Source organism: Sphaeramia orbicularis, chromosome 1 (assembly GCF_902148855.1).
Source record: "Sphaeramia orbicularis chromosome 1, fSphaOr1.1, whole genome shotgun sequence".
Classification (NCBI taxonomy): Eukaryota; Metazoa; Chordata; class Actinopteri; order Kurtiformes; family Apogonidae; genus Sphaeramia; species Sphaeramia orbicularis.
Window position 1 is genome coordinate 38,233,899 of NC_043957.1, and position 65,278 is coordinate 38,299,176.

General features: G+C 41.4%; 2 protein-coding genes across 4 annotated transcripts in view; one reads left to right on the forward strand and one right to left on the reverse strand.

Moving 5' to 3' along the window:
• Positions 1-8,327: 8,327 nt before the first annotated feature.
• Positions 8,328-60,732, forward strand: tnrc6c2 (trinucleotide repeat containing adaptor 6C2). Of its 3 annotated transcripts, XM_030137524.1 has the most exons (23): positions 8,328-9,106; positions 19,389-19,489; positions 19,649-19,670; positions 29,022-29,438; positions 38,841-41,300; positions 42,055-42,258; positions 42,701-42,867; positions 42,989-43,066; positions 43,168-43,225; positions 43,430-43,572; positions 43,761-43,907; positions 44,803-44,943; positions 45,332-45,451; positions 45,702-45,785; positions 46,441-46,720; positions 47,121-47,285; positions 48,901-49,092; positions 49,461-49,610; positions 49,834-49,950; positions 50,766-50,981; positions 51,984-52,057; positions 52,252-52,391; positions 53,486-60,732. In XM_030137524.1, the coding sequence occupies exons 2-23, from the start codon at positions 19,427-19,429 to the stop codon at positions 53,832-53,834; spliced, it is 5,787 nt and encodes a 1,928-aa protein (XP_029993384.1). In that variant the 5' UTR covers positions 8,328-9,106; positions 19,389-19,426; the 3' UTR covers positions 53,835-60,732. The 3 variants fall into 3 exon arrangements, with proteins under 3 accessions (XP_029993384.1, XP_029993394.1, XP_029993402.1); XM_030137534.1 differs by lacking the exon at positions 49,834-49,950; XM_030137542.1 differs by lacking the exon at positions 29,022-29,438.
• Positions 60,733-62,286: 1,554 nt separating this feature from the next.
• The window catches only part of cd7al (cd7 antigen-like), a 6,844-nt gene continuing 3,852 nt past the window's right edge, over positions 62,287-65,278 (reverse strand). Inside the window, exons 4-5 of the mRNA XM_030137614.1 lie at positions 64,046-64,149; positions 62,287-63,609 (exon numbers count right to left, since the gene is read on the reverse strand). Coding sequence (XP_029993474.1) covers positions 63,406-63,609; positions 64,046-64,149 — 308 coding nt within the window. The 3' untranslated portion in view covers positions 62,287-63,405. The remainder of the gene's footprint in view (positions 63,610-64,045; positions 64,150-65,278) is intronic.

Consider the following 65,278-nt stretch of genomic DNA (forward strand, 5'->3'; position numbering starts at 1 on the left):
AAGCGTCTCACTTTTGAAAGCAGTAACGGAAACCTTACAGGGTGGGTTTAATGAGAGAAGTATTGTGATGCTGACCTGGAAAATAAGAAACAATCATTACTAACTGGCTAAACAGAGGTGGTTCTGATCCTTCAAGTTTTATAAAATCCTGAAAATGGTTAAAAAGACAAACACATGACATGATGTTGGTTTTTAATAGCCATAACAGCTTATTGGCTGTAGCTACAGTCAAAAATAATTTAAGCAACAAGGTTAAGGAACATCACACCAGTTTGTGTTGTAAACTTTACAGTTGCTGTTCAGTAACTGGATGATCAGTATTTATCACATATACAGGGATGTAAATAACTAGATTAATTTGTGTTCCACGTAAACACCAAATCCTAAATATATAAAAACTGAGATAAGCCTCATTAATGGGATGCTTGTGCTAATGTAAACACTTACAAACTTAGGGGCTGGGACAAAAAGATGCAGCCTTGTGTCTTTTTGTCCAAGACCCTTTATGTTAACAGCCACACTGTTATGAAAGGAAGCTTGTATCATAGTGGTTTGAAAATATCAAGAAAATATAGCCCAACAAAAACGCACATGCTGTGAGTCCCTTTAGGTTTTGTGCCATCAGTTAGTGTTCACAAAGTTCCACCTCCTGTTTGTATTGAAGCATAGCTACAAAAAAAAAACAGAAACAAAACACACAATTAATTTGAAATTGGAGACATGCAGTGGGTCAACACCAGGAAGTATGATAAGGATGACATGATGACTGCATGGTTATTTCTAAATTCCTTCTGTCCTGCTGCCCACTGCCCACTGCCCACCCTCCCTTCCTCTCTTTCTCTCTCTCCCACACTGCCATTGTGACTCCCTCCCCTCACGCCAGGTTCATGCCAGGATAGACTGCCTGGCACAATAAGTGGCATTTGCTACAAGCTTCTCAGCCAGAGGAAGTGCACCAGTGCCAAGTGTCTGTTCGTATAGGACAACTCTATTCATGTGCCTTCACCTTGGCAGTCTGTCTGTGAACAGAGGGAGGGTAGGAAGAGCGGAGGTGGTGGTGATGGTGGTGCGTGTGTGTGTGTGTCTGATGTGTATGTGTTTATCTGAACCTCATGGGTTTCCTAATAGCCCCTCGCAGGCCTGTTCCTCCTTCATCTTTTCATTGTCTTCAAACACATTGTATTATGGCTGTTTATTTTTTTGTGTTTGTTTTGATTGTATTACAGATTAGAAAGTGTCGGTAAAGCACTCAGATAGACAGGGATAGAGAAAAACAGAAATGGAAACAGGGAGAAAGAGATGGACGAGGATGAAAGATAAAGAACTGTGGAAGAGTGTAAGGGCAGATCAAGGGGAGAGAAGACAGACAGACAGATAAACAGACAGACAGGGAGGATGAGAGAGAGTTTAAACGAGAGACAGACAGAGAGAATAGGGGAAACAGGAAAAACAGAGAGAAAGAGCCTCTGGGGGAGCGTATTATACAGCCGTTACCCCCCTCCAGTGCGGCAGTGGATGGGAGAGGCTGAGTACCCACTATTCTAGTGACCTTGGAGGTCAGCTGGAGGAAAGCAGCATTAATCAAACTGACGCCCAGGCTGAGGCGGATGATAGGAGGCAGCAACGCTCACAACAACCCCCCCACTCTCACCCACCCATCAACATCACCACCAGCAGCACCCCTTCAAACCTCACATATCCTTCCTTCCTCCACATTTATTTCCTTTCATCCTTCCCCTTTCATATTCTCTTTCTATATGTCTACATTCTAACTTTTTTCTTCCATTTTTGCTTCTTTCTGCCTGTTGTTTATTTGTATTCACTGTCTATTTTTCCCATCATCCATCTCTCTCCTTCCTTCTCTTGGTATGCCTCAAACCCTCTCTGGATCTCTGGGTACAAACAGTGAATTAACCCATCTCCACCCTGTGTTAATGGACTTCTAAATATCACCCATTGCCTCTGGATATGCTACCAACATTTACATTGGATGTGGGATTGAGTTAGTTGCCTTCTGGCCGCTTGCAGACGTGGAGATATCGATTTACTTGTTTTGTTGCACATTTGTGCATATTTTGTTAAGATGGCTGGTGGGGAGTCAGATATGGACATGGGTTTGAATGCATGAATGTGTATTTAATATATGTGCAGAACTACATACCAAATGACACATTGCACAGCCTCAGATACTAGCCTATTCATGTGGCCTTTATCATACCCTTTTCTAATGTCAAACACACATGTAAATGCAAAAGCAATCATTTTTCCACATTTCACATTGATAAATAACCATTCAGACGTAAGCTTTGATTACATCCGCTATTTTTCCCCTCAAAAGCAGAATTATGCTACAGCGGTTGCATCCCATTTCACTGTTTCTACAGTTAATAGGTATCTATTAATATTGACAGATAAATCGCAGTATAAACAAATAAGATAAACACATTGCAAAAGCCTGCCTGCAATGTCATAATGACGAAAAAAATACTCATGCCGTGCATTCACACTCAGCTTCAAACATCTGACCTATGGAGCCCTGGACAGATGGACCATGCATTTACACCATTTGGTCAATAAAATAAATCCCCATCTACCCACAAGCCATACTCAGTGTGTCAGTTTGGTGTCTACTGTCAAGTTAGTGTGTTTATTTATAACAAATCATATCATCATTGCAATGCTGAACAATGTTATGACAGATTTTCCTCATATTGTTTAGGTCTAGTGTCTCTGCTGTTACTATAGGATTAACCTGACCAAAATATACAGGTTCAAACTGACAATATGCAATGTGAGCCAGTGAAAAATAAAGTCAACACACAAGTGTGTACATGAGGCGGTTCTGTGTGTCAGTCAATACAAACCAATCAATACACCCAGGGTCCTTACTGGATAAGGTGTGTATTTTAGTTTGTGTGAGAGAGAGGGAACGGAAAGAAAGAGAGAGTGTGTGTGTTTGAGTTGTAGTTGGGGGTGGTTATAGGGGGCTGGGTTAATCTGCGACTGCTCGTCTGCGCTGATGATAGTATTGATCTGGTGAAGACCATCTGAAGGTCAGGATATGTTGTCTCTGTTTGGACCACCTTGATCTTAATACACTGTCTGTCCTTTCACTGGTGGTACACAACAGCTTACTTCATTTCCAATAAAAACATCCAATATCACAGTGGATCATGGAGCACATAAAGACTAAAGTAGCTGACAGAAAATGCATTTCTTGCCTTACTTTTAAAGGATAAGGTGGGCAATTATAGGAAGAGGGGGAGTATTTGCTTTGTAAGTAATGGGCATGTGGAACAATTCATACATGGCATTATTATAATCAGTTTCTATTATGAGGAGAATGCAGCAGGAAAGTGAATCCTGTGATGCTGGCACCTCTTGATTGACAGGTCTACTACCTTGCTTCTCTGTGGGTCATTATCATCATTTCAGAATGATGAAACAGAAACTAGGCTTGTTAGCACTTAATTATTCATTTGAATCCATAAAGGCAATCAATTAAGCTTAAGTGTGCAATAAATCTGATTAACCAGTCAGTTCCCAAAACACCATAAAATCCACGCAGGTCTTATACCCTGGTAATGAGTTTGCAAGTAGGGAGGGGGAAGAGGGCTAATAAGTGAGGGTGCTCACTCACAAATACACGCACACACACACTTAGCGAGGTATATAAAGCGCTATTGTAGTTGATGCATTTTTTTCGGGTGATAATTTGATGTATTAGCTATTGGGGATGAAAGATAAGCAGGGCTTAATGTATGCTAATATTAAGGTCTGCAGCTTGTAACAAAATAAAGCAAGGTCATCAAGAAAAGGCGCACTTGTAATTAAGAGATGAATTCATTACAAAAACAATGACTCAGTTCAAAAACACTCATTAACAAGATAAGGCATTTGAAATGAAAATAGAAACGTTAATGTGTTGACAACAAGAGCTTCTATATTCAACCTTGGAATGCTGTTAATGCAGTACGTGTGCATTTGATTGGGCAAATCTGCCGGCCTCTTTTCCGCCACCACTGTATCATTCCTCATTATTCTCTGACACAATCGCTCGCTGCCTCTCTCCGTCCCTCCCTCCCTCTTTTCTATCTTAGCCTTCTCCTATCCCTCTCTCTCCCTGCCTCCCTCTCTCGCTGGCCTTTACCTGCTCACTTGTCTCAGGGGAAATTACCACAGCTCAGAAACGCTGTCCTACTGCACTGCAACGCTCCGCTCTGCCTCCCTCCCTCCACCCGTACAGCACACACATATATGGACACACACATATACTAAGGACATGCACCCACACACAAGCATGATACACACACACACACACACACACAAACACACACAAACCATAGCTGTATAACCCCTTCCCCACACTGGTGTTATCCCTTTCCCAGCTACTGCATTGAATTTTCTTCTTGCTATTGTGCATCTCCTATAATATATAGTGTAGTACATGGAACCAAAGTAGCAGTGGGAGGATTAGAAGTGTTTTGTAACCCAGGTTTTCACATACTGTATATGCAGAAAATAGTCTTACAGTGTATCTGAGATGTTTATAGTTGTGCTGTTTTACAAACAAATATACGTAACAGTAACTGCATTCATGTTCACAAGAGGGCACGTGCATATTTCTCTGCTTAATAGCTTTTATGTATGCCCTTTTCTGCTCAGGGCAATTCACTCTTTAGTCTTAATGACAGTTAATGAAAAGGATCCCGCCTTCTTTTGTGGACGACTGTGCCTTCTGCTACCCGCAGTTTGCCTGTTCTCTTTGCAGTGATGCAGACAGCAATGAGCAACTCATTAGGGGTTGTAGCAGTTTGAACCATTATTCGATGGATATATACTTCAATTACACTTTTAATCAGAACGAGAAAAACCAAAACAAAATCAGTGTTTCAGCACGTCTACAGAGCTACAGGATTGGGAGATTTGCTGTGCAACATTTTTCTTTGATGTGCAGTTAGGATATGGTTTGATTTGGCTCCCTCCTCTGTCAGAATGATCATCATCATGGTCCTTTTGCATATGTCAAGTCATGCCTTTGGACATGTCACTTAAAGCGGAGCAGCAGTAGCTCGCTGTCTGCATTTTGATTACTCACATGCATAAAGTCCAGACTGTGGAGGAGGATTGTGTATTCATAATCAATACCAAAATAATGACACCCCCAGCTCATCAGTTATTCTGCATCACACAGCAATGTCTTCTTCTTCTAAAATACTTTTGTCTTGGAGATAAGGATTTAAAAGCCAAGAGGTGTTTTCATCATTGTCATGAAAGTTTACCCTTTAGATAATGTGTGTTTGGTTAATTGTACAAGATTAAGTGCATTTAAGTTAAAACAATAAATAGATTTGAGAGCTCAACATTTATTTGATGGTCCTGTAAATGCTGTTGATCTGTCACATACTATGGAATAGATTTGGACTGAAATTTAAAAAAAAATGCCTTTAGGGATTCCTCTCATGAAATTTGTCTGGCGATGTGTCTGCCTTTTATGTATGTGTGTGATTATTAATGTTTCTGGATAGACATACTTTCTCTCATGGGAAACATGCTTAAATGATAAAATATAGCCAGAGAGCTAACGCATTAAATATGCATGTAGCCACATAAAACATAAGTATGTATGTATACTTGTAATGTGAGTATAAAGTGTGTGTGTGTGTGTGTGTGTGTGTGTGTGTGTGTGTGTAGGTGTGTGTGTGTGTGTGTGTGTGTGTGTGTGTGTGTGTGTGTGTTTGGAATAGATCTGTATGCTCATGCATTCCTGTGTGAAGTTGTGCATGTGTGTCTGGCAGACTCTGGCAGCAGGCTTGAAATTAAAACCTTATGCGGAACGCAACTCATGATTGGTCTGGAATTGAAACAAAAAGCAGAAGAGCACACTGAAAAACTGGATAGAGAAAAAGGAAAGTGAATGGTGAAATCAGGAGGAGGAGAAATGTATTGTCTGAGAGGGGAAGGGAGTGAGCAATTGCCTCTGCTGCAGTCCTACAGCTTGTGTCTGGGCTGTTTCTTATCAGAATGTCAGGCAGACCTTTCCCATTGGCTCGCTTCTGTCAGCAGTCTGCTTAAATGTGAAAGCAATTAGGGAAATTGCAGAGTCAAAGAAACATCTCGAAGACACCTAAAAGAATAGCTGTAGAGGGATTCGAAAGTGGATGTGCACACACATGCAGGTGCATGTCAATTCAGAAAAAAAACACAAATACTCTTTTTCCTTCTCCCATACGATATATTAACATATGGGCACACCTTAGCTCTGTATTTGATACCTAAGATCATGCCCTATCACTGATTGTAATAACCCTCAGTTCTTTGTGGTGCAGATTTCTGTGCCCCCTCTGAATGGTCTGTAAGGGGGAAATGTAACATAAGGCCCTTTTCCACTGCAGGAACTTTTAGCATTACCCAGAACTTTAAAAAACCCTGATGCATTTCCACCTAAATTACCTGGGTAAAAATCTTTCCCTCACCCCCAAACTTTCCCCAGAAAAGTTCCTGTTAGGGAGGTCCAGTATGGTGTCGAAATAGTCATACCATTTGTTTGTTCGGTGGTCGGATCCACTGCGACCGTCGTGGTCCTTAATTTCTTATAATCCTGCTTAAGTTTCTTCAGCTTTTCTTGTATTTGTTTAGGCATGTGTCAAACATTTAGCTCCGCCAGCTTGTTAGCTAATTTTACTTTTACTCAGTTGTTTTGTGTCATAGATTCAAAGTCCCTCTGAATTTCCTTCTCCATAAATACGCTCAAAAGAGCCTGGACCTTGTCGTCCATCCACTTGTTGTAGCTTCTCTTTTGGTCCATTTTCCAAATTATCAAAGGACGAATCTTGTGGAAATGAAATAAACAAAACAAAAGTTCCAGCAGTGGAAAATGGCCTCAGGAATTCTTTTACCCAGGTAAATTAGTTCCAGGTAATAAAAGTTCCTGGTATTTTGGTGGGAAAGGGCCTATAGAAGCAAAGTTGATACTTCAGTGTGTTGGTATTATTAGTAAAAGTAGTGGTAATAGTAGTGTTCTATTAAAAAATGCTCATCTTTACCACCAAAATAATCAGTTGTACTTTGTGAACATTTTGTTTCAAACAGAAGGGCAAGCATGAACAAAAAAATTCCACTGCATACAGTTTCAAAGTCTATAATGTATAGTGAACTACATATCCCTTAAGTCATTTTTGAAGGCATTCCCTTCTGCTCTCACCTCTCTTAACCCTGAACACAGAACATCTGCTTTCTCTATTCAGTTGGAGCTTGCTGTTTTAATAGCTCTGGGCATATTGCCTTGAAAAGGAGAAAAAAAAAACTTCTGGCTGGGGCCCCTGGCTTTCTCATTAACAGTCTCTCCCAGTGATGTATAGAAGCCCAGAGCTTTGCTGAGAGAGTTCTTACTGGTCAGGCTTCCCCTTTGTGGACTCCAGCCTTGACCTGTTCCCACCGCACAGTGTGTGTGTCTGTGTGAGTTTGTCTGTGCATGGAGTGGTCATTTCCATGAGAAAAGAGTGCAGAGAATGGACAGGGGCCACATTTTTTTCTATGAGACGCATGCAGACGTGGTTCAAGGGGCACAAGGGCGACCTCATCCATCATGTTGTGAATAGCCTGGAATTATCGCCCCACGTCTCTGGACATCATGTGATCAAGATATTCTTGATAAAGGTCATCTTGGGTAGAGAGACTTGGCGTGGACCCATTAACATCTGATGCTACTAAATTAAGTCCATGATGTAATTTCCAAATTGCTTGTAGGCTTTTACAACTTCAACTATTTTGGTATGACTTTCTCTATTTTAACCATGAGTTGTGTGCAGTATGGTCGCCTATTATACTAAATTTAATACGCTGAAGTAAGTAGTCGGAGACAGAAAATTCAGTTACCTGTACTGAGGATTTCTCATCTCTGCTAAAGACAAATATTTGACATTCAAAGCACATTGTATTATTAGACCGCTCAATTACATGCATTGTTGCTGAATAAACTACATATTGAATGAGATACTTTCAATGCACCCCGACACCTATAATATTAACATGATTATATGTGTCCAAGTTTAGGAATAACAATTCTTTATTGGTTATGTCTCCCCATATAATAAATCTGCGAGAAATCTGTAAAAGCACCACATTTATGTATTCGTTAAATGGAGGGTTTTATCAACATGCTTGACCATTTACCTTACAAACATATGTGTGTCCATCCCATCCATCCTCTGTTTGTGTGAAGTTTAAGAGAGCAGGGGGCGGAGTGGGGGGCGGAGTCTACGTCTGGCGTTTTGGTTGGTCGGGAGTGGCGTCTCCGGAGCCACTTCCTGGTCTGTCTACTCTGGGAGGAGGAGAGGGAGACTGCGGTGTTGTTAGTTTGAACAAAATGGCTGCGAGATCACTGTCAACGAGAGCTCGCTGAACGCCTACCATGACTGTCCGCTCCGCTGTCTGGATCCACACAGAATGTATTTCCCCGGAGTCGTTTCTCACTTTGCATTTGCGGTAGCCAGCCCGTCGCTAGTCGTTCAGCTGGCGACCTAAACAAAAACATTTCTTTTGCACTTTAAACCAAGTTAGCTGGCTGGCTGACGGCCGTCGGCTCGCGCTCATCCGCGAGAACTCATCGGCGATTTTTAACGAAAACTGCTTGATTTCTCCCGTTTTCTGAACCTCGTTACGGTCGACGACTAACAGCGCTAACCAGCTAACATTAGCAAACCTAATTTAGCTGCTTTGAAAAGTCGTTTTGTTCGTATTCGTTTTTTTTTTTGTTTTTGTTATTAGTGGTGCTTCACTCTCCTCCCCGCCCCCCGTTATATCGTGACGTTTTTACAAATTGTTTTTGACGAAAGTAATTTCACGGCATATTTTTTGTTTGCTCAAAGCATACATTACCGTACTTGCTGTGTTGTATATCTGGCTGAGTAGCCGTTGTTTACCTCGGTATCCTGTCACCTAGCTGCTTCAGCAGCAGTCGGCTTATCTGCCAAGACCGACTTTAATTGCGACTGAATTTCTGCTCCATCTATTTACGGGTAACTTTAGAAAAGACATCGGAGAATGCTTTTCTGCCATGCACCTACTCTTCACTGAAAGCTGCCAAAGCTGTGGTTAACGCAAGGTAAGCTTAGATCCAGTACTTGGCTTTGCTCTTGTGATCATTTGATGAATGTCATAGCTGATCAGAAACCCGGAGGCAGGAGCAAAGTGGGCATAGGTGTGTTGTTATTTGTGATAATCAGGGAAAAACATCCAGCTCTGTTTCTTTATTAGTATTATTCTGAGTCTAGTATGGATGTGGTTTATTTAGTCCAGTTACTTAATACTGAAGCCATGACAAGGTTGGGTAACAAATCAGCAAGACATCCCTCATCTGTCCTTACATGTGGTACCACAATTTAGTAATTTGGTCACAATTTTGGCTGTTGAGCATTTTGACAAATAAAACGGCTGTTCTGTGAATGTGACAGTCTTACTAGTGAATTACCTGAAGGATTTTTAGAGGGGGTCCCCAGGCGAATAAAGAGTGGTGGTGTTATTTCATGTGATACGGACAAACCCCCACAGAAGACCCCAGAGGAAGGATTGATCAGAGCTTTCTCTCTTCATGGCAGAAGATAATCATACACCTGATTGGGAGTAATTCACATAATTTCCATGTGAGATTGCATATAGTATCCTCACCATGTTGCTGATTTTGATCAGACATAATGGAGTTGATGACTTAATCGCGGTATATTTGATTGGAAGAGTGTTTAAATTAAGTCGTCTGCTACTTTTGTGTTATATCATAGGTCTTTTATGATTGGTTGAGTAGGACTGAAACACAATCCGTACATGTGAGTGTGTAATGTGAGGATTCCTTGAGCAGACTGCGAGAACTGTCTTGCCCTTTTAAGTGTCTCTGTAGATTTTAGAGGGTTATGATGTGCTATCTAAACATTCATTTCAACTGATCATGAAGTCAGAGATACATAGCCTAATTTTGTCATACATTTGGTGTGTGTATGCTTGTAATTTTGTAGCTGCAGTGAGAGCCTGTGTTGCATTTTATCTATCCTTTCTAGACTTTAGTTAATGCTGTAGCTGTATCACATGATACATCTTGCACACTATTGTACATTCCACTACACTAATTCAAAGTACATTATTAAACATAGCTGTCCTGTCGCTCTCCTTTCCGCCACCCCCTGCACAGTGAGAAAGCCCAAGGTTCTGATTGAACTGTCGCCTTCCATTGCATCCCCCCTTCCTGCATCCTGTCCCCAGGCACTGGAGTATAGCTTTTAATATCTCCTTCGCGTGTCTTAATTGAAGTACATAATTTCCCGTTCAATTTCAAACCCTCCTTTCCTTCCCCCCTCTGACATCTCTGTCACCACTGTCTTATCTCTACCGTCACACACCAGTGAGGTGATGAAATGAAAAAGGCATGTGAGCAGCATCGGCATACATATATGTGCGTGCATTTGCAGTCGAATGGGAAGACTGTTTAGGCATTAATTTGCATGCATGTGATTTATACGTATACTGTACTCTGTGTGTGTGTACATAGTTGTGTATGCCCTTATGCATATTTGTATGCTCGCCATGTGTTGGAATGTATGTGTTTTAGTGGAAATATCATGGTAGGGCTGGTCAGTGATTTCAGATGTTGAGTATGTGTCTTTTTTTGTCACGGGAGTGTGTGACCATTTGAGTGATGCTCAAGACCCTTTCAGTTGTTTAATCAGGTTGCAAAGTGCCTCTTATATGCTCCCGACAGCCATCTGACTCATAGACGGGCATGCAGATCCCTGTCCCTACTCAGGGTCAGGGGTCTTCCCTACAGATGTCAGTCTTTCAGAAAAGACGAAGACTGTGTAGTTAGGTGGCGACTTTGAAAACATTTGCAGGAGCCTTCTGGTGTGCATGTAAAACTATAAATAAGAAAGACAGACATAAAGCCTGTTAAGAGGAAATGGTAATCTGTTTGTTCATTTTTTTAAGTACCTTATGCTAATGCTTTCCAGACTCAACTGCTCTAGTGCTAGTACTACAGACACAGTAGGGGGGCTTATAAGGAGGGCACTAGGGCAATTCATGGATGTATTATGTTGCTATGATGATGCCATCCATAGTTTTCTGTTATGAACTTTCCTACCAGTTTGTGGTTTATGGTTGTTTTGTTTTCAAGGTAGCATGTAAATGATCAACTAGGAGAATAAAGATAATATAGTAGCTTGTGCCAACATCTGCAAACCTAGATATGGAAATTGCAAAAAGAGCTTAATAGTACCTCAGTTTGAATAACTTGTTCTCTCAGAGTGCAAAAGTGACCAGCAGTGAAAGATTCCATCTCTTAGTAGGTTGTAGAGTTAATAAGTTATATTACTGCTTTTACCATTTTGGCAGCATACAAGCAGGAAACCCATAACCAATGTTGGCTCTGGATCCAACCAGGCTGTAGGCTGTTGGCATCTTGACATTGTTTTGATTAGACTGTATTGTAACGAAGCCATGAGGGCAAATCCTGGCAGTAACTCCATCTGCACTCCCTTATCACTGAGGGGGAATGATTATTTGTTTAAAAGGAAACCTAAGGCTCACTTCCCCTTGTCTGACCCTATACAGTCAAAACATGAACACTAGTGCAGGAACATCCTTTCTTCTCCACATACATGTTTTTCGTTTTTAACTTTTATTTCTCTGCAATCACACATCTGTTAAGAGACTGGAAATCACACAGTTGATTCATATTTAACTATTGACCTTATATTGAAATTCTGCGTAGTTGTGCTTTAGACAAGTGGCTAATCTTTTTCCCGTCACTGACCTCAGCCCAGACCCGATCATTGTAGTTACTGACCCTGTGATTATGAGGCTTTTCAAACAACTGACACAGGCCTGATAGATAACACACTTAAAACCACCGCAGGGTGCTGCTCCAGTTGGGGCCGTTGACAGTAGAATCAGCTGGATTCAATTGGAAGCTGCCAAAAGCCATTACCCTCTTCCTCTGCCCTAGGAGGGCCATTGTCAAGTCAATGGGGGCAGGATAAAGACTTGCCAGTATGTTGTGTTTAATGTCGTGATTGCACCGGATAAGGAGTGTTTGTGTGTGGGGGCCAGCAACAGAAGAATGTATGTTGACTTTTTGTTGGCAGTCATAACAATAGGTGGAATCCAAAAAGAGATGTTGTATCCACAGTAGGGTGGCCATCACCCCTAAAGCAAACATAATCAATTTGTCAGCTAAACTTTGAAGTGGCCAGTAAGACTCAGGTTAATTTACTGTGTTTGTATGAAGTGTGACATTTCTTTTGTGCAGTATGTCAGCCTGTCTGTATGACTGTGGTGTATATTCACCACCAATATTGATCTGCTTTAATATGACATGGCGATCTCATATTAGGTTAGAGCTAAATAGAATTTTCATCACTAAATTATTTGTCTTTTGGTTTGATGACTAATCATACCTCTACATTGGCTGATGAATACAATACCCAAAATTAGCAAAAAGTGCCATATGTCATAACTTTTCCAAAGAGAGATATAGTATGTCTTTTTAAGAGTTGTACTCACAATCCATAGTTGGCTATTCACTGGTAAAATTATGTCATTACCATCTCCTACACGTATTTTGTGTAGAAGAGTGTCAGAGAGAGTTATAACAGAAGTGTCCTGTGAGTGTTGGGAGGTTGAGGGGGTGGGTGTCTCTATAACCCCCTCCTCCTTGTCCAACTTGTGTGCCAATGGAGGGGGCTGGTACTTAGGGGGCCTGCTAAGGGTAAGCCAGGCAGCGTTGGAAACAGGGGGATGGGGAAGCGAAGCTGATGCCGACGGGCTGCTGCCTGTAAATCTTGGCAGGGGTCCAGGGGAATGTTCTGTGTGCTGAGGTTTGACAGGGGCCTCCTTCCCTCCCTCTGCTCCATGTCGGCTAATTGTAGAGATGTGGAGAGAAGGAGAGGGGCATCACATGGAAGCTAACAGAATATGCAGAACACCTATCCTACAATGTTATGTTTTTTCCAGCTCCATACCAACATTAGACTGCCTTGCACATTACATAACAGGACTTAGGCCCTTCAGCACTTACAAAACCCTTAGTTAAAGCCATGTAAATAACACTAGCATGCACCGCCTGACCCTACACAGAGGCAAAGGCTTAGGTGACAAAGCTCAGGTCATTTGTTTGCTGTCTAGATTTTTTAATCATCTTAAATCAACTAGAGTTCAGTCAATGAAGTTCAGGTGTTTTCTTTATTAGCAGTCTGTTAGAGAACTGCTGGAAGTGATCAGTAAAAACATGTACTGTGATTTACTTTTCTGTTGCTGTGGCCCAGTTTCTTGTTGGTGGTGGAAGTTTTAACCACAGAATTTTGCATTATCTGATTTATATCAAGTAATACAGTACTGCAATAGCTTAGATCAGATCAAGAAGAGGGCTAATTGAGTTTTTACTGGACTAATACAATTTTATTATCTTTACCAATGACTGATACAGAAATAGGTTTAGTGTTGTGGATTATTGGTGATATTTTAAGATGATATGAAAATGCTGTATGGCACAGGCACACATGTAATACTTACTAAGTAAAGCAATTATATTTATTTAATGGGAAAGTCCCTGCCTTTCTACTAGGCTATTTCTTGTAGTTTTAAATAAGTACAGCATAGGTTGGTATGCATCCCTGCAGCATTATAGAGGGGGCTGTCATTTGTCTCTGTCTTTGTGCCTTTTTCATCTTGGCAAAGCGTGTGCTTAGTTATGGCGTGCTTTGTTGCCATAACTAAGCAGAGCACAGATTTTCTGCCTCACTTTGAGTCTCTGTTGGTGTTTACGCTATTAACAACCAGTGAATTGTTGGCTGTGGGTGTGTGTGTATACGTAACCATTAGGGACCAGTGTCAGTGTACAAAAACAAAACAAGATATAGAAGAAATCAGGAAACGGAAGTCAGATTCACCATAGTGAAAATGTAAACAAACTACCACAATGTAAAAACGAACCTATACGAATTTAGATGTATCATAATTGGAGCAGAAATGCCACAGTATTAGCTGCTTTTTATAGTCTGCAGCAAGACCACTTGGTTTATTACTTTGGTGAAAAGTATGCACAGACTCTGAAGAGAAAATAGACAGGCCCAATTAAGAATAAAATTTTGGAAAAATTCTTGAAAAAATAACTATCTGTGGCCATGATATAATATATTCCGGCATATGATGAGATGCACAGTTTTAGTCCTGGGTAAAAGTTTGAGGAACTTGCACTTAAGGTTAATTATGAGAGGTCAGCCATTGTATAATAATAGCACTACCCAGACAGCAAATCAGCTCACAGCTTCGCAGCCATTAGACAGTCACACAGATAACAACAAATGTGCAAAATATGCAGAACATGCACAACCATATTCTCATAAACACAAAGCAGTCCTGAGCAAAGACAAACATAGCAACCAACGCACACGGCTTGACAGCTTCTTGTATTCAATACGCTTTTGCTGTAGTGTTGGCAGAGAGCAGGCCTGCTTGGTCTTGTGCATTGTGCTGTTTTCCTATTTAATGAGCTGCCACCATGTTAAAGTTTCATATCGACTTGGCAGAGGAAGCAGCCAAGACACTGAGAACTAATTTTCTGGAGGCAAACCTCAAAGCTGTTATTTATAGCACTGCTCTAACTCTCGCACTATCTGATGCTTTGACTTTCTTTCTCCATCTTGCATCCCTCTTCATTGCCGCTCTCTCCACCCACCCATTCGCCCTCCGTCAGTTCCCCGTCTGCAGATTTTGCCAATCAAGAATATGACAACCACAGTTCATTGATCAAGTCCAGTTGACTAGCGGTGTTGTTTATTTTCACAAGCCACTCTCTCCACCTGCTGAAAGCAAAGCTGGTATGCACTAAATGCTTACAAACCAAGCGGCCAGAGAGGCTGTTAGTGTGACAGGGATAGAAACACACAGCAGCAACAACATTGTTTTTACTGCTTATCAACTGTGGAATTTACAGGGTTGTTTTTCCTGAGCCATTCAGGTCAAGTAAACACAAATACCTTCCTACACACCCTTTTAAAAAGTAGTTGAGGTCTGTGGCAGCAGTAGTAGGTATTGAGATAGCATTCCTCAGGTAGAGTCTATTCATCATTACACACTATGTAATAAGGTTCAGAAGTGTCCTGTGGCTTCTCTAATGCCACAGGAATTGATGGTTTGTTGAATGGCTATGGTGAAAGTGAGTAGATTACCACATTCTGTGGCCACAACCTGACCATATTACTTTTTTGCTGAGAGTGGAAATTCTGCCATGTTTTTCTTTTTCCCTTCTGTTCCTGTCTTTTGTGACTTGTGTTATGTCTAACAGACGTTCACGTCATGTGAAGCTGCATGTTTTCTTTGCATCTTTTCCTCTTTTTGATGTTTTTTTTTTTCTTTTTTTTTGTTCACTGTCTGTCTTTTTTGTCTCATACAGTCTATGCACCACAGCTCATTTTTGCTCTCCTATTTCTTCTACTCATCACCCAAGCTTGGTTTCCCCGCTCATCCCTTTTTTCCTCCCTGTAGATACTCGCGATCAAGGTGCACAGATATTTCAGTGCCACCCAGCCCTCCACATTTCTTTTCCGTCTCTCCATCTCAGCCAGCCTCAATAGTGTGACGGTTTTTTTTTTCCCCCAACTCCTCCATTTCTCCGATGAGGATTCTTTCTGTCTTTTCCAGCACAGTCTCTCCTTTTCCTCTCTCTGCCCTGTCTGGTTCTCCGGCGGCTGTCGTTCTTAATTGGCGTTGCTCTGCGCCTGCTTTCATCCTCCGCCTGCCTCCACCCCCCCTCCCCACCATTCTCATCTCTCCTTCTCTTTCTCCTCCTCCCCCTCCCACATCCCTCTTCTCTGCATCCCTGGCGGAAAAAGACAGGCATCAGACAGACTGCCTCCCGCCTGTGTACATCAAGCCTCCCCATGTGTGTGTCTCTGTGTTTTTATGTGACTGGGTTTGTGTGTGTTGCGAGTCTCCAGCCCCTTCATTCCTGTACAGTTTGTTCCTGTCATCATGCTTCCTTTTCTATAGCTCGTCCTTATAGTCCCAAGGTAGAGAACTGCTTTATGTAGCTGAGGAAGAGAGAATCCTGCCTCACTGTGCAATTTTTTCACAATTTCCCTGCAGCCCCAATTTACTGAGACTCAGGATGTTTTCTTCCTCAGCTGTGTGTTCTGAAGAAAACCCAGTAAGTCACCACAGGATCACCGGTTTGGATGGAGTTCAAGGTAGAGGAAGGAGGAATAAGTTTGGCCCTAATAGACAAGATTTACATAGAAAAAATATGCGCCAATTGTGGTAAATTTATGTCTGATCTTCCTATGTTTAATGCAAGTCATCTTGAGTATCCAGGAGATGGATAGGAATGTTTATACGATTTCCTTTAGTTGCACGGTGTGTAATTTCAGCTACCAGGAATCTTTCTGTCAAAACAAAAATAGATTCATGTCACTTAGCCTAATTGTAATGAAATAGCCACAAGTGACTTCAGTAAAGGGTCTATGATGCCATCACTTACTTAGATTATATTGAATAAAAGAACATACTTCTATGGACATTTTATAAGATTTTAACGCAAGCACATAAATCAGCAAAATGTATAATATTTTTTTCCGCATATTATACCTTTTGAAATACACAAATTCTCTGCAAAAGTAGCTAAATTGTTAACCGAGCATCACATAGTGGACAGATTATACCACCTAAGATCTAACCCCTTTATTGTAAGAGAAGATTGAATGACACACTGTGGCCTTGTAGGTCACTAACCTCAAAACAGGACACATTTCTGCCTAATTGCAGTGTCATACTGCCAGCGAGGGTAAACCTGATGCTGAAAAGCAGCACAGAGACACCACAGGGTCACTACTGAAGAGATGCTGGAGTCAGCAGTACTGAGGGTGAGAGGCTGGCAGAGGCAGGCAAGGATGTGCTGTGGGGACAGTGCAGCTAAGAGGGGAAGCTAACTTTGGCATTGACTGTCAGATTAAAAAAAAAAAAGAAAAAAAAAAAAGCTTCTTCTCTCAAATTTCACAATGACTGTTCTATGATGCTACTTCCACAGAGATCACCTTTTGATTTGTTTTCCAACATAAATGAGCTAGACAATAAATCTTTTTACGCATGTTGTTGTTAGTAATTGTGCTCCTGACCTGATTTCCCCAGCATTCATTTCCTCTCCTCTGACATGGCAACAGCAGCTGTAACCAGATAGGGAAGCTCCACTGTCAGCTTAAGAGGTGCAAAACTACAGGGATGACACGGTCAGCTGTAGTAGAGAGGCCCTGATCTTATTGGGGGGGCTGTCAAGCAAGCTCCTTCTACTTGTATGAGTCACTGTGTCCTAGAATAAACTCTTTTTATACCCTGTTTTATGGTTGTTTTGGTTTTATAGTCCCTCTCTCTGTGGCATGCAAGGAATTTTACAAGGACAGGTGTTGCATTAGTTTAAGAGGTGAAGGTCCGTGGATGTTGGGTTATCATGGTATTTATGGAGTGACTGAGAAACAACTGTGGCACATGCACATAGAGCATACAATTATACATGCACACACACACATGCACACATACTTTGAGCTCCTATTTATTACCTGAGGGCTGCCTTCCCTGAACTGCTGAAATAGCAGAAAGACACACATACAGACTCCTAAGAATGAAAAATAGGACTGTGTGCATGCATGTATTTATGAGAGGGGTAGTATTAAATGAGGAATGGTGAATGGGGATGAGAGAAAAACAGATGGAGATGAAGAGAGGTAATGCAGGACTATCTTTTTCTTCCATTTTCATCCTGCTGTTATGGCCACTAGTCTGGCCACGTTCCCCAGGGTTTGACTTTAGAGCGTCTGTTGACTGCAGTGTTCTGTGGCTCACCTCTTCCATCTTTTACTCTCCCCATCTGTACGTCTGTCTGCCCCTTGTCCATTTTCTGTCTTTTTCAGTCACTGACTGCCACAGAAATGTTGCCCCACCATCAGACAGCCTTTGTGAGGCCTCTCCTGTGTCTTTGATTGACAGCTCGTTCCCTCAAACAGTGGGCAGCACAGTGGGAGATGGGCCTTTCATTAATCTCCATTATCATTCATTCATATATTCAGTTTTTTGATTGTATCCAGGCCGTGTTTAGTCACAGTCTCTTTGTTGTTGTTTTTTTTTTCTTATAATTTTATCACATATTAACAATATTACAGTTACAAGGGATTATTTCATTCTAAATTATTCAGACATCTGAATTTTATGCCTTATAAAACAAGTGTAACACATTCTAGTCAGTAAATGAAAGGTGAGCTCACTTTGGCTCACTGTTGAGTTCTCTCACATTTGTTGGCATTTTTAAAAAATTTTGGATGAATAATAAAACTGGATGAATTCAACTCATTCTGTTATAGTGTGATGATGGGTGTTGTGCAGTGTTTCAACTAAGGGTGAATCACAGTGCCTTGTTAATGAAGGCAGGTGTGAGAGGACACAGGATGGCCAGCAAAGAACATAGTCCATTATTTTAAACTGGCGTGAAAACTATTGATTTTATTTGCATGTTTTAGAAGGCAGTATCACTGATTAGACATGGCATAGTGCTGGATTATGCATCAGTATCCATTGCACTTAGGGAAGACTAAACATACTCTTAGTCCCCATGGCCCAGCTCATGCTTCTAATAGTTTCCAGGAGCTGTCACTAAAGCTGAGCCAAAGGAAATACAGACTGAAATGAATCACTTACTTTCACTTACCAGCCCCAGGGTTAACTGTCCAGCTAGTTTGCATTTTACCCTCTGGGAGCAAATTTTAAAAGGCCTTGTGTCTTACTCTGTCAGTCTGCCTGCCTTTATGGTGTCTACCTTTCAGCCTTTTCAGACCCTTAGCTTTTTATTTTCCTGGTGTTTCCTGAGGTCTTTAAACCTGTTCTTTATACTCGTCTTTACTTGTATCGCCCTTTCTCTGTTCCCATCCTTCTCTCGCTGTGACTCATATGTGTGTATTTCTTTTTCCTTCTCTGTCTGTCCTCTTACGTTTTCATCTTTTCAATTTTGACTATGAGGGAAATTGTTCCTCATAAGTGCCTGCTGTGATTTTTACATATGAAGTGATGATTGTTTTTCCAAACACTGAATGCTCCTGGCTTTGGCTTGTACAAGGATGAAAGAGAGTGGGATGAAAGTTTATATGCTCCGTGTGTGTTTTTCTAAACCCAACACAGTGTTTTTGCACAGAATGCAAACCTCTTCCAGCCATCAATGTGAATTTGCCTCAAAGCCATACATGTGTGAAGGCTGTGATTCACTCATTGCGGTGATAATGTGAAAGTAAAGGACACTAAGCATTTGAGCAAAGCCCTTCCCTTTTATGTTTCACTCACTGCTTCTTCTCTTTTTGGTTGTGCAGCTGAGAGAAGCTAGCAACAGAAGAAAGAGAACCATTTGATGGAAGAAAAGAAAAAGAAAAAACAAGAAGAAAAGACAAAGAAGGACGTCGCTCAGAAAAAGGTTTGTTTTTAAATGCATGTTAAACTGCGCATATCTAGCACACATCAGTATATTGACTAGAAAAATTAGGCCTTTTGTGATGAATGAATAACTTATTTTCAGTGGAGTATGAATACTATAAATGATTCCTACTATAATACTCCTTTTTCTCCCTTGCAGGCTGCTGATCAGAAACCCAAAGGTGAGTGTCATGATTAAGTAAACTACACCCTCTCATCTGCCTCATTTCCACAATATGCCATCCACTCACATGCATTAATCAGCCTTGATGAATGCACACTGACCCATAAAGGCCTACGTACGCATATTATTTATGCATTATACACACATAACATTTAACGATATTGTAAGCAGGTGAACCCCCAGAATCTGCATGTGCATGCAGAATTGTATTGTTCGATTCTGTAGCACACATGCACACAAACACATAGCAGAACAAATACAGTGGACTCTGATGCAGAGTGACGCCCACTACGCCCGCAGCACCAAGCAGTGAAGCGTGAGGGCACACAGACACACAGACTGTGGTGTGGGCAGGGGGGATGGGGGAGAACGTAGGGAGGGAAAGAGTGAAATATAAGAGGAGCATGGAGTTCAGATGAAATGCAGAGTGTGGGGGCTGAAAGAACACTGTCCTCACATGCCCTTTGTGCTCTTTTAAGATACTGAAATAGACATTTGCTGTGTGTGTGTGTTGTAATAAAATTAGATTGGAGTAATTCAATTTAAAGAATACAAAAACAGCTACACTTTCCTGTGTTGCAATCAGTGCCAGTTGTGTGCTTTACTTGTGTCAGTTATGTGTCTGAGGGATACAAACACCTGTCCCGTCATTTGATTTGTAATCTTTGGGTTATAAATGGATTTAGAATCCAGAGTTAGATTTCACATCGGCATTTTAGTGGCTGGATTAAAGGATTGAAACATGTACAGTAGTATGCTGAATGTATGATGGGGTAAGGGAGTGAACTATTCCCTCAGCAGTTATACAAGGTCCTTTTTTGTTCTTGTTGTCCTGCTTTCATAGTTAAATATTCACCCCTCTTTACCAGTGCAGATTATTAATCAGGCCGTCGTGCTTTGTTGTCTTTTCATATCACAGCTGCTTGGCAACATTAATGCACAAAATTTTTGAGAGGGTTTTGTAAGTGCACAAACAGGTAAATTAAAAGTCAACTCAGAATTTCAGCCGGTTGCCCTTAAATCCTCTTTTGCCGACGTACTTGTCCATCCTCCCCCAGTGTGAGCAGGAGCCAGGCCATCTGGGTGTAACTGTTAGGCTTTTGCAAAGGTCATCACAGCTTGCCTTGAACTCTGACCTTCCTATTTAATTACCACCCATGTGTTTCACTGTCTCGTCTGTGGGCTTGGCCTATTACCCTCATTTCAAAGGCTGTGCACAAAGCAAGTCACAGCTTAGGTTGAATAAGCATTTATGGGTTGGAAATATATTTTCTTAGAAATACTCAGAAGTACTTTCAGTTTATCCGAATTCAGTTTGTATCTTTGTGTAGTATACTTTACCTTAAGATTGTGTTTAAGAACATGCTGTATGTAGGTTTTTATGATGTGGATCTAGATGGATTTGCTCTGGATGAGCGCTCTTTTCCATAAGCAACCTGAATCACAGTTTACACATCTGGACGCTGTAGTCCAAGTCTATCTGTTGGCTATTATCCACCGTCATTGGAGTACTTGAGGTTAATTTCCTTCCCCACTGGCACGTGAATTGGCATGTGCTTCTCCTTCCTTGTCTGCCCAGACTATTGACTGTGATCATGTTGATGATTGAGGAGACGTTCATGGTCAGTATCAGCTAGTGGCAGCACACTCAGCCATTATGGAGGCTGCAGTAAAAATGACTCTTACTGCACTCCATGATGGGTGTAGATGAGCTGTCCCCAGTCTTATTGGCAGGAGCAGCAAAGGAAATGCTGAGATGGAACACTGAAAACTGGGAGAGAAGCCCATGGATGGGGGAAACTGAGATGGAGAAGGAGGGAGTGAGAACAAGGCGAAGAATGTGGAAGTGTAACTGGGTAAAAGCAAAAATGAAGGAAGTAAAGGGAGGAAAGAAAGTAATGAAGCAGTGAGCACTTTAGACGAGCGCCAAGAATGACCGTCGGAGTCAATGACGGTGCTAATATAGGAGAGGACTAATGACATGGACATTTATTTTATAGTATGTTTAATGAGAGATTGAGGGAGAAAGAGACATAGAATTAGAAACGGATTGTGTGTAGTTGGTACTTGCGCAGACAGATAAGGAAAGTGCTGGAAAAGAAGGCCTGTTTGAGGACTAATCGTTCAGTGAGCCATCAGGACCTCTGTGAGTTTGCTTATAACCTCCCATCTGCATTATCTCTTAGAGGGAAGTGGGCATCAACTGGAATGAGTTGAGTTTTCATGCGTGACACTAAATAATAGAGGTGTGTGTGTATATGCAGGAAAGGAGAAAATCAGTATGCAGGAGTGATTTGTGTCTTTTCATCCATATCAGTGAATTCTGCCGTTCTTATACACTCTCAGAAATTCATAGACACATACGCATGCACACCAACCCCCCACTCCTCACCATCTTTTTCTGTTTTCCTCTCTGCAGGCCTCCTTGGTCCCAGGCATTTCAATTTGTTTGCGGTAATCGATCTCGGCCTGGCGCGTTCATATGTATGAAAATGAGATAAAGCTTCGGCGCAGTGGAATTAACTTCTCTGCCCCCCATTAGGCATGGAGCTTCACAGAACGCAGGGTTGTAGGAGGCAGTGTCCCTCTGCCCCTCACCCCCACCTCACCCCCCACATATATATATACAGAGTGGACCTCCCACCCTCCTTCATGGTCCCCATTACCTCAGAGGGATCCTGATTATTCAGCCCCAGCACACACACAGCTTCATCACAATCTCTGCCACAACTGCAATCACAATCAGTCTGTCTCCCTGTTCCACATACCGACCAACCTTGGAAAAAAGCATGCATAGACACACATGCACGCATGCAGAGGAGAGTGGAGATGAGAATCCGCAGATGTGTGTTCATAGATGTCTATAGTTATTTTAAAACATGCACACCCTTCTCTCCACAGTGAATTGGAGTACTTCATTCCATTCTCAGTGAGTGAATCAATGCCTACATTATGGAATAATATACTAGTCATCTTCAATCTTAGCATGAATGTACACACATGAACACATTCATGATAATTCTTGAAGTAATGAGAAAACATGGCCCAAGCAGGTACCACAAATCACATTCGAAGCAGATGGCTACAGTCAGATGCAGAAAGCCACTGTGGTACCACAATGCATCTGTTTCATCCCCACATCCAATAATTGACAAATCTGCAGTCTTTCTTTTTGCTGGTCACACAGTTTTTGCTGCAGAAGGATTAGAGAACAAACGTTATCAGTCACTTTCCTCCTTACCCATTTGGTGTCTTCTCCTTGTTGCATTTCACCCACGTATGCTCGGCCTCAGCAAAGGCAACTGAACATATTTACACAGTGTCACCACGGTGATAACAGCATTATATTTTTCAAAGTGGCATGAGACACACATAAACATAAACACGAGTGTGCCATATAATTGTCTATTGGATTAATTGGCAATTTCACATGCTATTAATTGCGTCAACACTTTTGAAAGGGAATTTCATGAATTGCAATCTAATTAGAGGCTAATTTACTTTAGCATTTGAGCTGCTTTTCTCTTCTGTTAACCACATTTACAAACACTCAATGAATTAATAGTGAATAGCTTGTGAATTACGTCTTGTGGATTTATTACATACAACATAATTGTTTTTCCTCTACCCCCCGTCTGCTTACCCTGCATGCATGTCAAGTGCAGGAGGGGAGTGAGTGATGGAGAGAGAAACGGGAGGGGGCAGAGAGAGGAAACAAGAGGGGCGCACAAACTTAAACAATGCTTTCTTCTCTGTGTATTCATGTTGTATGATCATTCACATGCTGCAGACAAGAGAGCTCATTTGGTACCCCTTACCCCTCCCCCACCATCTCCTCCCACATTACAGTGAGCTGCTTCAAATAAATCCAAATACCAGGCAGATTAATAGGATGGAGCTCAACGAATATGAATGACAATTCAGCCTGTGCTCTAATGACAAGGTGTTTGCATACATGTGTGTCTATGAAATTCAAAGACTCCTAGTATGTATGCTTGCCTAAGGCAGCCTCTCATTTTTCACTCAGACCGTCAAACAGTAGTTAGACCTTAGAAGGGGTTAAGAAAAACAAAACATAAATGCTGGTCACACTACCAAATTTAACATGACGACTGTTAACATTGTAAAGATGATAAAACCTTGACACATTAGTGATATTTAATCAGACTGTCATATAAGAGATCAGCTGTTCTCTAGTTGGTAGGCCCTATTCTCTAATGAGCCTAGGGCTCAGACTGTAGTAGGTAGGCCACATTTTTCATATAGGTGTGAGCCTTAAGTTTAAGATGCATTACACTGCACCATGTCTTTCACATTCTGAAGACCTGTGTCCTGAGGCAGTTGTTACCCTCAGGTGCTGACCTCGGATGGAGGTGCAGTATGATTCTGTTAAAGCTCTACATCCAGGGAGTGGGTTAACAACCATTAGGGCTAAAGGCAAAAGGGGGCTCTTTGGTCTGTCATAATCCTAACAGACAGCAGAGGCGTAGCAGAGATTAACAAGGAGAACTGAGAGAGAACAAGGAGCCTGGCATGGAGAGGGGATGGGGCACTAATTAGGTAGAGAGGGTGCAGGAGGTGCATTATGGGAAGAGGTCACAGGAGGCACAGGGGGTCACAAGAGGCAAATGGAGGTGCATTGGGCAACTGTCAGTCTCTATAGCAACGGGCTGTTATAGGAAGGGTGAGGGGTGAGAAATGTTGCCTTTATTTTGTGTGCGAGTGAGGGAGTTTCTGTTTTCCTCTACCAATGCTGACAGATGGGACCTCATCTCGACGCACCCACTTGACACTCCCTTATGCATAAACTCATGCACATGCACTTGTCCTCTGTGACTGAAGGCTTCCCTTGGATACCACGTCAAACCTAACGAACACCAGCCACTTTTACTCTCCATTATGCATCTCATTGTCTTCAAATAGACTTTATCAAACCAAGAGCGTTTCCATTTGCTTAGATTCATGATGTATTTATTTAGATTTTTTTCAGCTATATTACCTGTAACTTTTATGGTGAATTAATAAATTTACCAAATTTCTAGATTGTATGCACCACAAATATTAAGCAATGCAATGAGTAATCACTTGCATGGAAGGCCAGCTGTTGAAGTTGTAGATCCATTTTCACAACATTTGTTAAAAAAAAAGGGTTCCATTTGACTCAGTAAAGGTCATGAATTCAGTCCATACTCATTGTTTTCACTGTGTTCACTTCTTGTGATTTTTTTTTTTTTCCCACACAATACGTTTATTGTCAGGACTCTGTGTTTAAACAAGAAAATGTCATTGCTCACCATTGCTTACCCATAATCTATAAAACCATTATGTGAAAAGAAACATGACAAAACTGTTGTACACAGATGAGAATTGAATTATTTTCCTTTTTTTCCTCACCTTCCCTACCTCTGATCTGTTCTTGAATTGTGTGAGGCACATAAGCCGGTGTTTTGTGTCCATCCCTCCCCCTCCTATAAACATGGCTGCATATTAAAGTGATTCTGCAGACAATAGACAGAGGAGGTGTGGGAACTTTCACTGCCTGGCACAAGGCTCAGGGAACCAATTAGAGTTGTTCTATACAATAACCGACTTCCCCCATTCTCAGGCCTTGTTTGTGGGTTTTCACCTCTATTTTTGATTCCTTGTACGTGTCCTTCTGTGCTCTGTATTTCCCCCCTCCATCTATGCTCATTCAGTCTTAAGATATTGCTCTTTCTCTGTGCTCTCTCATTGTGTGTAATTAACCATTTAGTGTGAAGAAGGGCTGTAATTAAAAGTTTGGCGCAAGGTTGCAAAGAGTGCCTCAGCTGGAGGGTTTAATGGAATTTATAGTGCATTTGTTACAAATGCTCATTTAATTGGCTCCTTTTTCAACTTCAATTAGTGCTACTAAGGCCACCACTGCTTGTAAGTCTAAATTTGTTTTTTCCCAATAAAACTCTCACTCCTGTAGCATAAACATTCCTGTATTTACCTCTGCTTAAAAAGTAGTAAGAAGACTGTTGATTGTGAACTTTTGGCATGACAAGAAACTACCCTTACAGTTAAAGCTTTATATGCAGCTGTTACTTAAGTTAAGATGCAATAACCTTGCAACTTGACTAATTTACTCAGTGTGTGTCATAGCCTTTGGCAGCAAATGTGACCAGCGTGCATTTTTACTTGAGCTCTCACAGACACACTCGTCAGGGATTTCCCCACTTTTTTTCCCATTTCTTTCCTTATTAGTCTTTTTCTCCAGTCCCTCCCTGTCATCCCCTTCAAAACCACTTACGCATCAATCATGGATTAAAAAAGATCTCTCCTCCAAAGAATGAAAGACATGTTTGTCACTAGATGTGTTTATGTTTGTTCTCGACACGTGTGTGTGTGTGTGTGTGTATATGTGTATGTGTGTGTGAGTAAGTAAATAATATAAAGAACAAGTTAAAAAAACTGTTTCATTGGAATTTTAGAAAAAAAATCACATTGAAGAAGAGTATTATTTTTTTAACTGAAAGAAAACATCAATAGTTTTTCAGTGCAACTATGATTATTATGAAAAATGTAAAATCTAAAACACTACTCTCCTCGTTAGGCCTAATATTAATTCCTGCTACAACATGAATGTGCTTGTAATCTTAGCAGTACCAGGCCTTATGTTAGGGCAGTCAGGAACATCCAGCGCTGCTATTTTTTTAAAGGCTATTTTTTTAAGGGAAGGAAAGGAAGGGGAAATACTGCCATAGGTCCAGCCCTTGCTTGAATGAAATGAAGTATAGCCTAGAACTATGACTAGGTTTTTAAATCACCTTAAAGCTTATGGCATCTGATGACAGCAGAGGAAATGAGAACGAGAACGGAGGTGAAATTGTGTCTTAAGTGAGGGGTTTGAAGATAGATGGGAGATGGCAAAGTAAGAAGACAGATACAAGTCAGGGGAGAGAAGAGACAGAAACACATGACATGAGGGATCAAGATGGATAAATGCCCAGGGACAGAGCAGAGGGCGCTGAGCTTAGAGACGGGGATATCAGGAAAAATAAAAGACGTGAGAGAGACAGAGAACAGCAGGGTTTTGGAGCTGGCCAGAGATGGAATCAGAAAAAAGGGGGTGTTTTGAAATGGAGTGGGGAGGACAAGGAAGAAAGGGGGCAGGGCAGCATGTATTCACCATCCGGCTGTCTGATTGGCTGAAACGGCATCAGGCGGGCTGTGCTGAATTTAATCAGAGATGTGCGTCACCAGCACACAGGCAACAACCAACAGCAAGCTCTATAACTGCTGGAGGGAGGCATGATCACTCTGTTTTTCTTCTTCTGCATGTGTGTTTGACTAACATGTCATTAGGGAAGGGGCTTAAAAATACGCTATTTTGTCACTTTCTGAAAGTATGTGAAGGAGCACATTTGTTCTAACCTGTGTTGATTTAAGGGACAGCAGTTGAAAATTGAGTATAAGACTTAGCTGAGTTATAGTTTCCTTCTTAATATTTATATAGTCATCCTGAAGTGAGGTAGTGTGTTTCAGATTTGTCTTTGTCAGTGTGTTTGTTACTTTTCGCTGCTCTTTCTGTGTGTCAGCAGGTAGGCAGCCATCTGGATTAGAGCACTGCTTACTGAGAGGGCCTCTGTTTTTAGCTGTACTTTTAGAAAAGCTCTTGGCAAGCACAGTGAATACCTCTGTACTCTGAATTTATTTTACCCTCCAGTGTGGCAGTTTTGGACTCGGTGTGTGTGTGTTTTAGTGTGTAGTTAATTGGCAGCATTGTCTCACAAGACTACTGTAAGTGTAGACACAGGACCAACTGATGTAAAATGAACAAATGCTTTCTCTCACATCTACTTCCCACTATTTTTTGTTTTGTTTTGTGAAAAACGCATTCTCCTTACCTTCGCAAATACACACAAACAGTGTCTTCTCTGTCTCTCTAACCTCCCTCAAGTGACAACGGTCTCAGCTGTTGTGTAGATGCCTTGTAACTATCAAGGGACTGTAGAATAAACAACATCAAGTATTCATCACATGCACCGTAGACTGAGAGCAGCACTTGGGTCACTACATGTTGGCAGCCAGTATAGAAGCAGCTTTTTATGTGTAGGAGGGAGACTTGAGGTAGTATAGGCAGTTTCCCAGGGCACTTAAACTTACACATGTGGTGTACAGAATCCTCCAGCACTTCCTCAGTTAACAGTTATTCAGTCTCAACTTTTTTTTTTCCCTTCTCTGTTGTAGCACCTCTGGAGAGAAAACTTTAGCTAAGGCAATCTGTTTGGTTGTGAGCGATCCAGGTCCTTCTAATAATAACACCTTTCAGACTAACGCTCAATTAGATGGTTGGCTGGCCACTGGACGCATAGGGGAAAGGGTCAGGCTGAGGCCAGGCCAGCAGGGAAAGGTGTAGCTCAGTATATATGTGTGTGTGTATGTGTGAAAGATGAAAAGGCTATAGAAGAGAGTGTAATGAAGAGAACAAGGGGGTGTCTAGATGTGTTTGTGTGTGGTGTTCAGTCAGCAGAAAAAATCTGACCTTTTCATAGTGAGTGTCTGGGCCAGGAACATATGTTCAACAACAGGCTACAGGAGATAGTTAACTTAAAGGGATAGTGCACACCATCACACAGTGCAGAGACTAATAGATGCTGTTAAATCTCCTTAATCTCCACCTGAAGAGCACTAATGCAATACAAAACCTTAAATTGACAGACTGCATTAGTAGGTTTGAAACTCAAACATGCCTCCTAGTCATTCTCTGCAGAGCTTAACATAATTTGGACTTAAAACATTTATATTAGAGCTCGACTGATAGTGAATTTTTAATGGCAGACTTAATAATAATTGTTTGGACCAGGAAAGAGCCGGTAGCAATAAATAACTTTGACTTTATTAGAAACTGGATATCTGATGAACGGAGCATCTAAGTCAAAGTAATAAACACCTACATGACTAAATAAATCTGCATGACAGAACATCAAACTAATAAAAACATATGTGGGATGTTTTCCCACAGTGTCAGTAATTCCAGTTGAGACACTTACTATTAGATTTATTTAATGTCTTTTGTCTCTATTTATATAGTTTTGGATGAATTGCTTTTGGTTTAAATATAAGATGTTTTCTGTAATGTTTCTACATTATGGAACGGTGCTTACATAGTTAAAATGAAGAATTGCATTTCTGCATAGTTGAAGCACCAAGGAGGGAACCCTCACTGTTAGAGCCTTATGTGTCACCCATTGTCTGTTGTCAGCACTGCAGACAAATGTAATTTGTGTAACTAATGATCAGTTAACCCAGACATTAATACCTTGCTACCTGCATGTGTCTTTCTGTGTGTATGCCTGTGTGCCTGTGTATTGTATCCATCCAGTGCCAGAGCCTGCTCCCACTAAGCCCAGTCCCGGCCCACCCCACCACCACCTCCACCCTGCCAGCCCCACGCTGCCCCTCTCCTCCTCCTCTTCTTCTGGCAATGGCAAACGTGCCTCCTCCAGTAGCCAGCTCCAGACTCAGACTCCCCCTCAGCAGCAGCAGCAGCAGTGCCAGTCGTCCTCTGCCAGTGCTCGCTACCCGCCCAGAGAGGTGCCCCCACGCTTCCGCCAGCAGGAGCACAAGCAGCTACTGAGGAGAGGCCAGCCACTGCCTACAGGGGCCCTCAGCGCTCTCACCCTCTCCTCTTCCTCCTCTCCCTCCTCTTCGCCCTCACCATCTTACTGTTCGTCTTCTACAACTACCAGCAGTACTACCCCAATCTCTGCCACGTCCACTGTGGGCAAACACCACCCAGGTTTGTGTCAATATAGTAAGAAAGCTTGCCTGGAATGGATTTTTGTCATTTTATCATTTTTGTGGTGGCTGTGTGCAAATAATTGAAAACATTGTACTTTTGTTTCTGTGTGTGCATGTTAGTTATGTTTTGTCTTCCTTACATGCCTTTTAGACTGAAAGTATCTGTTAATAGGAGCTAGCTTGCGTCATTTTGACCATCCAAAATTGCATGTAACACATACGACGAATTGACCTGGTCTTCACTTACAACGTACATCTTAAACGCTGCACCAAAACCATTCATTCTGACCACCTCCTAAGCCAAATCAAAGTATAGTCAGTATAGAGAGCATCACAACTAACTGAATGACTTTTCCAGTTCATATGGTTTTAGTTCAAGTGGACTTCTTTGGAAAATTTTGTTATTAAGCAGGTTAGTTTTTAGATTTAGCTTAATTTAGCTTTACCAAAATTTTGTACACATATGTAGTAATGATAAAATTGATATAACACAGTAGAAAAACAGAAACATTCACACCACCTTTTGTGCTTAACTCTTCTAAAATATTAAGGAGTAAGACTTCAACTTGGAATTTCCACCAGCTTTCCCAGCCTGGTTGAGGTAGTTATATGTTAGATATTCTGTCTGTGCCATTAACATGTGGATCATTTTAGTCATCCACACTATTTTAGTAATAGGAACTTAAATAACTCAAAGCGTGAAATTCCCATTTAGATATTTTGGTTGAAGCATTTAGGTACCAGAGTTTTTTTTGTTTTTTAATATTCAAATTGGTATTACAATTTTAAAAAGCTGTCCGTTTCATTCAGTTATGTTACTTGTTGCCATATTGTGACTTTGGTGCTTAAAGGGTTGAGCAGGGTGACCATCATTTCAGTTTTTTAGCTTCTAAATGCTCTTTTTCTTGATGCACACATACACATGCATCATCAGACCCCTGTAGCCGGCGGTAGCCTTTTAATGACCTCGCTTGTGGCCCCAGAGATCACTAACACTGAGCCTGCCTGGGGGTGTTCATTGTGCACAGTAGTGTATTTGTCTGCATGTAATATGTTGATTAATTATTAAAAATGGCCATGACTTACAGTAGTTATGTTGCTGCTACAGCTATATTTCTTCCTGTCTTTGGGCATTTATATAACGCAAAGTGTGTGCTTGTCATAAATATTTCTGCTGTGTTGTTATCTTGAACATTTCCTTAATTCTTTCAGGTTGTTGCGTTGTTTCTTTAGTTATTTGTTGTTGTGCAGCTTTCATTGCCATATGCAAAGTTGGCAGATCCTTACATCCTCAACATAAGTGTCATTTTAAAGACATTGATGTGAGGATGGTACAACACACTGTCAATGTTTTGAGCTTTGCGGAGAAACTGCAGCAAGCATCTGTTCATGTCTTTGCTTTAGTCTTTTTGTTTTTTCTTGGATTCTTCATCCTTTTTTTTCCCTTTTAATTGATTCACTTTTGGTGTTGTGAACCACCTTTCATTACCGATTCAACATTTGTTGAGAGAACACTCTGCAAGCAAATCTTCAGCAGCTGTGGTACATGACTAGCTAGTCAGAAAACTGCAGGCCTCTGCAGCACAAGGGCAACAGCTCCTGTTTTAATATACAGGCTTATGCCACTAGTCACAGAATAACAGAGACATCTAGCCTTTGTAACCTTTCAGTACCATTTTCATTTTTTTATGTATATATCTTTTTTATGTATATATCTTATACTGAGAATTACTTAAAGCAGCATATGACTTTGATCATACATTTTTTTTCAAATTTGTAAAACCCCAGTGATAGCCTAATTATCCCTAATCCATTAGTCTTTCCGTGCTTGCGCACCTGAATCCCTTTCCTCACGGTGAACAACTTCGAAGATGACTCCATCATAAACACAGTCCACTTGTTTACATAACAAACCAAAACCTCACTGGGGCCTTTTTGGAAATTTTGTCACAAAGTGCAATGTGGGAAATGGAAGGGATTTCTCACAGATTCAGCAGGAAAATGAGCCAAATCAATACAACATAAAATTATACAGTCTACCAGGGTTGTTTTGAAGAATGAATATAGTCGATGGATGGAGGTAAAGGTGAGATTTGGGTTCAGCACTCACAAAGAGACAGTGAAATTTCTGCTGTGTGGAATTTCCTTTCCCACAATTAGGGCTGGGTAAAAAAATCGATTTAATCGATCTTAGATCAATCTCATTTAAATGTTGCGTAATCAATTAATAGTGGATGAGATCAATTTTTCAGAGCAGGACCAGAAGTATGCGGAACTGCGGGCCACTCCGTCTTGCGAACCCCTGAGGAAGACTTGGTCTCGTTCGCGAAAAAGACGCGGTGGAGAAACCACCTCCTCTGGAAGTCCTCCAGCCTCAAACTCAAACCCACAGTGTGAACGAAGTGGCCACCCGACGTTGTTGGAATAATAATTTGGATCCATACTATCACCTATGGCTGAGTATGGAGTTAGAGGAAGAGTAAAGTAACAATGTCCGACCGCTCCGCTACCCCCCCCCCCGACCAACACCCAGGAGCACGTGCACCCCCCAGCCCCACTCCGCTCTGACCAACAATGACGGAGCGCAGCCCCCCCCCCCCCCCCCCCCCCCCCCCCCCCAGTGAGTAGAAGCCTCCAGCCATAAAACAGAATAAAGATGACGAAGTCCATTCTGAGCCACTGTAAAAACATGGACATGTTTCTGTCCCGTTCATTATTTCAGAGCACATTCAGCAATTTACTGCTGAAATGTCATATTCATTTTCTTTCTAATATCAATATTGATTCCAGTATTGATGTGTTGCATGACTGCGGTCCTCAAATAATCAGGTAACAACTCAAAATTGTACTTTGGTATCACTAAATTACTCTGAATCAGTCAATTAATACTGAATCGAATTGATGTTGAATCGAATCGAATCGTGATTAATCGATTCAGAACCTTATGAATCAAAACTGAGTCGATTATGGAAATTGGCCATGATACCCAGCCCTACCCACAATGCCCTTTGCGACAAAATTTCTGAAAAGGCCTGAGTGACGTTTTGATTTGTTATGTAAACAAGCGGACTGTGTTTATGATGGAGTCATCTTCGAAGTTGTTCACCATGAGGGAAGTGATTCAGGTGCATAAGCACAGAAAGACTAATGGATTAGTGATAATCAGGCTATCACTAGGGTTTTACAAATTTAAAAAAAAATGTGATGAAAGTCATACGTTGCTTGAATGTCAGGAACTGGACAGTTTTCTCTTTTTCCCTATTTTTGAATATTCAGACTAATTCCTTTCATTCAGTAGTATTCAGTTTTGTATTATTAGAATGTTTCCTCTTTGTGCTTGAATGTTTAGTGTAAGATTGCTGTAGCTGTGAGTTTGGCGGCAGGTGAAGTGATACAGTTTATCTGGAGGAGACTGAATTTAAAAGAGTAGATTTCTCCTTTGGGTGTCAGACTATTTAGTTCCCTTGGTTGAGTGTATTAACCTATAATGTCCTTATTATGGCTCTACTACAGCAGTTGTTGTCCTGTTTGGCCTTTACCTTGCCCTGGTTTTCCCAGGGGCTTCTTGGTATAACACAGCCTGTGGCAAAGGAGCGATTGGCTAAAATCTCCATCTCCTTTCCTTCTTGTTTTTGTCCCTAGGGTTTCCCATCTACAGTCTGTTTGTTCCTGTCTGCTCAGCTAATAGCCCCAAGCTGGTGACCCTGTTGTGTGTCATGTTTCTGGCATAATTTAAAAAGTGGACTTTGTTAAAACTCTGTGCGCTGCAGTTGAAAATTTACAGGAAGCCCTAAGTCTCTGCCATTAATAGTACAATGTGTTCCTGTCCCAGCAGCAGTAGTTATTTGTAGCAAACTTCACAAATCTGTAGATGGAATGTGAGTAGCAACATACGTTTTTGTAGGTGTGCCGTCTTTATCTGCCTCTCAGAGTAACTTACAGACGGCATGAACTCTTTTAAGGACACATTTCTGACCCTACTAGTGAGGTTACTGTGGCCTTGAGGCTTGTCTTCGTCACTCAGATACGCAACACTTTTGTGCTTCTGCACATGGAAACACATGTACATGGATGCGGAGGCAGTGCAGCCCTAAGAACACAGTAGTCTGACCTAGTTGTGTCCTGTCAAATCTGTCTGCCTCGCGGGCCAGCTGGCTCTGACTTTAAAAGAAAATGAATGCCCCCCCCAACACACACACACACACACACATATGCAGTGAGTAATAAGCTGAGTAGATGTGCTAAGATATTAAGAGATAAGACGCACATTCTTGATACCTCTGTACATGTTTTAATGCTGGAAACAATGTATTGTCATAACATGAGGCCGTATTGGCGTGTTTGCGTGATAAGTGTGTGTGACTCCAAACACCACCCCATCCTCAAAGTCTGAAAGCCAACCCCCTCCTAGATTTAAGGGTACTGCTCCTCCACTCTCCCAAACCTAATTTAATTGTCCCAAGAACCAGACAGGGAACCCCTGTGTCCTCTCCCTCCTTCCCCCTGTCGCACCCACCATCCCCATCTCTCCAGCTGACTGGGGGCCATTAAGGAGTCTGGAGCAGCCAGCAGCCGTCCAGACTGGCTTCCAAGTAGCAGGTGCTGTAGTGGGGGTCTCTTAAGAGTGTGGGAACTGCAGCCCAACAGCTGTTTGTTGGTCACCCAGACAGAGCATATAGCCAGAAGGCATTCTGCTGGGTATTTTAAAACACTTGGCCTCTCATTTGGACCCTTTCAACTTGCAGGTAAAGCAGTTTGTTTTTAAACTGAGTATTATTCAAGGTCAATGGAGCCTGAGGCAGAAACTGCAGTATTTAATGATGGGTGTCCTCTTAAAAGCCATAACATTTTAAAACTTCCTTTTCAATGGATAGAAATGCAAGCCTTCTTCAATGTAGTCTTATTAGTTCTTAAAAAAAAAAAAAAAGGCCCTTTACATCATGGTTATTTGTATGGTTTTAAAATCAGCAAATAATTATGGCACTTCTTGGTGGTCTTAATGAAGCCAGGGGAAGTGGGCTGACCCATGTGTTCCTGCTGCGACACACACATTCACACACACAAGTGAGAGAACCCTCTAGTGGCTTCATTAATCCGGGCTCTGTCAGGGAAACCAGAGATGTCACCATGGTCTTGCTCTCCTATTTTCTATCCTTTTCTCTGTAGAGGTAAACAGACATGAAGGATGAGCTTTTAAACCCTCCTGTGGCCTTCCCTCAGTCTTTCAGTCTTTCCTTTTCTCCCTGCTTCCGGATAAACAAGTACATGCCATCTTTGATCCAAGTGGGCGTAAAGTTTCCCTCAAAGAGAGATGGAGAGGGTCTATTTGGGGACAAAAAAAACTACTAAACATCCACTCCTGCTCTGGTTCTGGTATTATGTCATCCAACATTTTGCTCTGAGAAAATCACTGACTCTATGGCTCACAGTTGAACTAAGAAATCTATTTATTGCCACACCATTCTGCTTATTCTGCTCATGCTTTCACTCTTTCTTTCTACCTCCTTTTCTTTTTCCTTGTCATTGCAACTGCCGGCCCCTCCCCCCAGACTTTCCTCCATCTCTCCCTACTACCCTCTCCCTCTTTTTTCTGTCACCCTGCCTTTCATTTTATTCAGAGGGGAGGGGAGGCATTTAATTCTTGGCTACCTGCCCATTTCTGTGATGGCAGCTAGTCTCATTATCAGGAGCTCCTCTCTTCTGTATTTCTGCTTTAACTCTGGAAGGCTGCATCCCACAGCTTCACTGTGATGTTGCCGCTGGATATCACATTTCATCAGAGACTGTGCTGTTATGTTCATTGTTAACACATTTTAGTTGATATTATTGAGCCAAAGAAATGCTTACATACAGAGAGCAGGCCTATATCTGCAAGCAAGAACTGTGTTGGAAGCATGTGGATCCATAGAGGCCCCCTTTGTTTTTATTTCTGACCCGCTTCATTCACGAAGGGTAATCAGAGACTGCCCTCCTAATTGCGACAAGAATGAAAGCAGCTCTGCATTACTGACACATGATTGGGAAATTGTCCCCCTTTCTTTGTTTTTCATGTTTAGCTTGCTTTGGTTCCCCCCCTGCCAAATGATTGGTTTGCCAAGAATCAGCAAGACCTTTCTGCTGGAATGTGTGTGGAGGGAAATGAAAGGGGAGCAATCGAGGCATTTTAAGATGAAAATAAAAAAGGCCTGCTTTGCATTAGCCCAGACACACACAACAATGTATATTTGTGTGCATGTGTGTGTGTATATGTATATATGTGTATATATATATATATATATATATATATTTATATTTATATGTGTGTGTGTTTGTGTGTGTGTGTGTATATATATAAGTTACAGCATAGCGATAATAGTAGCGATACCAATAGAGTATTCTGCAATCAGTTGCATTTGTCCAAGCAGATATTGGCGTTTATAATTTTGCATACACACATATACACTTTAAGCCTGAGATATATGAGTTGCCACAGATGTCTGTGTCAAGATTTTGCCATCTGAACAATTGCTAAGAGGATCTTCTTTGAAATATTGCATGGCTTTGTGTAAGAACTCTTGAGTACTGGTGTAACACCCCCCCCCCCCCCTTTTTTTTTTTTTTTCCTTACTGACCCCTTTTTCCCCCACATATTACTCTCTTTCCCCTTTTGTATAAGGTGTTTTTAGGTTCTCTGAAATTTGATGTGTTCATAGTGTGTGTATGATGGGAGCGATTTAAAAAAGAAAAAAAAAAAGATGACTGCTTCCAGATTTTGATTAACTTATCATGTGACCTATTTTATGCTCTTCAGGAAACAAAATTTGCTGTTGAGCCTGTGAGACAAAGAGAGAGAGGATGTGATAGCGGGTGAAAGTCAGCTGCACAAAATGTTCCTAATGAATTAAACACAATCATAGGATTTAAAGGGATTCATTAACGCATGGACAAAAATAAAAGAACTTCATCTTATATTTGAATAACTGATGGCACATGAGTAAACTGGAGTAGAATTTTGAACTATGTGAAAAGCTTTTTCCCATGTGGAAAATACCTACATGCAACAGATGGACAAGGCACTTTCCTCCAGATTTTTATGTCCTCTAGCCATGAACATTTGATGTTGTGAACACCCATGGACCTTGGCCTGACTCTTTGTTTTAATATCTGTAGAAATAGAAAACTCGTGAAAAGCATGTTGAAAGGCTTTATTTGTCAACAGTGACATAGGGTTTGTTCTAACAACTTTCTTTGAGAAAATAAATTGGCATCGCATGTAGTTATGAAACAATTATTTTGCAGTAATTTTTTTCAGTAGGTTTCTTTTTGTATGTGCAACCAATTGCTGCAGACTTGTATGTGTATGTGTGCCATTAGTCTGACGACCCTGTGTGATAAGACTGCCTGGGGAGTGAAGATAAGTGTGTTGAGGCGAAAATTGCATTCAGAACCACTCTGTAGCATGTTAAGTAGTATCTCAAAACCACATATCTGCTAGTGTTTGTACATGTCCACACACCTCAGACAAATGGACATTTACTCATCTGATCAGAGGGTTTTGACCATTGGGTTTTAACTGATGATGAGTAAGTTTTAGCTATTCTGGGATTTCCTGCATGATGAAAGCCTATAGCACAGTAGGGCAAGATAAGACAGCTAAATTATATATATATATATATATATATATACCTCAGGTCTTAAAATTTAAAGTTAGTGAGTCACATATATTGCAGCTGCACAAGTATATTATTGTTTATTTTTTCTCAGACTGTTTTCATATGTTCAGTGTTTCATATTTCAACCACTGGCTTCTATGTGTGCATAAGAAATTAACTAGAGTATTATATTTAATATAGCGTGGAACATTTTGGAAAACTACAATAGCCAAAATAAATATTGAGTTTTCTTGTGCATACATTTTTTAATTAGCTACTGTAATTTCATTGGTTCCCAAAAGATGCTGGATGAAATTCTCTACTTATTAGTTTAGCTGGTCTGTGCAGTGGTGAGAAACATTGCCACAGTTCTTACTGTTTTTTTTTTTTTTTTTTTTTTTGCCCATTACACAAGGCTGGCCTACTGGTTAGGATGTTTGCATGCTGGATCGATAGCCTCCCAGCTCTCACCCACTAGCATTAATAAGATCATTGATTAGCTGCCTCCAACTGATTGATTACCCCTTTACAGCATTGAATCAGCCTATTATTAGTTCCCCCTCTGATGGGCTGCTTTTGTGTTTTAATGAAATGCTTCTTTGAGATTCCATGTCGATTAGAGAATTGTTAGAAAAGCTGTGTTTTGGTCCATATGCTATTTGGAGATCATGCTTAAAGATCTTTAAGCAGTAGGAAATAATTTACATGCAGACCCTAGTTGAAGATTGATCTTGGCACCCACATGCCCAAGCTCTCACATTTTATATATATATATATATATATATATATATATATATATATATATATATGTGTGTGTGTGTGTGTGCACGCAGGCATTGAAGTGCATACCAACACACAAATTCATGCAAGGATGTAGGAAGTGGTTTGTGGTTCCTTAGTGCTGCGCAGTTGAAGGAGGAGTAAGCTCGGCGGAGCATAGGGAGTGATGGATGAGAAGTCGTCCTGGTTTCATTCCAATAAATGAGCAGCGTTCCACTTGGGCTTCCCTTCACAGCCCCAGCCAGTGATGCCACGATGGAGACGGATGGGCCTCTCACTGCTGGGTGTTAGAGGAGAGCAGAGGGGAGAGGGGGAGAAATTAAAGGGTGAGAAAAAGGAGGGGGCAGAGAGAGAAGGGAGACATGGACAGAGAGATGGGGTGGTATAATAAAAGATAAGGGCAGTGAAAGAGAGAGATGAACGCAAGATCCCAAACTAGAGAGTGAGGAAAGAGGAAACGACTTGGAAGAGGAAGTTAAGTGAGGGGAAAAAAAAGAACAAAAGATGGATGGGTGAAGAAAAGAAAGCAAGAGCTCCAATCTCACTGCAAGTTTTTGCCTGACTGCACCAGGGCAGGGATATATGGATATAGCATAGCTGATGCACGCTTGGCTGTGCACTCTGATTATGTGTTGGATTGTGAGACGTGCAAGTGTGACCATCTCATCCCGCTAAGTCTGATAGCTAGCAACCAACCAAGAAGATAAAATTGGTTCAGGAAACTAACAGGATCTGTATTACATGATGTTCTTCAGTGTAACCTAATCTATTTTTCCTCCCCATCCATCCTTTTAAAGTCTCTCATTTTATTCCATTTTTTTCGTCTTTTGTCTTCGCTGCATAGGTTACTCCATTTACCACTCAAATGTCTGTCAGACTGAGCCATTCTTTTCTTAAACTCTTCCTAACTGACTTTCTCAACCGATCTTTTTGATGTTTTATATATATTACCCTTTGACTTATCCATCTTTTGCTCTTTCTTTTTTTAGACATATCCCTTCAGAGTGGCCCGGGTGCCCAGTATGAGACCTCTCATTGGGGAACATCTTTGCCAGACAGCCCCTCCAGTGCCAACAGCTGGGACAAAGTGATTATTGACGGAAGTGACACAGAAGCTTGGCCCTCTATCAGCCGCAATAGTGACCCCAGCCACCCTGCAGCATCAGAATGCCCCTTGGGCTCAGCTAGTTCCGACCTAGACACCGGTGCTGTCACTACCACTAGTAGTAGTAGTTTTCTGAGTATGGCCGCAGGTGCCGCAGGCCAGCAGGCCCACTACCCCTCTCTCAAATCTAACAATAACATGATGACAGGACCTGGGTCAGCGAACACCTTAACTGGGAACAGAGGCTGGGGCTCAGATGGGAAACAAGATGGTATGAATGGTGGCCGAGTAGGAGCTCCCAATAATTGGGGCTCTCCCAATTTTAACTTGAACCTCAATCCCAATGCCAATCCATCCGCCTGGCCTGTTCTGGGCCATGATGGTGGTGGAGGTGGTATAGGCCCTAATGGGTTGTCCAACTCCTCATCTCTTACACCAGGTATTAATAGTAATGGAAACATGGGAAATGGGAGCCTTGGAGGAGGAGATACAAGCGGGGGAGGTTGGGCTGGCATGATAAATGCTAATGAAAATGATCAACAGCATCCTTCAACCAATACAAGCTTGTCTTTCAATATGGAACCTGCTAACCTTAACACTGATGGACCAAACCACACTAAGCAACAGCAGCAAGCTCAGGAGCCTATGAGCCCTATCCATGGGTTAACTGGCTGGGGAGGCCAGTCACCCACTGAGTCATCCAAGCTCAATGGGGACACAACTGGCAGCTCTGTATGGGGTAGTGGAGAAACCAAGGCAGCTGACTCCCCAAAGGACTCAGGCTGGGACTCAACTCCTTCTGGAGGTCTTTCTGCTTGGGGCCGCCAAGGCAGTGGAGGTGGGAGTAATGGAAGTGGTGGCTGGGGTGACTGGGGGAAATCCTCTGGTGGTGGAGATGCTAAAGGCTGGGACTCAGTAGATGCAGGCAGTTCTGGTTCAGGCCAAGAGCAGCAGCTTGGCTCGTGGGGCCAGCAGCCTGGAACAGCCCCAGCAAGTGAGGGTAGTGGGGACAGCAGTGAGGGTCAATCACACCACAGAGACAGATCCTCTAGCATGGAGTTTACCCCACTTCTTCCCCGACAGGATCTGGACCCCCGGGTGCTGAACAACTCTGGCTGGGGACAGACCCCCATTCGACAGCACACTGTCTGGGAGATGGAAGAAGCCAGCCCTGATGATGGGAAGAGCAACAGCAGTTCAGACAACTTAGGGGGCTCCAGTTCTACTTGTGGACCCTCACCCACCAATGGAGGAACTATCAGCCCTAATATTGGCCCTAGTCAAAGGCCTGGGTCTGGGGGAAAGAGTGACAGTGAAGGTTCAGCATCCTCTAGCTGGGGAGCCCCTCCCCCTCAGCCCATCCAGACTGGTTCAGGATGGGGGGATCCTCCACAGTCACACAGCAAAGCCCCAAATGGCACTGCTAGTGGCTGGGGAGATCCTTTGCCTGCCAATGGTTCCAAAAGCGGGGGCACACCATCCTGGGGTTCAGAAGACAAGTCACCCAGCTGGGATGACGGTTTGACAAAAGGTCAGCCAACTAACTGGGGAGAGGGCCCAAAAAGCTCCCATGGTTGGGGCAACAGTAATGCAGGCTCCAATGGCTCCAGCACAGGTGACTGGGGAGAAGCAGAGGCCAAGAACAATGGGTCTTCCAGCAGTATGTGGGAAGGAGAAAGTGGGAATGGAGGGAGTGGTGGATGGAAAGAAAGTCCTAGAGGAGGAAATAGAGGTGGTGGCTGGGGGAAGCCAGCCCCTGCTGTGAATAACAGTAGCTGGGGGGAAACCTCACGTACCAATGGCCCAGTGCAGGGAGGCTGGGGTTCTTCTAAGCCCCAGGAAAGCAGCAGTAGTAGCACTGGCAGTGGGGGAGGTGGCAGCATTGGTTCTTGGGGTGGTCCTGGTTCTGTGAAGCAGAACACATCTAGCTGGGGTAATGCCAGCAAACAGGACCAGGGCATGGAGCCAACTGGCTGGGAAGAGCCCTCCCCTCCCTCCATCCGCAGGAAGATGGAGATTGATGATGGAACATCTACCTGGGGCGATCCTAACACCTACAACAAGACTGTCAACATGTGGGATCGCAATAATCCCAATAGTAACCCAAGCAACAGTGGCCCACCACCAAATAAGAATGGTGGAATAATTATGCCCAACAATAACAATCACTCTGTTGGTCCTGGCAACAACAATCACCATCACACCCATCACATGCACCACCATCCCCATCACAGCCAGCCCCCAGCTCACCTGCAACACCATGGAAACAACAATGGATCACCAAATGGTGGAGCCTCACATCCAGGCGGGGGCCCTCAGAGTAGACCCCCCCTTGCCAACCCAGGTAATTCAGAGTTTTTCAAAGCCTGAAATGTGAAGTTTTCGAGATCAGACTTTTTCAATTTCTTGTTTCATTTTATTTGAAACTGCGCAATAGTAAACCAAATTAAGCATGGCGCTACATAAAGCTTAACAAGAGGACTGTTATTACAAATAAAAACACCCTTAAAGATGTATATTTAGGAAATCCAATAGAAAGACTGTGCCCTGAAATATTTTTTTCCACATCAAATAGTACTTTGTGAAGACAAAAGGAAATCATAGACCTGGGAGAGACTGAAAGCTTGACAGTCTGCTCAGCCTCTTAATTATGAATGAGATCATTGCCCCCTGCTGTTTGCCATTTGCACTGCACTGATGAAAGTGGTTTTAAAGACCATATGATATGCCGCTTTTGGAAACGGCTACATGTTTGAAACAGCAATAAAGCCAATTTACATAGATGGAGAGAGAAGAGGAAATAAGTTCTTTGAATGGCAATGACAGATGCATCTGACAGGCAAGAGCTTCTACCTGACAGATGTCCCTCACATTCCTTTGCACATGCTCATGCAGAGCAGAGTGGGATTGTTGATGACTTCCTGCTGTAGGGACAGCGCTGCCATGAAAGGCCCTTTATAGACATGCATGACACTACCTTACCTGTCAATGTTACTGTTAGCCTTCCCATTTTACATTTCACTGCAGTTTATCATGAGGACTTTTTTTTTAGAAAAATGTAGAAAAGCCATATTTTATCATCCACGTCTTTCTTGCAGGATGGGGAGAGCTTCCAAGTGTTCAGATCAAGCCAGAGCCTGCCTGGGGAGAGCCAGCAGCTCCAACATCAACTGTGGACAATGGCACCTCTGCCTGGGGAAAGCCTCCAGGGGGAGTTGGAGGATGGGGAGATGGTGGGCACGAGCCCTCTGGACCCTATGGTAGAGCCAATGGTCCCCCAGGTTCTGCACCCTGCAAGACAGGTAACACACAAAGATGAAGAATATTCTCAGATGCACAATAAAAAAAAAATCATTGTGAGTCTCTCACGAATGGTATTAAGTGTTTGAGTGATTGTTGTCTCTCAGTACAAATCTTCAGGCATGAGATGTCTCCAGACCTTCTGCATTTGTGCCAATTCTGAAGGTTTTTGTTCGTGCTATTCAAGTGATGCTCAGATTAAAGCAATTTCATACCTCATTAGGTCTTGGTTATTTGTGCTATTGGTATGAAACGTAGTGGTGAAGTGCATTTTACCAAATGGCAACAGTGGCACCAAGTGGTCAGGTTTAAAATTACAAGCTACTCAGGCTGTGAGAGGGAGGTAGACATGTTAAAACAGTGTCAGACTCAGATTACCATCCTTGTTATGATTTTATTTTTTTCTAACATTCAGTCATTTCTTTACCTTTATCTGTTTCTCAGGCCCCAAACCTATGCAAGATAGCTGGGGAAATGGAGGGGAGGAGATGGGTATGTCAACCAGCCAGTGGGACGCTGAGGATGGAGACATGTGGAACAGTCCTACCTCCCAGGAGAGCAGCTCGTCTTGCAACTCCTGGGGCAATGGGCCCAAAAAGGGCCCAAGCAAGGTCAGAGCACATGCTTAATTGTTATCATTTTACTGGCAGCTCTTCATAGCAAATATTACAGTCATGTAGTGGATGTCCAGTATAAGACAGAGTGCGTAATGTCTTATTTGTATTTTATCAGGGCAAGATGGGCAATAAGCCAGACGAGGCCTGGATCATGAACCGTCTCATCAAACAGCTCACTGATATGGGCTTCCCGGTATGGTGGGAATATACTTAAAAAGAATATGTGACTGTGAAATTTGGAAAAAATATCAAAGCTGGAAATAAATGTAATGAATGAACATATTTGTGTTACAGAGAGACCCTGCTGAGGAGGCGCTAAAGAGCAACAACATGAATCTTGACCAGGCCATGAGTAAGTTAACTGGTTTACGTGTGTAGTGTGTGACTTTTTGTTTCTGATAGAAATATACACAAGACTCTTATCAGTCAGACAGACCCTTCATTCTACACATCTTTACTTGAACAGAAGTAATATAGTGAATATTGAAAACAGATTTCACACAGCAGTTTGTCTTGTTTTCAGTATAGGTAATGTTCACTTCTTATCTGCTTCCAGGTGCCCTGTTGGAGAAGAAGACGGACCTGGACAAACGGGGCATGGGCATGTCTGACTACAGCAATGGCATGAACAAGCCCCTGGTATGTCGGCCCTCTGCACTCTCCAAAGACCCTTCCGACCGCACCACGTTTCTTGACAAGGTAAATGGAAATGAGTAGCAAAATAGAAGTGCATCGTGGCACTGCTGCTTTTGTTTCAGTCTGTCAGGATTAAGGTTTAATCCTAGCAGTAAATAATTTCATTAACTTTGTCCCTGTTTTCTTTATCTATGTGTAATATGCTGTTCTTCTAACTCTTGCTTCTTTTGTCTCCTTTAACCCTCCCTAAGGATGTCGTTCTGTCAGATGATGCTCCCCCATCACCGTTTCTGCCTTCCCCCAGCCTGAAGCACCCCCTGGCCAACAGTAGCCTTCCTGGGCAGGGTCTGGGACAGGGCAACCCGGGGCTGGCCATGCAAAACTTGAACAACAGACAGGTAATGCATACAAAGTACTCGAAACAGCAAACTGTATCTTGTAAAAAAAAAAATATATTAAAAATATTTTGCACATGAATATTAGCTAGCAGAGAGATTTATATATCTTCAAACGCGTGTCTTTTACAATTTAATGTCTACTTTCAGCATTTAAAGGTATATAATTCAGCAAGGGCACTTTAAATAAATTGAATTCATTTTACCACAGCTCTCTCTACCCATCTCTTTTCTGTTGCTCACTTGTGTGTGTATGACCTTGCCTCAAGTGCCCATTGAAACCAGATAGTTACTGTGCGTTCTATCAAATATCAGCCCCAGAGGCAGCCATGGCCCAGAAAAACTATGCTCTGTCCTTGAAGCCCAAACAAAGGCTGTGTAAGCAGTCCTCTTTGTAAAGAAAGAAGGAAGCCCTCCATCGCAGGCAATGTGTTAATGATGCTTATTCTAATTGATGTAGGTGATATTTGAAAAATCTTAATAGTGACATTTTAAGCTGACAGCTCTCACTCAGTGTGATTTATATTATTTGGTGCTTTAGTGCACAAGAATCAGTGATGACTAGACCTTGAGTGCCAATGCTTTGAAAAATAAAATTCGAAAGTGTTTGGGCTTTGAATACCATAGCCAGAGCTGCACTATTGAATGCACTTCATCTTTTCTTTTTCTTTTTTTTCAAGTACTCATTCAGGTACACAGTGATCCCATCAGTTTCACAGTAACCTGACAGTTTGCTCCTCAGTGTTTGACCTCACTCTTGACAAATTCTGTAGCTGTGAATAGAAAGATCACATACACATTTTTGTCAATTTAGACATATTGATACACTAAATGGTTTTAGTAACCATGAGGATGTTGTGAAGATGTGTCAGTGTAGCTTTTTGACTTCTGGTTTTAGATACCCAGTGGAATGTTTGGCAGTAGTGGAGCAGCACAAACCCGGGCCATGCAGCAGCAGCCTCCTCAGCCACCAGTGCCACCTCTCAGCTCCTCCCAGCCTAGTCTACGTGCTCAAGTGCCTCAGTTTCTCTCCCCTCAGGTAGATGGACACACCAGGGTTTGTGAACATGACACATGTGTCGTGTGTGTCAGGTCAAAGCAGGACAAAACCAGGTTGTATCTGCTGCTTGTACTAGTTTTTCTTAAACTGACAGCTAAAAATATGAAAAGTATTATTATGAACTAGTCTGTCTGTACACTGAAGTGTGTATGTGCTAAATAAAATTGTGAAAACTTTGTTCTTTGCCTATCTTAACTTTGCACAACTACTCTGTCAGGCCCTTTCTAACTGTACCGTACTCTTTGCATGCATACAGCACTGACTAGTTTTGCGTTGCCAGAAGCTGCTCTTCCACACTTGTTGTGACTTGCTGTGACTGACTTGTCATCTCTCCTCTCTGTATCCCCATTCTTCCTCCTCCCTCCAGGTCCAAGCACAGCTCTTGCAGTTTGCAGCAAAAAACATTGGTCTGAACCCTGCACTTTTAACCTCACCAATAAATCCTCAACAAATGACCCTGTTGTACCAACTTCAGCAACTGCAAATGGTGAGTCAAATTCCCCATTTCTTTGTGTGTTGCTAGTACAGCACATGCTTTAGGACTTAGGGCAGCCCTTGTCCAAATGGAGAGGAGCTCAAATTCAGCACAGATTACCAAAACATTGCAGGGGTTTTGTGAGGTCTTGATGTCATTTAAACTGTCTTCTGATATTAATGACAGAATTGAGAATATGGTATTTCTACTTTTTCTTTTTCTTATTTTTTTTTCACATTTGTTCTTTGCTCCCTCTTTTCAGGCGTACCAGCGTTTACAAATCCAGCAGCAGATGATGCAGGCACAACGCAATGTTTCCGGCCCCATTAGACAACAAGAGCAGCAAGTGAGTCGACAAACAATTTCAGTCACCAAAACGATGATCATATAAGTTGTTCATTTGCTGCTCTGAACCCCACATGACACCAGACGCAACTTCTTGTTTCCTCTAACAAATATTAAAATGCTCACATGACACCATAACAACAAGAATATGATGAAAACATTATTGCATCAGGAGTTGCCTAAGCATTAGCACACCGATGTGAGAAAATGTTACTTCTCCTTGATTGTGAGTCAACAGGTATTTTTCTCCTAAAACGTTTTCCTCCCTTTTTGAAAATGTTTTATCTTCAAAAAAGAGGATATCTGTTTATAAATAACTGCAATCAGAAGGGAAGAGGTCTAATTATGGTATCACTCATTATCAGAGTCACACTGATAACCCTTTCACGCTGGGTCTCCAAGTCTCTAAACATCTTAACATTCTTAACATTTTCATTCATCATACCATTCATGCACAAAAATATTGTTTCCCCCTATGTTTATTCAACCTTGGTATTGTCAGTGCACACATAAATATTTTGTCAGCCTTTTCTGCCCTTTCACTCTCTGCTCACAAGTTTTTTTTCGTTTCATTATTATCACATTAAGATTTTTTTGCCATCTTTTCTGTTTACAAAACCTCCAACATCATTTTGACAGTGGTTCTCTTCTCCCAGGTTGCACGTACAATCACCAACATGCAGCAGCAGATCCAGCAGCACCAGCGTCAGCTGTACCAGGCGCTGCTGATGAAGCAGCAGCAACTTCCCTCTCATTCCTCCAACTCTTCCTCCTCTGTTGGTCTACATCCCCCCGGTGGCCCCGCTGGAGGCCCTGGCTCCGGCAAATCAACCCTGGACCCTTTCACAGGCCCCCACCAGGCTCCGGGCCTCTCTGACACACTGCACACCAAAGAGCCACCGTCTTCGCCCAACGCCTACAGCACCTATCCTCTCAGTGAGTGTAGACATCTAAAACTAGTTTTTGCGTACTCACCAGCCCTTGAAGAAACACTCTCATTGATACAATTCATTGATGTACAAAATTCACACACACAGCACAGTATGTGACTGATAAATCCAGCATTTCTGCAGTTTATGGTCTTACTGTCTAAACAACAAATTTAAAGATATAATATCCTTATAATCGTATAAGGAGGGAAGAATAATATGTATTTATTTTGGTGTTTTATTATGTTTCAGCTCCAGGATCCTTGTAAAGAATAAACAATAATAGAAATGGGCTAGTAAAAAACTATTTGGCATAATCCAAACGACAAAGTCTCTGTTTCTGAAAAAAACATTGTTGACAAATGTGCATAGGATAACTACTAACTAAATTCATTCTGTGTGTGCAGCTGGACTGAATCCAAACATGAATGTAAACTGCATGGAGGTTGGGGGTCTGTCCCTGAAGGAGCCCCCTCAGCCCCAGTCCCGCCTGTCCCAGTGGACACACTCCAACTCCATGGACAACCTCTCTGGCAACTCTTCTAACATGGAGAACAACCTCAATAAACACGGTAAGTTGAAAAGATAAACTATTAAAATTGAACAGGGTTTATCTGTACAGGAGGGATGCATACAAATACTCAAAATGTGAGAGGATGATAGCTAAGATCTGTTTTACACCTCTATGATGAACTGTATTCGCTAGAGGAATAAAATATTAATAGAAGTTGGGGATTTCAGCCATTCATTGGAAGGATAACACTGTGGAGTCACTTGTTATCTGATGAAAAACACATAGCTGATGCTAGTTTGCTGACACTTGCATCTTGCCTCTCAACACTTGACATATCATTAAACTGCTCTGAATTTGTTGAGGGTTTTTTTCACACTTTTCATTGGCAAGCTTCTTGTCAACTCAGAATCTCACTGTCAGTAACACTTACTTAAAGAGGTGTCAGGTTGCCTCCCACTTGCACCAACAGATCAGTCCAAAGCTCCCTCAGTCTAAGCTACATCAATCTGTTGAGGGCTGTTAGAGATTGCCCTGGTATATGACCTGCGTAATCCCTCCTTACCCAAATAGGACCTGTATCCACATGTTTACACACCGTTCAAAGCCCTAAACCTCTGTCACAATCTGCATTATTTTACCCTGCTTTTTCCTTTCCCAACTTCCAAATGAAAATGCATTAAGTAAATACGGATAAATACAGTTCATTCATTCAATACAGAATGACTGAAAATTAACCAATTACTGCCAGTATTTTCAGTGCAGTAAATAAATAAGTACAAAAAACCCAATATCATGCCTTTTTGGTTTCTGTATTAAATTCTAATATTTGAAGATTCAGCTATATGGAGATTTTGTATGCTTTTCTTTCAGATCTTTAACTAAGTACACTATTTTATTCCATTTTGGAACACAGAGAATTTTCTCCCCACCGTCATGTGCCTGTATGATGTTCTGTGATGGTGTAATTTTTGGTGACATAGCGGCAACTGGCTCCTTCTGTAACACTGTCAATACTTCCTTTGTCATTGGCTAACTTCTGCTGTTGCAGAGTCATTAGTCATGTGTAATGTAAAGGAAACAGGTTTTAGACATTAACGGGAAAAATCTTATGTATTTTCTGTATGATGGTAAGAAGATACAGTTCTGCTCAAGTATGGGGGTGGGGTGGGGGGGGGGTGATGTGCTGGATGACACCCCCCCCCAATTAATCTAAAAGTATCAGGACAGGCCTATATAACAAGGATGAGGTGGGCTATATAGCTCTGTAGATAAAGCTGTGAGAAAGTGAGCTCCATTCACCTTATGATTGACTACCTCCTACCCCCGAAAATGAAGTTGCAACCGGGTGGGTGGGTGGGACGATGTGCCAAGACGATATGCGCTCCCCCCACTCATGGACATCAATCCGTGAGCAGGGGGAGTATGTGCCGAGTGATTTATAATGTTGTGACGTACAACAGTAGTCGCTAACGCACCCGCACACATGAACAACATTGTCACTCATGACCCCCCCCCCCCCCCCCCCCCCCATATGTGCTCGCACCCCATCGGTTGAGAAGCACTGCGCTAGCTCATGTCCTGATAGCAATCTACAGCATACAAACACTTAAAGTACCCTATATCCCCTTTTTATATTGAAAGACGTACTGATCTGTACTTTGTGTGCTTATTAGGTGCCATATCTGCTGCCTCTACCTTGGGCCCTCCTGGGAAGCCCCCCCAGCTGGAAGACTCATACAGCCCTTACAATCTAATGTCCAACTCTGAGTCCCCCACCAGCCCCCTGGTGACCCCAGACAGCTGGGGCCAGGGTAAGAGCCCCAATGAAAAGATCTCCAATGGGACCAACATTAACTGGCCTCCAGGTGAGTTATGTAGTGGCTCTCACTCTCCTGTTAGTTTTGGGGGAGGTAGGACAGCTTATTCTTGGTATGTGCAGAATCAGCCACTGTTAAGAAATCATTTGTGGTTTTCCTGTTTTTAGCTTTAGTGCAAGCAGTTCTTCCTATGATGTGAGAAGAAGTGATTAAGACTGCACATTTCATTCAGTATTTACTTTAACAGTTGCCTATTCATAAAGTAAATAACAAGGAAAACAGCAGCACCTCATATGGCTTTTGAGAATAAAAAAATCTCATTAAATTAATATCTTTTATTTTAGTACAAACTTATGGCTTAAATTTTTTATTGTTATAACAAAATCCTGACTCATTCCTCTGTTTGGTTCTCTCAGAGTTCTGCCCAGGTGTACCATGGAAGGGTCTTCAGAACATCGACCCTGAGAATGACCCAAACATGACTCCTGGCAGTGTCCCTAGTGGTCCCACCATCAACACCAACATCCACGATGTCAATCGATACCTTCTTCGGGACAGAAATGGAGGTATGAACTGAAACAAGCGTCCAAATATCAGTTAAAACGTTGAGTAACTGTTCACTGAAATGATGCTGTAGATAGTCACACGTGAACATACACATACATGAGTGTTGATTCTCGAACCCACAGGTTGAAATATCACATGCTTTCACTGATGCTCACATAAAGTTTTGTTCTTTTTCCCCCCTCTTTCTTTGGTATGACCACCATTATTTCGACTGAAATACAGTCACTTCCCCAGCTCCTCCACTTCAGAATGGCTCTCTGCCTTCAACCAGCAGCGACTGGCCAGTCAGTGGTTACTCAAACTCTTTCAGGCTGTCGTCCTCTGATGGAGACAGCTCAGGTACACATCCAGAGTACCCTCCTTTCCATGTGTGGACCTGCTAAGCCTCTCAAATGGGAGCCTTGACATCACATTGTCTCGGTCCCCCGCTGATCCTAATTGTTACCCAAACCCTGACCTCACCTTAACCTATTCCCTTGGTGCTTGTAGACCACACCCCTGCAGATACTTATACAAAGGCTGCACCTAAATTTTACCATCAAACATGTGTTCCTCTTCTGACCCAAACCACAAACTCAAGCCTCACCCAGCTGGTCTTGACGCTAGTGCACATCCTGTGTGTGTGTGTGTGTGTGTGTGTGTGTGTGTGTGTGTGTGTGTCTTGTCTGTCTGTCTGTCTGTCTGTCTGTCTGTGTGTGCCTTTAAAGATTTTAGCTCTATTTTATTAATGTGTCATTTATGCAGTCATTTGTAAATGTAAACCGTTTATGTTGACAGCATCGTTGAGGGCAAGTAGTGTTTACACTGAACAAAGCAGAGTGATACATGAAATGTTTTAGAGGAAATTGTGGTGGTGTTCTATAAATTAAATTATAGAACAGTAGGTACGATTTCCTCTCAGATTAATGGTTGTATGTGTGTTTTGTCATTTTTTCAGATCAAATTCCCTTTTACAGCACTAATAGTTAAGTTAGACAGACTGCACTTTATTAAATATTTGGCATAATTTAATAATGGATTCCCATAGGCTATCTGATGCTCTCGTGGTAAAAGCTGAAACAATAAGTGAATCTAAAAGCCTGACATGTAACGCTATATCTTCATCTGTAACTCAGTTTTTCCTTATCTTTGCTTTTCTCTCTGTCCATGTAAAGGTAAACTGTCTGATATGAAGTCTACCTGGTCCCCAGGGCCTATATCCCAGAGCCAAGCCTCTCTGTCTCATGAGCTGTGGAAAGTCCCCCAGGGGCCACGTAGCACCACAGCCCCTTCCCGACCACCGCCAGGCCTCACCAACACCAAACCCTCCTCCACCTGGGGTGGAAACTCACTGGGCCTGGCCCAAGGCTGGAGTGGCTCCTACTCCTCTGGTAAGAACTCTCCTCCAGAGCACTTTTGTTAACAATTCATGGGACTTGCTTAAAATTAATTCAATCCACTTTTCCTTCATGCATCATCTTCATCTGCATATCAGTGATACTGATACAAAATGTCAGTTTTCCAGTCGACAGACCAAATAGATTCTATACATGAGATGCATCTCTAAGTCAGGAAGTTATGTTGCTTATATCTGTGCAGTAATCCTCAGTATCAGGTCTATAAATCAGACAATATGTCAAAAAACTAAATTTTTTGTCCCTGAACTCACATGAAACATGATGTTTCTGGGTGGCTTGTAGCACAAGTAGGTTCTTTATGATCAAAGACTTTGACCAAAGAACCTTCATTATTGTTTCAAATCAAAGGCAACGTTCACCAAATGAAAGCAACACATTTTGGTATGTCAGTGATACATAGCACATTCACAGATACAACTGAAGGTGCAGAGGTGTGGTAGTCAGTCTGCTGTTGTGCTCAGTATGCGCTGCTTTGTGAACACACCCTTTTTAACTGACATTTTGAGGTTTACAGATCAACCCCAACATTTAAAACCTTTAACATTTAACCTTGTTTTGACATCTTACATAGGAAGGTCTTGTGTTGGTTAAGTAGATAAGATTCATGTCTGAATATAAGTTGAAGTCAGTTGAACGTCTTGATTCATTGAACTCTAGCTGACTTAAAAACAAAATATATTCTTCTGTTGTTTTCCTGTTAGAATGCAATTGAAGAACACCACCACCATTTAAGAAGGAGTTGTTGGTAACATACTGTTATGTATAACCCCAGTAATTATAGATTTGTATTAAACTTGCTCTTAATGTGGAAATGTGACACTCACATTATAAACACATGCAAACATATTAATGTGAATTAAGGATTAGATCCTTTTACAGTCCTGCACCAGATAACCATGTCTGACTATGAACTGTGAAATGTCTTTTAATTAAACTAATACATAATATTTGGCTGTATCTACATTTCTGTTGTAGAGGGCACCACGTGGAGTACTGACAGCTCCAACAGGACCAGCAGCTGGCTGGTGCTGAGGAATCTCACCCCACAAGTATGTACCCTATGCTTCATTAAATCAAAGAACAAGCTAGAAATTGCTGCAGGTCTACAACTGATTCCTGCAAAACTGAAGCTACAATCATCATGTTTTATGGAAAGATACTGCCATGGACATTGACTGAAGGAAGTAAGTCATGTATGTAATCGGTAACTAAATTAAATCTTTTTGCATGCATTTGTTTTCAGATTGATGGTTCAACTCTGCGGACCCTGTGCATGCAGCACGGCCCCCTGATCACATTCCACCTCAACCTGACCCAGGGTAACGCCGTGGTACGCTACAGCTCCAAGGATGAGGCCGCCAAGGCCCAGAAGTCTCTGCACATGTAAGTATCAGCTAGTCTTTTTCTTAAGCTCAAATTAACAGTTGGAAGATTTCTACTTCCGCTGCCTTTCTTATGTTCAAAGGAAGCTACTGGAGCTAAGACAGAAAATGGGAAACACGTGGGGAAAACCCACTCTAATGATTTACAGTTCAACTTTTGTGATGAATGCAGAGTTATTTTGGACTTTGTCATGTAGAATGAAATGGGAAGTCACACCATTGTCAGCTGTACTAGTATACTGCAGTGATTAATGTAATAGAGTCACTCTGGGGACGCACTGTAAATATTGAACAGCCGCCCCCAATTCTGTTTTGCCAGTAGTGGAAACCATTGCAGCTGGTTGTCATGGAAACAAAATGCAAGATGTATGACCCACTTGTTTATCATCAGCAGAATATGTGGTTATTGTACAAAAAGCATAATAGCATGATCATGCCTGTAAAAACGATTCTACTTGCTTATAAACCTGTCAGATATGTAACAGCTGACTTTTAGCTATTAAGAATTTTGGTTGTTAACAGTTTACACAGCTCAGCAATCGCATAGTAGCAGCAGGGTATGAGTGATGATAACACAGCAAAACCGTGTAATCACAACAGTAATAACTTTGCTATCAGTGGGTTTACCTGGGTAAAACAACCAAGGATAAAAACAATAAAATATGTAAATTAGTGGAATTTTTGATAAAGAAATGGCAATATGATGATGAGTTTGGTATGATGATGGTATTTATATATATATATATATATATATATGTATAGTCTTTTTTTTTGTTTGTTTGTTTTCTTCTCTCCCTGTAATGGCCAAGATAGGCAGTAGTACAGTTAATCAGATTACACATAGGGTAGCAACCAAACTCACGTACACACACAAATATCTACAAAGAGAAGCCTCCATATAATTTAGAACCCTTTAAATGGTAAGCTCCTTAGGTTTCAGGTCATTTGTAACAGAATATGTAAAGGCCTTTTTCTGAGTTCACTTCAGACCTTGATTATCCCATTATTACTGTGTTATTGCTGAGCTGTAATCTAAATGATTTATTAGAAATGATAAATTATTGAAGACCAATGATTCCCTTTGTTCTCTGGAAGGTGTGTGCTTGGAAACACCACCATCTTGGCTGAGTTTGCCGGTGAAGAGGAGGTGAACCGCTTCTTTGCACAAGGCCAGTCACTAGGGGCGAACACCACTAGCTGGCAGGCCAACCCGGGAACCAATCAAAACCGGATGGGAGGGGCAGCGCAGTCCCACTCTATTGGCCAGTGGAGCAGCGGTGGCAGTGGAGGCAAAACCAGCGGCGGGGACCTGCTGTGGGGCGGCGTGCCCCAGTACTCCAGTCTGTGGGGTCCACCGAGTGGGGAAGATGCCCGCGTGATCGGGAGCCCCACGCCCATTAACACCCTGCTGCCTGGTGACCTGCTAAGTGGGGAGTCCATGTAGGATGATGCCACGATACACTACCAACCAACCAACCTACCACCACCACCATGTCATGTAAGCCATTGGTGGAGGGTGGGGTGGAGATTAAACAAAACATACAAAAAAAATAATTTCAATATGAACAGGAGCAAAACCCAAGCAAATCATGTGGCGATAATCAGTATCAGTTAGAACTGTTTTGAACTGTGAATTGTAAATCAGAAGGCCGGGGTCCCAACCACACAGACTACAGACTCCAGTCCTTCTGTTTTACTTCTGTTTTTTTTGTTTTTGTTTTTGTTTTGTTTTTTTCGGGGGAAAAAAAGCAATTTTTTTCCCTTGGTATTTTTGAAATGCATCATATGAAACAAACTGAAATGAGACGCAACACAAAGAAACCTTTTAAGTGTTTTTTGGTTTTCCATGAGTATACATGACATTCTGTGTGAAGTGTTTTTAGGAGAAGCAATCAAAGCTGCCATCTGAGACTTTCCTTTTCCCTTCCCTGCCCCCCCCCCCCCCAAAAATCATCCCAAAATAAGACCTAAAATGACCATTCCCAGCATGTCCATGGCCAATGATGTGGTTCAAAGACCTTTACTAGTTATGTTAATGTTTGTTTCTCAGCACTAATATTAGCCTTAAGTGCTCTCTGGCCCAGGTCCTTCCCAAGCCGCCTTTTTTTTTTAAGTTTGTTTTGTAACTGAAGAAATAGCTGAAATCTTGCACAGTTTTCACCTCTGAGCCAGCAAGTGGTACAGGATATGACTGGTGACCAGCTCTGTCACTGGGCAGTAAGAAGGCCTGGCCACGCGTCTGGCCCTACCAATCATCAGCTTAATTATTTTCCTTTTCTTTTTTCAAAGGGATTGATACAGTTGGTAAATGTTCTTTTTTGTAGGTCAAAATCCAAGCGCATTTTTTGGTAATTACCATAACATATAAGCTCAGAGAAGATTATTTTTCAAGCTCGCTGCGTGTCTCCATTTTCCACACATGAGCGTGTTTGTCCGGTGGCACCTAATCATTGACGTCTGCAAATCCAGATCCGTCTGGTCATCTTCAACTTGGAAACCAGTTTTCTTACTGGTGCATTGTTGAATATTCTCATTTCTGATTTGTCATGAAGTCCAGCAGTCTCTACGGTCAGCCACTTTTTGGAGGAAAAAAAAAAATTCAATTTCATGACAGTTACATTGTGCAATATACACCATAGACCTTTTTCCGTCCATACTCTGTCCACCGGAGCTGGTTTCTCTTTTGTTTTTCTTTTTTTGTTTGTCTTGTTTTTTTTTTCATTGTTGGATTGTTGCTGATTGCAGCAAAAGACTTTGGAACTTCAAAAACCTTACCCCCTTGTCAAAACTTGGATTTCCTCCAGGCCACCAATTCCCCTGAAACTGTTGGGAAAACTTTGCAAAGAGGAAGAAGCAGCCGTTGAGCTGTGCATGCAGCAAACTGTCCTAAAAAGTGACACTGGGTACACAACAATGCACACTTCCTCTCTGCGTGCCACAGCCACACCCAACAGAGACTGAATCCACAGTGGAATTGGATGGTTCTGGGTATCTGGCACAATACCAAATAAGAGGGGTTTCTCCTAATGCAGTAGACCTACGAGTGTTCCTTGCGTTTGGTACTGTACAAACAGAAGAGACTAAGACTTTTATAAATTCAAAGGGTTTTATCATAGCACTTATGAAGAGCAAATTGCTTCAACTGCAATCCAATAAATCAAAAAAGGAGCAGCAAAAAAACATGAAAACGACAAAAAAAATACTGCTCTTTATGTACTGTATCTATTCCTTGGAAATGTGTCCGGCGTTGTTCCTCTGATAGCAGGATGAAGGGAAACTAAACTGAAATGTACCTTTGGACTTTGGGGAAAAAACTGCAGTCTGATTTTTACAATATCAAAGTGAATATCACTGTTACTCCAAATGTTTAGCCTTGTTCTGTTTAGAGGCACTAGACTTGCAACATTAGCTGTCTCTGACACCCGCTGGCCAGCCACGCAGTCAGCCGGTGGGTGAGTCACAGTGGGGTGAGGAGGGGGAGTGTCCACTGAGTGCCTCTCTGCTGTGGTCCTCTGGGTGTCAGGCGGCAGCCCCACAGCACAGCACTTCCTCCTGGGCCCGGCACCGAGCCCCACTTGACTCTCCTTCAGTCTGGCTAGGAAACGGCTCCTCTGAGGCTGGCCAATCACGGCTCTTTGGCCACACACGGCATCTCTGACAAGGGCCCGCCACCACTCCACCCTGCCGTTGTCCTGCCCTCCCCCATCTCTCAGTTCTTTGACACAAAGATCACTTTAGCTGGAAGATGTAATAGTCATATTTCTGGAATTTTTGCCAGTGTAATTTGTTTTTTTATGATCATTTGACTTTATTTTTTCAGCGTGTTTGTCTACATGCAGTGGTATACAAAATACTAACTGCTGAACTAGCCCTTCACTGTTCATATGCAGAAACACTTTGGTCAGCGGTGCCTCTGTATGTTCATCCTGTGTATTGAATGCAAAACGAGGATCAATACTACAGACCGTCATTGATTGTCTATTTGTTTTTAACTGATCATGCTTTTGTGTTTGACAGTATTCTGTAGTACTTCCAGGTAGTATCTTGAGATGTGTTAAAAAAAAAAAAAAAAAAAAAAAAAAAAATTAGGGTGTCTCAGACAGGGGTGTGGGTGTTGGTCGATCCAAGCTGCTCCACCTGCCCGCAGGCTGTCCCCCCTTACCCTTTGCCTAGCTGCTACGCTGTAACCTCCTCCTCCATCACCTCCTCATCCAGACCCAGTAGCCCTCCCCTGACCAGGCACCAACAGGCCCTTGTATCTGTTTCTATGCAAAAAAAACTAGAGGCTGGGGCCCTTTACAGCACGCCAAACCTGACTTGGGAATGAGCACTCCTCCCAGAGCTTGGCACACCCTAACACGTATCCCTGTGCACTCCTGTTCACACTTCAGAATGGCCAACGTTTTCTGTAACGTCAGGCTAAGCCACCAGAACACTGTCATAAACTAAAGTCCGAACACTTTATCCAAGGTCGGCCTTTTCTCTCTGCGCTGAAGACACTTCTGTCCAGCTTGATCTCAGGGTAGGGGAGTTGATGATACCAAGTATGAGATGCAGCTCTCCGTATCTGTCCTTTCTACTGTGAGAGCATAGTCTTAAATTATAAGGCCATCTGCGCAACTATAAGTACAGACCTCATGCCTCGAAACCTAATCCTAATTGGAAGGAAAAGGGGTTGTATTGAATCCTTTTCTCAAAAAGTGGCCTGTCGCTACGTTGGGGGGCCCTTTATCGCATGTAAAAGATGCCAACTTGATGTGCCAATATTAGCACTTGTGTTTCCTGTCAGGAGGAGCTTTGTTAAACTTTGCAGAGGGTGCAGCGGGGGACAGGAGGGATCAAACAAATGGGCGGCAGCATCACACCCTTACATGACTGAGATTTTTTTTTATGCTTTTGTGGGGAATACCCCATGTTAAGGAGAAAATCTTTACTCAGTTGGGGGTTCCAGTTTGCTACAGTGCACAGTTGATGATGGGTAATCCCGGGTACATATTTTTTTAAAACCAAAAATGAAATCGCATTTTAACGTCATTTTTATGAAGTTTGACATAAAAATCTTAAAAATGCTAAAAAATCTAAATGGAAAAAAAAAAGATCTATAATATGTTAATGCTCTGCACTTCTAGCTGAAACGTCTCCAGTCATCAGCCTCTGCTCCCGCCATCGAAGGGAGTGGACTGGTGGCCGGGGTGCCTTTTTGTGGATGCTGTATTTATCTCGTTTTTATGTTTGTGTCCTGCTCAAAGCGGGCCCACTGAACTGTACATTTCCACAGACCCAGATGGCTTGGGCCCACTGTATCAGCCTCACTCTCCTCGCTCTGCATCAGCGGGACCGAGGGGAGGGTTGCATTTCAAGAGGTACAAAGTCTTAAAAAACAAACAAAAAAATTTAAAACATCAAAAAAAAAAATAAAGTAAACAAGAAAACAGGAAAAGGCTACCTTTCAGGACTTGCAGTCCTGCAGCACACAAGCAAAAATCACTATTGCCTGTTTCTGTAACTGCCTTGATCCAAGCTCAGACAGACCCAATAGCCGAGGACCTCCCAGCATCCTGTACTAACTGGAGAACCCTGACAGTGAAGGGGGTTTCCCATGCTGCACCAGCATCGAGAGGCTCTCCTCTCTACAGCTCCGTTCTAGATAACAGTATATATGTATACACTACTGTACACATACATATATATATGTATATATATATATATTTATATATGTGCTGTTAGTACGGTGTGGTATCACCTCTTCAGACTTCTTGGATCGTAACCTCTGAAACGTTTCATTTTTTTGTTTGAAAGGTCTTGGTTTAATACAACTGAAAAATGAGCAATATGTATTTTTCCCGCAAATAAGTGATACGAAGGAAAGAATTTTGGGTGTAAACTGTTACTTGATTGAATGAAAGCTACGTCTTTCAGAAATGGCGTTGGATATGCACATTCTGGTTTTAATAACATATTGCAGTACATTGAAGTGTTTGTACTGTATATATGTATTTGTTTGTTAATTAGCCTGTCTAAAAGCCCAACCTGAATCACCTGGTTTGATGCATATTTTACCCAGTTGATAAAAATCACAAACATATCAAAACAAAACGAAATATTGAACACAAATACTTGAATCATGGAGCGCCAATAACGTAATGTGAAGTCAGTAATTCATTTTGTTCTCTCTATCTGACAGGTACACTTAGGGGCTTTTAGAGGATATCAAAATGTATTGCATTAAGTTACAAATACAAAATCCTAGAAAAAAAAATGCAAAAGTCATCTTAGATGTGTGCTTGCAAGTCAGATGTCGGTATGAATGTGTGCGCAAAAAACTGTGAGTACAGGGCACATGGCCTGCTGTTATGTTCCACTCAGTATGTTATATTTCATGTCTGGTTTTTTTTTTTTTTTTTTTTTTGGTCGTTCTGTCAAAAACTATTCTGATAGATGTTATTATCTTCTAACGTTGCACTGAGTGTCTTCTACCCCTCACTCAGCTAATCGTAAATAAACGAGTCTAAGTACGGAGGGGAGATGGTGACAATTCACGTGTACATGTTTACTCAAGGACTTAATGGATTTTTATTTCATTCTATCTGTAAAAAGTTTATCTACCTTATAGTGGCTTTTATTGTGGAATAATCCAGTACAAGGATTATCATTGAGTATTGCACCATTTTGTTCCAGTTATATTTGAAAAAAAAAAAAAAAATTAAAAAAACGAAAATGTATGAAAAAAAAAAAACTTTAAAATTATAAAAGCTGAAACAAAAAAAAAAACAAAAAGAACTGTGGCCATAGATAGCTGTAGAAGGACTAGTAATCCCTATGTTAACTTCATGGAGAAAATGTTAAGGGATAAAAGTGTGGGAGGTGAGTTTGTTACAACTCATTTCAGAGGTGCCTATCTTTTCTGTTTTTGTTTTTTGCAAAAGCCACCTGTCGTTTACAAGCATTTCATTTATCTGAAGTTCAAGGAAATAGAAATTTATAACAGGAATGTTGAGGAAAAAATGGACAAATTTCATCTTCCATCGAATATGGACATGGAAATCTTGCAAAATGAAGATTTATGCTACTTTTCAGAACTCTGGGATTGATCAGTGTTGTCATATTTCGATTTTTAATTTCAGTGTCGACGGACTATCTCTGTATGTACTGATTTGTGATGTTATGTTTTCTGTAGGCGACACAGTTTGCTCACTATCTTGCACACTCATAAAAAGATGTGGATTTTGTCTCAGGAAGGCCAGGGTTCCAGATACCAACTCCATCATTTCTAGGTTTTAATGTTTGTGTGAAAAAAAAAAAAAAATGTAACTGAAAACAATTCAACTCCAAGAGAGCACTGGAGGTTATGAGTTTAACAGAATATAGAGTACCTTTGTTTGTTAAAGACGACAACAAAAAAGTTTGTAGCAAGTTACATATTTACCAAATAAGACTGAGAATCAACTTTGAAAAAGTGGCGTGCTTTACATGTGAAATCTAAGTAGAAATTGCTTTACATTTAAATAAAATGATCAATGGTTTGATTATCAGAAAGACAGTGACAGAAAAAAAAATGCATTTGTATGTTTGACTTTGTTCTTTAATTTTCCTTCCTGTAGTTCAGGAGCATTGTGCAAGGTTTTTTGTTTTTGTTATTGTCGTAATCATCTCTCAAATCTGTTAACATGTCTGTTTCTGTGACAGGTTTTCAATAGCAGAGAGATTTCTTAAAATGTAACAGATGGTTTTCAGAGGCAGGTTGAAGTGGAGGAATAAAGCTGGTTTTTAAAGGATCATGATCTATGCACAAGTGGGAGGGACGAGTCCAGACGGTGCTGATGTACTGCGTCCGTTTGTCGACTCCAGACTCTGGGGTTCAGGGTTTAATGTTGGGTTGTTCTTGTTTTGTCTCTTGCTCTAATTTCCTCCACTCTCCTCCAACACCCCCCACCCCCACTCATTATTATCATTATCATCTAATGTTTTAGCAAAACTTTACATTGCGTCGCCATGCTGTGTAATCCTTAACCAATGAGCGCTTATCCTTCTGCTAAAGCACTGTGGGTTGTACTGAAAAAAAAAAAAAGCCCATGTCTTTTAAGGCTGTCTGTTTTTTAAGGGGAGGAGGGTGGGTGGGGGAATGGGGTACTTTGCCTTTGCCTTTCTCTTTACTTTAAAAAAAAAAAAACATTAAGGAAAATGTCTGTAACTGAAATACAAAGTTGTGGCTTTTAATGTTGTTCTTTTTTCCTCCTCATAGAATGTGATTGTTAAGGACATGCACCGGGAAAAAATGTTTCCATGGATTATGGAGCTTCTTTCGGACTATATTAATAAAATACAAATTTTCTTGGCTGTTATTGGGTGTCCTGTCTGTTTTATTTTTCCTTTTGTCCCCTAACCCACTCCCCTTTCCCCCTTCTTTTTTTTTTTTTTTCTTTAAGTGACCTTGGGTATCATGAAAGGTGCGATATAAGTCCAAATAATTATTACTAGTGCAAGTAGTTTTTTTTTTTTTTTTTTGCTGTTGTGTATTCATGTATGCCATACCGCCTTTGTCCAGCAGTCACCGCCAAAGTGTTCTGGCCATTTCAATGAGATTGTAAGGCTATTGTATTCCAAAATTACTAATATCTCCCAAAATATTGATCCTATCAACTTGCTGTTATTGCTAGTGTGTTCTTTGACCAAAAATTCATAAGTACATCAAACTGCAGCAGTCAGCTCTTTCTGGATTTTGTGTGAATCTCCAGACACACACACACACACAGGCTACTTGGCTTTTATAAATAATATAGATTATTTACTGTGTCCCTGTACAGCTGCATGATTTGGTGAATTGAAGAAAAATTGCATTCAGTGCTGATAATGCTCATGTGTTTTATCTCAAACATACAAAGTTAAAGCGGTAATTCTGTTCTGCATTTTTTTACATAGTACACTGTTCAGTGTCAGTGATCACCAATATAGCAACATATACACACACTAGACCTTTAAATTTCTTTTCACTTTTTTTAAATAATTGCACATATAATATTGAATAATTGTGCATTTCTAATGATTTAACCAACTATTGCTTTAATGCAGGGGTGTCAAACTCATTTTAGTTCAGGGGCCACATGCAGCTTAATATGATCTAAAGAGGGCCGGACCAGTAAAATGATATAAATAATAGCATAAGAACTGATAAATAATGTCAACTCCAAAGTTTTTCTGTGTTTTCAAGTAAAAAAAGTCAGATTCTGTCATGAAAATGTTTACATCTACGAACTGTACTTGAACATAACATGAACAAATATGAGCAACCTGAAAATTCTGAAGAAAAATAAGTGCAATTTTAACAATATTACGCCTTAGTTTTATCATTTATACATGTACGTCACAACTTACAGATCACAGTGGATCTACAAATACACACAACATTTAATAACAGGCAGATAATTGTTAAAATTCCACATACTTCTATTAAGACATTTCAGGTTGTTCGTATTTGTTCAGATTTTTCACATTTGTTGTAAAAGGCTAGTCTGTAAATGTTAACATTTTCGTAATTTAACTTTTTTTTTTTTTTTTTTTTTAAAACATTAAAACCAAGAAAAAAGTTTGTGGTTTTCATTATTTAAAGTTTATTCTGGTAGTATTTTACTGGTTCTGACCCACTTTAGATTGAATTGACCTAAAATGATTTGAACATCCTTGATTGTTAATATCTTCAGTGTAATTTTTTTGCATTTCACAAATTGATCCCATGGGCCGGATTGGACCCTTTGGTGGGCCGGTTTTGGCCCCTGGGCCGCATGTTTGACACCTGTGCTTTAATGGGTCAAAACACAGTATTCAGAATCTCTCTGATGGGACATTTCGGAGACAATTTGACAGATTAATGTTGCTAAATAACCCACTTTTTTTTTTACTTTTACATTCATTTTTGTTTTAGTTGGACCATAAGAGATTATCCAAAACAAGGAGCTACTTTATATTGAAATAAATGTTGGAATGGCAATCAATTAAAATTTGCTCTCTGACAGGACATTACAATAAATACAGTTTCATCAGCTAGTAGAACATCCTATGGCACAAGGGGTCAGTGCAAATTGGATCTATCTTTGTCTAAAACATTCTGTCAGTCTTCCCCAGGGCAGCTGTGGCTACAAATGTAGTTTACCACCACCAGAGTGTGAATGTGAGAGCGAATGAATAATGGGTTAATAATGGAAAGCGCTTTGGGTGTCTAGAAAAGCGCTATATAAATCCAACCCATTATTACTGTGTTTTGACCCTAATGCATCCCCTTCATACTTCATTCATTCATTCATTCAGGTGCTGGGTCGTATCCCAGCAACCAACAGGTGAAGGTGGGTACGCCCTCTGGATGTGTCACCAGTTCGTGGCAGGGCACATACATACAGATGAACAAACTATAGCCACATTTACACAGAGATCCTGGAAAAAATGCAAGATGGTGATCCCACCTTTCTTCCTCTGTTACTGCCTCCATGGACGTTACAAAGTCACGATAAAGGTGGGACCAAATGATCCCACCATGTTATTTACACAGACGTCATTCCCGAATAAAGGTGAAATATTCCCTTAACAGAAGTGCTGTGTAAAAGGGGCTAATGTCACTGCACAAACTGGCAACCACATACATTTACAAGTTAGAGAAATTATAGCACAACTCCTTTAAAACAGCCTACAGTTTAATATCCATGAGGACATATTTTAGACCAGGGGTGTCAAACTCCAGTCCTCGAGGGCCGGTATCCTGCATGTTTTAGATATGTCCCTCTTCCGGCCACACCTGGTTTAATTAATGATCGGCTCATCATCATGTTCTGCAGAAGCCTGATAATGATGTCATGGTTTCCAGATGTGATGGAAGAGGGAAACATCTAAAACATGCAGGATACCGGCCCTCGAGGAACTGACTTTGACACCCCTGTTGGAGACCCTTCGCTGCTGAAGATGTATTTGTGGTACGAGTCAGGTGAGTTTCAGGCAGCTGCAGCTTTTGTTTCATGTTCATGACAAGCTCATTCGTCCCTGGGGCCGGGGGGCCCTCGGGGGCTTTCATAGTGGTTCTCTGGACAGGATTTCTTCACAGAGCAGTTTCTGTACTCGGACTCCATTTCCGCCAGTTGACAGGGGGCCAGTTTTCGACTTGGGGGCTGCACCATGGACATCTCTTCATAGATAGGGGCCTGAGGGGGCGACTTGACAGCGCGCCGTCTTTTACCCTGGTAGACATCGAAACAGGATGAAAATAAATCAGTGAGGGTAACAAACAGAGTTAACACACCCTCTTGATTTCCTGTGTTAAAGTCAGGGTGAATGATTTTCTGAAGAAAACATCCTCCATCAGATATCCCATCTTCATTGTTACTACATGAAAAATGCCACTTTGGTATCACCAAATGTAAACTACAGACTAGAATAAGGGCCTTGTTGCATTACACATTTAATTTTACAAGAAAAACATGCTTACAAGTTACAGCCGTTACGAAACTACTGTGGTTTTGTGGTTAGCTACAGCCTTTAACAGAGGAACTCTATGGCACGCTCTCAACAAACAGGTGCTGCTGATAACAACCAGACAGCACTTCAGTTCCACTTGGTGTTCCTTTGTGTGAGTGGTGTCAGACATGAACTTTATAAACTGATTATTGTACTCACTCGATGAATTATCACGAGCACCAGGAGGAGGATGAAGAGAACGGCCACGGATGAAGACAAAGCATATATCAGAGCTGAGTAGCTGGTGCATTCACACGGTCCGTCTAAAGAGACACAAAAGCAGAGAAATGTTGAAGATAAGATGGAGAAAAAAAAAATACAGTTTAACTACTTCAATGTTTCTGTTATTGTGACACTGTTTAATGTGCATTTTGAGGACAGTAACCCTAAAGCAAATTAAACTGATTTCACAGGACTAGAGTGTTTTAGAAATTATCTGCTCTGGAGATTAAAAGTAATAATTCTTACACACACACATATATACGTACATATATACAGAACATACATACATAAAACATGCACATACATACAAACAGTACATACATACAAACATAAATGCATTTAAAAAGAGGTATAAAGAATTGTTTCTAAATAGGTATATGGAACATGAAGGATAAAAATAGTATTGTCTTAAAGACCAGTCGTGGTTTCTTGGAATTAAGAGAGAGTAATTTGAATTTCAGAGATTTTCATATGTGTGAGTGGATTAAAGTGAGGGCAGATGTGAAGTTTAGATGAATTGGGATTGTGGGTGTGAAATTATGGAATGGACCTTATGATGCATTTAAGTTATCCACTCCTTTGGCGAAGTTAAAAAAAAAAAAAAAAAAGTACTTTAAGTTTAAATTATTCAGAAATATTGAACTTAGATGGTAGATGTTTTTTTGTTGTTGATTTTTTTTTTTTTTTTTAATTATTATTATGGTGTGAATGCTCGATGCTGTACACATTTAAGTTGATGTAAGCAGTGTATTAGTTGAAAAGGATATGCAAAAAAAATAAGCTTTTGCTTCTAGCCTATTCCTTTTTTGGTTTTTATGTTTATTACGATTGATGTACTGAGTACAATGATTGATGTAAAAGCAAAAAATAAATTCATTCCTTCATACATACAGTACATTCATACTGTATATAAGATGAATTGGAAAATAAAAGATAAAAGTGCTGGTTAGCTGATGTTTTCAATGTATATGGTAAAGTTCTATTATTACACATAAATATTGGTCTGTATGTACATTTATACAATAGATGTATGTATCTTCCACCGTAAAGAACCTGTAAAGTGAATGTATTATAATTATAATATACAGACAGTGTTTTCAACTAGATCTAATAGCTCTGAGAAAAACAGTCCTTTAGAGTAAAACTCATTCTCTTATTAATTCTCACAAT

Bases quoted from the DNA above. Each gene is read 5' to 3' on its own strand.
- tnrc6c2 (XM_030137524.1), top strand. From the start codon at position 19,427: ATGGAAGAAAAGAAAAAGAAAAAACAAGAAGAAAAGACAAAGAAGGAC. The intron at 45,786-46,440 runs GTGAGTCGACAA...CTCTTCTCCCAG, and splicing joins TTAGACAACAAGAGCAGCAA to GTTGCACGTACAATCACCAA. The intron at 49,611-49,833 runs GTATGAACTGAA...ACTGAAATACAG, and splicing joins TCTTCGGGACAGAAATGGAG to TCACTTCCCCAGCTCCTCCA.